Consider the following 72,089-nt stretch of genomic DNA (forward strand, 5'->3'; position numbering starts at 1 on the left):
TGCTGGTGACCCTCAGCATCTGCAGTTACTCTGGTAAGTAGCCTGAACATATATTCCTCTACTTTTCTGTTAATAGGAACATAACTAGTAAACCTAGGCTCCCAGGGGAATATGGTGGAGGGAGTTTTAGAACCATGGAATAGAAAAGTTGGAAGGGATTTCAGATACAGCAACCCCCTACCCCCATCCCAGCCTACCAAGCTATAACCCAATAAAAATACTATCCTTAATGAATCCTACAGAAGAAGTTAGCCAGGGGCACCTGGGTGGCTCAGTTGGTTAAGTGTCCAACTCCTGGTTTTGGCTAGGGTCATGATCTCACAGTTCGAGAAATAGAGCCACACATTGGGTTCTTTGCTGACAGCAGGGAGCCTGCTTGGGAGTCTCTCTTTCCCTGTCTCTCTCTGCTCCTCTCTTGCTCATGCTCTCTCTCTCAAAATAAATAAACTTAAAAAAAAGTTAGCCAACTCACACTAAAGATCAACATTGTTGAACATTGTCCCCTTAGTTTTCTTATCTTCATTAATCTTGAGTCAGAATCTCACTTTGTAACTTCTTTCTTTTGAAACTGTATGGAGTTCATTTTTTTTTTTTTTTCTGTCACCTGTAGTCACTTGCCAGGTTGTTTCTCCTGAGACATTTCTACATTTATCTGTTCACACACTTAACAGATAGTTGCCGAATGGCTACAACCTGTTGGGCATTTGGATAAACATGGGAAGATATAGATATGAATCAGACACAAAGATTGTTTACCAGGTTCTTTTAATCTGACAGGGGAGCTAAGTATTCTCCAGACAGAAGTTACTACGATGCTAGACTAATGCACAGAGACATATAGACATACAGCTCTGTGAGAGGACTAAGAGGCCAACAGTTCAATTTCTAGGTGGGGTATAGAAGTTGGATTCTTGGAGGAGAATGGGAACTGATCCATTCTTTTTGGAGGTATATTGACATCTGCAAAATGCACTGTGATAACCATTGCTCATTCAAAGAACAGGAGGTTTTGAGGGTCTTCCCCTGAAAGTATATAAGTATATACAGAGAAGACATTCACCAAAGCCTTAAAAATAAGTAGGGAGATTAATCATGAGAAACTGGATGCTGCCATACCCACATTGGCAACTTTGGCTTGTACTTTTTACTGAAATTTTGGATCAATTTGTAACTTAACCAGTCTTGGCTACTTTGTTTGTCTTCAGTGACTAGTGTCAAATATCTGCAGAAAGAGGTGGCAATTGAAAGGTGGTTGGAGGAAATAAATATCCCTCCTCCGGGGGAGAATTTTGGAAGGAAAATAGGTGGTAGCAGATGAAGAGAAGTAGATGCGTAGGCTCCTCTTGTATGATTTGAATGGGGAAATGAAAAGGACTCCTAAGGAAAATGAACTAGGGCAGGGTCTTTTTTCTTATATGTGTGCTCATGCATATGTGGGTTTACATATCTGCACCATGTGTTTTGTAAAAATATATATTGTATATATTCTCATTCTCTACATTTTCCTTCTTATTCATCTTCTATGTGAAAGGTAGCTTTCTTTTTTTTTAAGTTTTTATTTATTTACTTTGAGAGAGAGAGAGAGAGTACATGCAAGCAGGGGATGGGGCAGAGAGAGGAAGACAGAGAGAATCCTAAGCAGGCTCTGCACTGTCAGCTCAGAGTCCGACACGGGACTTGAACTCACAAACTGTGAGATCGTGACCTGAACCCAACACTAAGAGTTGCACGCTTAACTGACTGAGCCATCCAGGCATTCCTATGTGAGAGTTATCTTTCTAAAGCCAAAGATAAAAAATGCAATTGTTCCATAAAGGAGCCTTGATACCTCCCCATTACCCTTGGGGAAAAAAAGTCTCAAATTCATTAGTATGGCATTCAAAGCTCTGAAAAATCTGACCTCACCTGAGTTTTGCAGCCTTACTTCCTTTCCCCACCTCAGCATGCCTCACTAGAAGTCTGCACTCCAGCCACTTCTGAAAGGCTCACCAGCGTGTGTATGCACTTTCATTTTAACATTTCAGTGCTTTTGTTAATTTTGTTCCTTTTTATAATGCACCTCCCCTTCTTTACCTTATGATCCTGGAATTTGCTTAAAGACATGACTCCAACAACATCTCTCTGGGAAGATTGCTCCAACACTCTACCACATTAGAATTAGTCATCCCTTCTCTTATGTTTCCGCTGAGCTTAAACCATAATGTTAGCACAGCACATGCCTCACTGTGGCATACACAGATCTTTATTGTCCACTAGACTGTGTAAGTTCTCTGAGTGGAATAGCGTTGTTTTTTTCAACTATGCATCTGCACTAACTCTTAAAGAGTTGGAGTTCAGTTATATTTGCAGTGTGAAGTTGAATTAGTTGGAAGTTGAAGTTGAAACTCCCTGGACTCCCTGGACATGCATATCCCCAAGTAAAGATTCATTATGGAATCTACTCTTTGGCCTCAAAGCCATGGGCTGTGGAGATAGCCACATGCAAAGTATATACCTATTCAGTCAACCACCAGTATCTACTGAGTGCTTACTACATGCCAGGGTCTGTTTTAGACAAGTGAATAAAACACATACTCCTTGTTCTCATGGAGCCTACATACTAGTAAGAGGATGAAGGCAAGAAATAAATAAACAAATATTTACTATTTTAGGTCATGGTAAGAAAAAATGAAGTTAGAGATGGGTGATGCTATTTTAGCTACCTTTCTGAGGAGGTAATATTTGATGAGAAACACGTAGCTATCTGGACAAAGAACAGCTTAAGGAGGCACAACAGCAGGTGCAAAAGCCCTGAGGCAAAAGTTTTCATGGGAAGTCAAGTGGGGCTGGAATGGAGCCATTGATGGACACAGTGGAAAGTAGTGCAGTAACAGATAAGAATCAGATGTGCCTGTTTCATGTGGTTTTCCTTTTGCCCTGCAGCCACCGCTCTCCTTGCCAACAGTTTGCCACAAGCTGTCAACAATGCCTTACCTTTACCTGTGGACGACCTTCTCTCCTTTTTGGATCCGTTAAAGCTTCTTCTGAAAACTCTGGGCATTTCTGTTGAGCACCTTGTAGAAGGGCTAAAAAAGTGTGTGAATGAGCTGGGACCAGAGGCCTCTGAGGCAGTGAAGAAACTTCTGGTAACTATAGCTTGTGGGCTAATTTGTCTCTCCCCCCTCTCTCCCAACCACTCTGTTCTCACCTCCGGACATGTATTTCCCTTTTACTGACTATACTCATATAAAGTTTGCATGTCCAGGCATCTCAGGGAAGGTGCAACATCTACTTTTCTAGAAGGAATTTTTGAATGAAAGAGACCTGTGTTCTGGTTGTGACTTTATATTTCTCAGCTTAGGGATTCTTTGTTGAAACTTAACCACTCTGAGCTTCCACTTCCACATTAGCAAAATGGTGGTTAAATAGGTTGATGCCTATTTTTGGAAACATGCTAAGTACATGTAAGCTGCTTTATTTTTATTCTCGTCCTTCTGCCTTTCAGGAGGCCCTGTCGCATTTGGTGTGATGGCAGCACTAAGCTCTGATGGAGGAGAAGGGGAAGGTACTCCCCTTCTTGCGGGCTGGAACTCATTCCGGCCTAAGATGTGGTGACCCCTGAAAACAATGAATAAAGCAATGAATAAATTTCATTGTGTCCTATGTTTATTTCTGGAGTCTGTCTATTCAGAAGGGCCTAAGTAGATAATTTTTTGGGTCATAAACTCCAGAGAGCTTGTTGTTATCAAGAGAACCTACATTTTCAGGAAGACATAATCATGTCTTCCCCTCTTGCTTGAGTCTAAATTAAACATTTTCATTTTCTTCAACTGCTCTTCGACGATGTTTCCAGACACCTCAAGTTCCTATGCCCTTGTTTCTAAAGAAGCTTTTTGAATAACGCTTATTTATTTATTTTGGGGGAGGGGGAGAGAGAGAGAGAGTGCAAGCATGAGCACGGAAGGGGCAGAGAGAGAAGGAGAGAGAGAATCATGGGGCTTGATCTCACAAAACGTGAAATCATGACCTGAGTTGATATCAGGAGTCAAATATTCAACTAACTGAGCCACCCAGGCTAAATATATTTTTAAATATAAAATGAAAAGGGTGTTCAAAGTATTGTCTGACAAGCCTACGGTCTTTCACTGGTTTAGAGTCTACATCACCAGAGTGGGAGTTTCTCTTAAGTTTGTGGCTATACTGTGGCCACTCCATAGGTCTTACAAACCCTGCCACCAAGTTAGGCCTTCACTGCATCATCCTTTGGCAACTAGTTTCTGAACTGTCCTTTCCTTTTCCCCATGCCACCATCTATTATGATACTAGAATTATCTTTTCAAGATATAATTATAGTGATATACAATAACCTATAAAATGGATATCCAGCTCCTTAGCATGGCCTACAGGCCCTTCATGACCTGGCCTTTGCTTACATGTCTTGTCTCGTCAATATTTCTTCCTTCCTTCCTTCCTTCCTTCCTTCCTTCCTTCCTTCCTTCCTTCCTTCCTTCCTTCTTCCTTTTGTGACATGTGCTCTAGCCCTGTCACTGAGAAGATAATTAAATCTCTTTGCTGCTGCACTTTTATGCCTTAATGAAAAATCAGTAATGTCTTTCTTCCCATTAAGAATGTCTGCTCTGTTCTTCCTTCAGACCTGAGGTTGTGCCATTCTTGGGACTATTTTTCCTCAGATCCATTCCCCACCCTTCCCCTGCTTGGCTCTGTGATGCTAACCCCTACAGGTTCCCTGTCTCGGTTCCCGGGTTTCCAGGTCAGCTGACCTTTGAGCTGCATTCTGACCCTGGGGGGTTCAGGCAGGACATAGGAGGTGGGAAGTGGGAAAAGCCTGAGTATAGCCTCCTCACCCTTCTACTTGGGAGAAGTCCCCAGAAATATCACATCTGAAACTCCATGTTCTGCTGGATAGGTCTGCATTGGTTCCAGCCTTTGCCAGGCGACTCCAGTGGCAGTGGTTACACCACCTCTTTTTTTTTGCTCTTCAGCTGAAGTTGGTAATGGCTTCCTGCTTATCCATTCCAGGTTGCCTCACCATCACCTCTTTGACTGTTTAGATCTTCTATCATCTATTGAATCAATTCTGTGCATTATCGCCCCTCTGTTCCAAATGTTAAAGTCATTTATGTTTTCTGGTTGGTTCTTGATTAACATAATGTTAACTGACATCTCTATGAAAATTATCTTGATTTCCTGCTATTTTTTGAGCCCCGTGTTTTTTTTTCAACTAAAATAGTTGCACTTTGTGAAACTTTCTGTTTTCCTTTTTGTTTCACCTAAGTCTGTAAGAATAGACTAGATTGCTCACCTACAATAATAGATAATCCCAAATTTCAGAGGCTTATATCCACAACATTTTAATTTGTTCTCACACTGTTTGATCATCTTGAGTTGCTTAGAGTTCTCTTCATGTTGTGTGAATTCTGTGACCAGGAACTGGTGGAATAGTCTTTATCTTGAGCATTTCTGATCATCATGTCATATGCAAGAAGAGAACTCAGTGAATCATAGGCTAACTTTTAAAACTTTCCCATGAAAGTGATGTACATCACTTATAGTCCTGTTTCATTGGCCACACCAAGTCACATGACTATGCTTGACTCATTAGGAAACATAATGTCATTTACCACATTACTTGGCCACTTCAGAGTAGCTGCCACCTGAGATACTTCATTCTACTTGAAATTTTCTGCTCTGTTGGATTATCTTTCCTTCCACCACTAGTGTTCTTCTTACTCTCTGCCCATTATTTTCAGTTTCTTTAAATGGCCATTATTATCCTGATTCCTCTGAATATTTATTCCTCTTCTCTTTTCACTTTGTGTATGGCTTTCATTGAGAGTCTCATGCATTCCCACAGCTGCCAATATAATTTCCATGTTAGGAGCTCTAAAATCTATAGCTATATTCCATATCTCTCTTTTGAGGAAAAGAGATTGTTACCTATTAGACACTTCCAGCAGAAGTCCTTTTTTATGTTCACCTGAATTCACTTCCACCTGAACTCATTATCTCTCAAAACATGCTACCATAATCTAATTTCCTGTCTCAGTATATAGTACAACTATTTTCCTGATTGCGTAAGTCAGAAAGTTGAGAATCATTGTCAGTATGCCTTTTTCTCAGCCTTACTTTCTAATCTCTAAGAAAGTTCTGTTTATTATAAAGCTTTTCTACGTCTGTACATACATTTTTCATTATTGTTCCTGTTACTTATTTTCCCCAAACCTTGTCATTTCTCACCATACTGCTGTGTTAGTCTCCCAAATGTCCTCTGTATTCCCAGAGCTGATCCCTTCCAGTCCATTAGCCACACAGCAGAAAAGGTGGTTTCTTTCCTCTCCCCCACCCCCCCCACTGCTTCAGACTTTTTGATAGTGTTTCATTGCTGATTGAAAAAAAAATCAGATGCTATTCTAAACCAGCGGATATATTCATAACACATATTTTAACAGTCTTATTTTCAGACTTATTTCTAAGTGTCCTTTCTAGATTCTGAAGTCAAATGGAGGGGAACTCAAACTTATTTATGTTGATAATCCTTAGCACATAGCACAGAGCCTGAATATAGTCTGTGTTGGGCTTGGTTTATTGAATGGGTAGATTTTCTGTTAGATTTTATCTGGTTGGGGTGACCCTTTTGTTCTCTTGCATCATTCATATTATTAAGCTATTCATTGCTCTCATTCCAAGCTTGGTGCATTTGGCATATTTGAGAAGGATGACTCTCTATGCTTTCATTCAATCTGCTAAATAGAGAAAACTGAGTAATAGATTTAATATGGCAATCTTTGGGGAGTGGAGGTTTTTCTGGGAGTCTATCAAAAAGAGGACTGAATTAATAAGGAATTCAAGGACAGACCATGAGAAACTAGGCAGAAACTGATGATAAACATTATGGCAGAAATTGTTGATAAACTTACTATGAATGTAACAACACCAAATGCTGATGAGGTTGTAGAAAAATTGGATCACTCATAATTGCTGGTGTGAATGCAAAATAGTATAACTTACTCTGGGAAAATCATTTGACAGTTTCTTGAAAAACTAAACATACATCCACCATATGACTCACTAATTGTACTGCTGGGCATTTATCTGGAGAAATGAAACATGTTTATGCAAGAACTTATTACAAACATTCATAGAAGTTTTATTTGTAGTAACCCAAACCTGCAAATAACCCCAAATCTCCCAAATTAGAGGAAACCACTAACAACTTATAAATTTTATATAAATTTAATATATATAAATTTTATATAAATTTTATATAAATTTAATATATATAAAATTTAATATAAATTACATATAACTATAATCATATAATTATGTAAATAATTATATGTATGTAAATAATTATATGTATGTATACCTGTAACTTTCATTCCTTTAGTCCATAAATCTCCCAAATTAGAGGAAACCACTAACAACTTTATGTGATTTTTCAAGACATTTTCTGCACTTGACGTGCACAAGACGTATTCTGCACATATATAAAAATAAGTATATATGGACACCCAGGACTCCATGATGGTGTCCGTCATACCAGTGAAGGAGAAGTTGATGGATGTCAAACTAGGAGAGCTGCCAAGCTGGATACTGTTGGGGGATTTCTTCCTAAGGCATGGCTGGAATGTTTCAAAGGAAGGAATCCCTGGGATTTCTATGGTGCTGACAGCATATGTGCTTTTCAACTACTTTCTTTCATACAAGGAACTCAAACCCAAGTGGCTACACAAGTACCACTGAAGAGGGCCCAGTGTGGAGGATGCATTCTGTATTCCTGACCAGGACCTTTGCCTCACACCCCTGAATCCTTTTTTTTTTTTTTAATTAAAAAAGTTTTTTTTTAACGTTTATTTATTTTTGAGATACAGAGAGAGAGACAGAGCACAAGCAGAGGAGGGGCAGAGAGAGAGGGAGACACAGAATATGAAGCAGACTCCAGGATCTGAGCTGTCAGCACAGAGCCCAATGTGGGACTTGAACCCAGGAACCATGCATGAGATCTTGACCTGAGCCGAAATCAGACACTCAACTGAGTGAGCCATTCAGGTGCACAACCCCCTGAATCCTTCAATTGAGAATGAACACCCACTAGGGATACCTGGGTGGCTCAGTTGGTTAAGCATCTGACTTCAGGTCAGGTCATGATATCCAAGTTGGTGAGTTTGAGCCCTGCAGGGGGCTCTGTGCTGATAGCTCAGAGCCTGGAACCTGCTTCCAATTCTGTATCTCCCTCTCTTTCTGCCCCTCCCCCACTCAGACTGTTTCTCTCTCTCTCTCTCTCTCTCTCTCTCTCTCAAAAATAAACATTAAAAAATTTAAAAGAAAAAAAACCTCAATAAAACATGATTAGTGCATGGAAAATAAATTAAAAATAAAGAAATAAAAAGCACATATAAATGAATCATACTTTACTTAAATTTTGATTTATGCAAATATTTAAATTATTTTTAGTAATATTTATTATTATAATGAGTAGTATGGTAAACGTCCATTTATTTGCATTCATGTCTGTATCGCTTCACAAAAGTCTTGGAACTGGAAGTGCAGTGCCAAGAATTATACGATGTTTAAAATTTTGAAAGCTAGTAACAAATTTTCATTGGAAACAGTAGTGGGGATCTGAAGTGATTGAGTCTAGAGAAGTTCCATTCCCAAAGATGAGATTAGGGGCCCAAGACAATGGCTAGGGTATACTCATTCTACTTGAGAAAGCAATGCATTCTGTTTTACCATGTTTTGGAGGGTCAGGAGGTGCAAAATCATATTTTTTTCTGGACTTCATATTTAAGTTAGCTCATACAAACATATAAGTCAGTAAAATTTATTTGCTGCATTTTTAAAAATTTTATGTATGTATGTATGTGTGTGTATGTATGTATGTATGTATGTATTTATAATTTTAGAAAGGACCCAGTTGAAAAGCTCTCAGGTTTTAAGCAAGTTAAAAACAGCAGGGGGCGCTCATAGGTTGTTAGCAACACCAAGGAAGGTTTTTTTTTTTTTTTTTTTGTACGTATATGCTCAAGATATATAATAAGAAATTTCAGCAGCTTCGATTGTATTAAAATTTTCACCAGGAGGGGCGCCTGGGTGGCGCAGTCGGTTAAGCATCCGACTTCAGCCAGGTCGCGATCTCGCGGTCTGTGAGTTCGAGCCCAGCGTCGGGCTCTGGGCTGATGGCTCAGAGCCTGGAGCCTGTTTCCGATTCTGTGTCTCCCTCTCTCTCTGCCCCTCCCCCGTTCATGCTCTGTCTCTCTGTCCCAAAAATAAACGTTGGAAAAAAAAAAAATTAAAAAAAAAAAATTTTCACCAGGAGAAACAAATAGACAAAAATAACCTGATGGTCCTTCATTCTGTGCTCTTCTGGCTTCATTTTGAGCTTTTTTTTTAATGCATTTTTTTTCCCTTTGCTCTGCTACTAGCTCATTGTGTATCTTATCAAATAAGAATTTGTTTCCTGATCAGATGATGATAATGCCTAATGTGACTAATATGAATAATAATCATAGGCATAGTTACTGGCCATTGTGTTCTATGTATATATATTTCTTTAATTCAACAAATGATAATTAAATATTGATTGCAGTATCTTTGCTAGAAGTTGAGCATTCTGTGATAAACAAAATAAACATGACCCACACCCCCAGAGATTTTTGCAGTGTAAAGAAAGACACAGAAAATTTGCAAGTAAAAAATGGTAAATAAATAATTATAAATTATGATAAGAACAGTAAAGGAAAAAATAGAATTTTTAAAGAATAATAGAATTTTAAACAAAGGGTAGGAGACATTATTACTCTCAAGTTAGATTTCTAGTATCAGTCTAACTTGAAGTTCTAACACTACATTCTTCATCCACATTGGTAAGAAGAAGGTACTGATGTTATGAAAATCCAGAGATCTCCCTTATTTCCTTCCCACTTTGCCTGGACTTAGAGGTATATCAGTAAATTTGGCTCATGCAAGTTAGCTTAGCACCCACATAAGCCAATGAAGAATATGAGACTGCCAAGTATTGTCCTCAGTGTATGAGACAGGGTTGTCAAATAAGTACTTCAAAGTCTATCTCATAATTCTAGAAAATTCAAACTAATCTGTAGTGTCAAAAAGCAAATCATTAGCTGACTGTGGATAGAATAGGGGATGATGAGAGGGAAGAATGAATTATTATAAGTGACAAGAGAAAACTTTTGGGGCTAACAGGTGTGTTCATTACCTTGATTGTAGGGATGGTTTTGTGGGTATATACATATGCCAAAACTTCAAGTTGTATATTTTCAAAATGTGGAGTAATTATATATCAATTGTATCCCAATAAAGTTGTGAGGAGTTATTTATATACTGTGAGCTATAGACCTAAACTAATTTTTGTCAATAGTGTCAGTTTGGGTCAGTAAGAGAATTACTACATTTTGATGGTGTTATGACAGTATCTATTACAATATTTAAAAATTTGAAAAATGTCCTTTGATCTAGCCATTCAGTTTTTGTAAATCTTTTATGAAGAAATAAATACATTAGTGCACAAGGTTATATGTATAAGGATGTTTATTGCAGCAGCCTCTAAAAAACACACCCCCAAAATAGAAGCAATATGAATTATGAATGCCCCAACAATGGGGAAATTATGATATCTTAAATTATGAGCTTTCAAGTAGAATTTTTTTAAAGATTTTATTTTTAAGTAGTCCCTACACCCAACATAGGGCTTCAACTCACAACCCTGAGATCAAGAGTCATCCGCTTCACCAACCGAGCCAGCCAGGCACACCTCAATAGATTCTTAAAGATTTGTATTATTTACCTAAAGTAAATACCATGAGATATCATTAATAAGAAAGGCAAACTACTGAGTAAAGTGCACACCCTGATTTCCCTACACATTTATATCTATATTTGGATAAGTTTGAATGGACAGGAAGAATGGAGTCAATATTAGTTGCTGGGAGGGCTGGTTTAGGGATAATGGTGTTAGAGTGGGAGATGGTTAGCTTTTAAAAATATATATATTTTTCTACTGTCCCCCTCATTTTTCCCATTGGTGTGAGCATATGCTACTTTAATAATTTTTGAAGTGGAATTTTGAAGAAAACATTTTGTCAATCCATATTAGACAGTTTCCTTCTCTCTTAAACACTGCAGCATTAATAATCTGAGTGGTTTAAATGGGTTCTATAAATTTCCAGGTTCTCAAATGCATTATTTTATTTTATTATTATGTTTTTAAATTTTATATGTTATGTTTTAGAGAGAGAGAGAGAGAGAGAGAGAATATCAAGCAGGATATTCTCATATGGAGCCCGATGTAGGGCTCGGTCCCACGATCCTCAGATCATGACCCGAGCGGAAATCAAGAGTTGATCACTCAACCAACTGAGCCACCCAGACACTCCTTGAGTGCATTATTTTAAAAGGGGAGTAATAATGTCTGACTTTTGTACTTGATGTGAGGATTAAGTGAGGTAACACAGATGAAGGACCAAGCATGGGAAATGTCCCAATGATATCTGTTTCTTTGCCATGTTAGGTAGCTTTTGAGGGGCCATCCTTGAATGACAGGCATTATTACAGTCTGAGCATTGATTTAAAGTGTCCACTCTGCCCTTCCTCCTCTTTCTCCATGTGTCCAAATCCTTCCTCATCTATCAAGATATAGCTCAAATATCGCTACCTCTGAAAAGTCTTGCCACATCTCTCAAGGGAGCAAGCAGGCTCTTTGTCCTGGTTCTCATGCTGCCATGTCTGTGCCTCCTTTATATCATGCCATGCTGAATGTGGTTTGTTAATTATGTGCTTGTATCTTCTATATCAAGATTGTGAGCTACTTCAAATCCAAAACCATGAGACGCTCAATTTTGCATCCTTATTTTGTTCTTAGGTAGATGTTCTCTTTTCTCATTTTTTTTTTTTTACTTAATACAGAACTCAGCAAATATTTATTGATCAGCTTCTATCTGCCAGACACTGTTCTAACTGCTCACTATTGTGTCAGGAACATTGAGCAAAAGAGGCAAAATTCCTGCCTTACAGAGCTTACACTCTATTGGGGCTAGAGAGAAAAAATAACAAAACATAGAAAAGTGTTTTAACACTGTTAAAAGAGAGTGAGGTGGAGAAGAAAAATGTAGCAGCCAAAGCTGATAAGAAATGGTGGGTCAAAGGGTGACTTTTAAAGTTGATTTTAAGTCAAGTGCTCAAAAAGGTCTCACTGGGAAGGTGATCTCTGAGAAAAAATACTTCAAGAAGTGCATGGGCATGCCATGTGGCTGTCTTGGGAAGGGTACTTTAGGCAGAAGGAAGAGTAATTGCAAGGTTGTGTGGGAAGTATATGCCTGTAGTGTTTAAGGAAGGGAAGGATCCCAAGTGGGTGGAGTGGTGGGATGAGTAGTAGGAGAAGAGGTGAGAAGCAGGTGGCTCCGGTGAGAACTGATGCACCATTTTCAGGAAATTTAAAAATATCGCTTTTGCTCAGAATGAGATGGAAAGTCGGAAAGTAGAAGGAATTTATAGGATTAAAGTTATATTTTAATAGAAGTACTTATTCTGCTTAGCGCTTCTGTACAGTGCAAGGTGTAAATTCCCTCAAGCAGTGATGTCATGGTAGGTACCCTGGAATTGAGGATGGAGTTAGTGATACTGTGGATTGTGCCATCAGGGTGTCACAGGGAGCACTGTGTTGCAGGTTAGCCAAACCTGGCTGGAGTTTCCACTCATCCTTTACCAGCAATCCTATCTGAGGTGTAATGTCGACTAACCTCCCCCAGCCTCAGTTTCCTCGCTTGTCATATGAAGGAAATAATGCCTGACCATCTTACTTCAATTGTATTGTGCATATGAGTTCCCAGTGAGAAAAATATATGAAGAGAACATAAAGGAAAAATATTATACAGATGCAAGAGATTCTTGATCCTCAAAAACAGGGTGCTTTCTGGCTACAGAGAGGGGTCTTATTGGAGAGTAGGAAAAGAAGGTAACAAGGTAGAGGGAGCAAGCATACAATGTAAAGCAAATAGAGAAATTTTCAAAATCTCTGTGTTTTGCTGGAGATCTGGGACAAGTATTTCTCAGCAGTGCATCCAATCTGAGACTGACTTGGCATCTGTTTCATTTTTGTTTTGTTCTTTACCAGTATGGAAGAGTGATTTCAAACTGTATACCAAATGAGTGAGTATAAAGACAAAGAAACTCTGATAGGACATGCCTCTCAAAAAAAAAAAAAGGCAGTAAACTGATTATTGTAGCTACAAGAAATATATTTCCAAGGCACAAAGTAAGTACCCAGAATCTGAAAAGGGATTTCTGGGTCACATTTGTTGTGGAAAAGCAGTCTGCATGTCAGATGATGACTATAATAGAAATCTTGGGTAATTTAGCTTAAGAGGATGTGATACTTGAAGTTAACAGTCTCCAAATGATCAATAAAATAAAAAGGCAAATTGTGAAATGGGAGAAAACATTTGCAAATTCTGTATCTGATAAGGGGTTGATATCCAAAATACATAAGGAACTCCTACAGCTCAATAGCAAAAATGAAACAAGTAATTTGATTCAAAAGTGGGCAAAGGACCTGAACAGACATTTTTCTAAAGAAGATACATAATGTCCAACCTATATGGAAAGGTACTCAACATCACTATTTATCAAGGAAATGAAAATCAAAATCACAATATTACCTCACACCTGTTAGAATGGCTATTATCAAAAGATAAGAGATAACAAGGACTGACAAGGATGTGGAGAAAAGGGAACACTTGTTCACTGCTGGTGGGAATGTAAACTGGTAAAGCCACTATGGAAAACAGTATGGAGGTTCCTCAAAAAATTACAGATAGAACTACCATCTGGCAATCTCACTTTTGAGTATATATCCCAAGGAAATGAAATCATTATCTTGAAGAAATATAGGTACTCCCATGTTTACTGCAGCCATTATTTACAATAGCTTGGATATGGAAACAATTTAAGTGTCTTGATGGATTAGTGGATAAAGAAATGTAACACACAGACATACACACACAGTGGAATATTATTCAACCTAAAAGAAAGAAAATCCTGCCACTTACAACTATATGGATGAATCTTGAGAGCATTATGCTAAGTGAAATAAGTCAGGCAGAGAAAGACAAGTACTGTATGATCTCATTTACATGTGGAATCTTAAAAAAAAATGGACCTCATAGAAATAGAGAGTAGATTGGTGGTTGCCAAGAGTAGGGAGGTGGTGGGAGAAATAGGTGAAGGTTGTCGAAGGGTACACACTTCGAGTTATAAGAACAATAAATTCTGGGGATATGATGTACAGCATAGTGACTGTAGTTAACAATACTGTATCATGTACTTACATGTTGCTAAGAGAGTAGATCTTAAACATTTTCACTCCAAAAAAAAAATGATAACTATGTAAGTGATAGATGTGTTAACTGTTATGCCCAGAATTCGTGATCCCCAAAGACCACTAGGGAGCCGAGTCTGATGCAAAAGCAAAAGAGCCTTTATTCGAGCTAGCTCGAGCTCAATCCCCTACCTGCACCAATGTAGCGGTGAGATACCAGGGAGAGAGCGAGTTTCAAAAGGACAAAGGTTTTATTGGGGCCTAGGGGCAGTTGGTGAGGTAATGGCTATGGCCTGAGCCGATTGGCTGGGGAAGGGTCCGAGTCCTGTTAGGCAGGTGAGGGGGGGGGGGGGGTTACTCAAGGGGAGGAGGTGTGGTCAAGGTGAAGGACACAGAACAAGATGGAGTTGGCCGGCCGGCCGGCGTAGGCCCGCCCTTTCATTCCCCCCTTGTCATGTAGCTTAGGGACCCAGTCATGGGTCCGGCTGCATTTATGGTGACAAGGGGAACAGAGTTTGGAGGTTTACGCAAAGTTCTGGGAAGCAAGTGTCCCTGGGGTGGCTCTGGGAGGTCTGATTAAGTATTGTCCCCGAGCTGGTGTCTATGATCTGCCAGGTGATGTTTTGGGGGGCGTGGGGACTCCCGGCAGCATGAGCAATGACAAGCAGAGTTAACAGAGTTACCAATATTAGGTGGGTCGAATGTGCTGTAGCTTGAGTTTGAGTGGGTTGTGTTGGTCCCGACTGATGGCCCATCGCGTGACGAAGTCCTTCCGGATTGAGGAGGGGTCCGCTGGCCGAACGTTGGTGTGATGGACCCAGGTCGCGATGCCGTCTACTTTGAGAGCGGTGGGGGTTGTCAACACCACGATGTAGGGTCCCTTCCAGCACGGCTCAAGAGTCTCTCGGTGGTGCCTCTTGACGTAGACCCAGTCCCCGGCCTGTACTGATGAGGTGTCGGGGTCTGGCCAGCCTCATAGATGGCACAGAGGTGCGGCCAAATGTCCTCGTGCGCCCTCTGGAGCCCTCTCAAGGAAAGAAAAAGTTCTTGATCTTTAAACTCAGCAATAAGTTCAGCTCGAAGGCTGGGAATAACAAGGGGTGGCCTGCCAAACATGATCTCGTAGGGAGTAAAACCCAGAGTGTAAGGAGTGTTTCTAACCCGGTAAAGGGTGTACGGTAGGAGAGTCACCCAGTCCCTGCCAGTCTCCATGGTTAATTTGGTAAGGGTCTCTTTTAGGGTTCTATTCATTCTACCTGTCCTGAGCTCCGGGGCCTATAAGCACAATGTAATTTCCAGTTTGCCCCCACCGCCTTGGCTACTGCCTGTGTTACCTGCGAGATAAAAGCTGGTCCATTGTCTGATCCTACCATGGCAGGAAAACCATACCTGGGTAAGATGTCTTCTAGCAGCTTCTTAGCCACCGTCTGAGCCGTTTCATGCTTGGTTGGGTATGCCTCCACCCAGCCAGAGAAGGTGTCTGTAAATACTAAAAGATATTTATAACCATACTTTCCTGGTTTAACTTCAGTGAAGTCGACTTCCCATTGGGCTCCCGGTCTGGTGCCTCTGAGCCTGGTTCCTTTTTTATTTGATGTGGCTCTCGTGTTGGTGAGTTGGCAGGTCTTGCAGACAGATACAACTTGCTCTATTTTGGTGTCCTGTTGGTGAATCTTGATTCCGGCATGTCGGATTAAGTCTTTTAATTTTCAGGCTCCCATGTGAGTAGACCGATGCATGTGCTCTAATATTGAGACTCCGAGCCGGTCTGGCAGCACGAGCTCCTTGTTAGGTGTATACCACCATCCCTTTATCTCCTGGGCCATGGGGAGTTTCTTGATCCGCTGTAACTCCTCCTGGGAGTATTTGGGCTGGTCTGGTAAAACTGGGCCTCATGGGTCCGGTAGTTCTATGGTCATGGTGGGGACTGGAGTAAGGGCTACTGCCTTGGCTGCCTGGTCAACCTTTCGATTACCTCTAGCTACTGGGTTATCAGCTTTTTGGTGCCCTTGGCAGTGGATAATGGCTAGCTTGGCAGGAAGCCATAAGGCCGTAAGCAGGTTAAGTATCTCCTGCTTATTTTTTATAGTCCGTCCTTCTGCCGTCAGTAACCCCCTCTCCTGATAAATTGCCCCATGAATATGAGCTGTGGCAAATGCATAACGGCTGTCTGCATAGATGTTAAGCCATTTTCCAGCTCCCAACATCAGCGCCTTGGTGAGGGCTATGAGCTCTGCTTGCTGGGCTGACGTTCCAGAGGGTAGAGCCTCCGCCCATACGGTGTCCGTTTCAGTGACCACCGCTGCACCCGCATACCTGTGTCCATCTCGCACAAAGCTGCTGCCATCAGTGAACCAAGTAGCCTCGGCATCGGGGAGGGGCCGGTCAGTCAGGTCCGTCAGGAATCCATGTACTTGTTCCAGGATTCCCGCACAGTCATGTAATGGAGCACCTAGGTCAGGGTCGGGCAGCAGGGTTGCAGGATTGAGGGCTGCACTAGGGTGGAACTGCACTCATGGAAAGTGGAGTAGGAGGCTCTGGTAATGAGTCATACGTGTATTTCTCATCCATCTATCCGGAGGCTGTTTCAGGACCCCTTCCATGGCGTGTGGGGTCGTGATCCAGATCTCCTGTCCTAGGGTCAGTTTGTCTGCATCCTTGACTAGGAGTGCTGTCGCCGCAATAATTCCTTGGCATGGCGGCCAGCCGGCAGCCACTGGGTCTAGTTTCTTAGACAGGTAAGCCACTGGGCGGTTCCAGGGGCCTAAGGTTTGAGTTAGAACCCCTTTTGCTATTCCCTTATGTTCGTCTACAAAGAGGTGGAAGGGCTTCGTAATGTCTGGCAGGCCCAGGGCTGGGGCACTTAGGAGGGCCTTTTTTAACTGATTAAAGGCAGTTTCTTCTTTTTCAGCCCATTTAAATGTTTTCCCCTCTTTGGTAGCTTCATATAGGGGCCTGGTGATCTCAGCAAAACCTGGAACCCAGAGGCGGCAGTAGCCAGCTGATCCTAGGAATTCCCTCACTTCTCTTCGGGAGGTGGGAGTAGGGATCTTTAGGACAGTTTCTTTTCTGGCATCTGATAACCACCGCTGTCCACCCTCCAGGATATATCCCAGGTAACTTACCCTCTCCCTGCATATCTAAGCCTTCTTCGTGGATGCCCGGTACCCTAAGGCCCCCAGGGTAGCCAGCAGCTCCTGGGTTCCTCGCTCACAGTCTTTGGCCCTGTCGGCAGCAATCAGGATGTCATCTACGTATTGTAGAAGGGTGAGGCCAGGGTGCTCCCTTCAGTACTCACCCAGGTCCTCGTGTAGTGCCTCGTCGAAGATGGTGGGTGAATTTTTGAATCCCTGAGGTAGTCGTGTCCAGGTGAGTTGCCCACTGTAGCCCTCCTCCGGATCATGCCACTCAAAGGCGAACAAGGGTTGGCTCTGGGGTGCCAGCGGCAGACTGAAGAAGGTGTCCTTTAAATCTAGTACAGTATACCAGACCCTGGAGGGCGCCAAGGAGCTCAAGAGAGTATATGGGTTGGGAACAGTTGGGTGTATGTCCGCGACCCTCTTATTTACTTCCTGGAGGTCTTGTACCGGTCGGTAGTCATTTGTGTGAGGCTTTTTTTTTTTTTAATTTTTTTTTTTCAACGTTTATTTATTTTTGGGACAGAGAGAGACAGAGCATGAACGGGGGAGGGGCAGAGAGAGAGGGAGACACAGAATCAGAAACAGGCTCCAGGCTCTGAGCCATCAGCCCAGAGCCTGACGCGGGGCTCGAACTCACGGACCGCGAGATCGTGACCTGGCTGAAGTCAGACGCTTAACCAACTGCGCCACCCAGGAGCCCCTGTGTGAGGCTTTTTGACCGGCAGTAGGGGGGTGTTCCAGGCAGACTGGCAAGGAACTAGTACCCCTAGGCTTCGTAGTCTCCGGATGTGTGGCTGGATCCCCTTCTGGGCCTCCTGAGACATGGGGTATTGTTTGATCCTTACTGGACTCTCTCCTGGCTTGAGCTCTACCAGGACTGGGGTCCTGTGAGTGGCTAGTCCCATCCCCCCCGTCTCTGCCCAAACCGAGGGGAATTCTTGTAGCCATCTGTCTATATAATCCTCTCTTCGGAGCGCTTCCTGGTGGAGGAGGTATTCATCCTCCAGTTTCATGGTCAGGACCTGGATGGGGTGGCCCTTGCCATCGGTGACCTGAGGCCCCCCCTTGTCTGAAAGTTATCTGAGCTCCAATCTTGGTCAGTAAGTCCCGTCCTAACAGCGGGTAAGGGCATTCTGGTATTACCATAAAGGAGTGGGATACCCAGCCCGTCCCCACATCTACCGTTCTTCGGGTAGTCCATGAATACTGGCTGATACCAGTTGCCCCTTGTACCCAGGACTTCTTCCTGGCTAGTTTTCCTTGTAGGGTGCAGAGGACCGAATGTTGTGCTCCGTTGTCGACGAGGAAGTCAACAGGGGTCCCCTCCACTTTAAGAGTTACCCTGGGTTCGGGGAGAGGGTCCGAACCCCGACTCCCCTAATCACTTAGTTCATCTAGCTCTAGGACTTTTATTCGATCAGTCTTGCTTCCCTTCCTACCGGCCCTTTTTGGACAATCTCGGGCCCAATGCCCCATCTCCTTGCAGTATGCGCACTGATCCTTCTGCAGCCTCTGCTTCCCCGCCCTTGGTGGTTCTTTTACCTTTTCTTGCATCGTCTGCCAGCTGCCGGAGATGGCGGTCTCGTTCCTCGGGGAAGTCAGCAGTGGTAGCTAGTAGTATTCTGGCCAGGTCTCGAGTCTGCTTACTGCTGGCAGCCGCCATGGCGCGAGCCTGCTTGTCCTCAGGAGGCTCCCGGTTATTATATACCTTTTCGGCTACCACCAGTAAGTCCTGCAGACTTTTTTCTCTTAGTCTATCTATTTTCTGTAATTTTCTCCTAATGTCTACGGCCGATTGGTTTACAAAGGCCATGATAACAGCTGCCTTGCTTTCTGGAGCTTCTGGATCCATGGGGGTATAGGTACGGAATGCCTCCATGATCCGTTCTAAAAAGGCAGCCGGAGATTCATCTTTTCCCTGTTATACATTTCCTACCTTGGCCAAATTGGTTGGCTTTCTAGCAGCCATTCGGAGAACCCCCATTAGAGTCTGGCGGTAGACCTGGAGCCTCTCCTTACCTTCTGCCGTGTTGAAATACCACTGGGGCCGAGTTAAGGGGAAGGAGGAATCTATCTGAGCCTGGTTGGTGGTGGGATTCCCGTCTGCGCGCGGAACTAGTTTTCGGGCCGCATTGAGGCTTCTTTCTCTTTCTTCAGTCGTGAACAGGACCTGCAAAAGCTGCTGGCAATCGTCCCACGTGGGCTGATGGGTAAAAAGAACAGAGTCTAATAAATCAATAAGCCCTGCCGGTTTCTCGGAAAACTTAGGATTCTGAGCTTTCCAATTGTAGAGGTCACTAGTGGCGAAAGGCCAATAGTGATGGGGCTGATTCCCCTCCGCATCTGGGGGTCCGGTGGCTCGCAGGGGCAGAATAGTGGAGTCGGCAGTGGAGGCAGATTGCTCCCTCTGAGCCCTTTGTCTGGTAAAGGGCGGGCTTCCCAGTGGAGCGTTTCCGCCTCCCACTCTCGGAACAGCGTCTGCCTCCCCCGGAGGGGGAGGATGGTGTTCTTCCAGCATCCTAGAGGGGTTACATGGGGGAGGAAAAATTAATTCTTCTTCAGTACTCCCCTGCAGGACAGGGTAGAGGGGTGCTGAAGGCTGGGTAAGACTTTTCTTCTTCTTTGTCCCCTGCAAAGCAAGAATGGGTTTGGCTCCGGAGGGAGCGGGGCTAGGAAGGGCTTAAGCCAAGAGGGTGGGTAGAGGGGTAGTCTGAGTCTGTCCCATAACGTCCGTCCAGTAAGTCCACAGAACAAAACAGAGAAACACAGAAACAGACAAACAGAGGGCCCCTAGAAAGTCTTCCAACTCCATGGAAGCAAAACTGAAAGCTAGCTTAGACCTTTGAGGGGATTCCAAGTCCCTCCAAAACCGATGAGGGGATTTCACGTCCCTCCAAAGACGACGGCCTCACGCCGACCTGCGGGAGCGACCCGCCTCGTCTCAGACCTTTGAGGGGATTCCATGTCCCTCCAGAAGGGAGGATCGGAATGTCTTCCGAAACTCCCGGCCCATGGTCCTCCAGTGCATCCACTTAGACCACATCGGGCACTACCAGAATTCCAGAAATGAGCTCACACAGAAAAGACAGAACAAACAGACAGACACTAACCATAGCCAGTCAGGCTCTCCGGGTTGGGGGTCCCTCGGGGGTCTTGGGGATCCCGGACGAGCCCCCAAATGTTATGCCCAGAATTCATGATCCCCAAAGACCACTAGGGAGCTGAGTCCGATGCAAAAGCAAAAGAGCCTTTATTCGAGCTAGCTCGAGCTCAATCCCCTACCTGCACCGACGCAGCGGTGAGATACCAGGGAGAGAGCGAGTTTCAAAAGGACAAAGGTTTTATTGGGGCCTAGGGGCAGTTGGTGAGGTAATGGCTATGGCCTGAGCCGATTGGCTGGGGAAGGGTCCGAGTCCTGTTAGGCAGGTGAGGGGGGGGGTTCCTCAAGGGGAGGAGGTGTGGTCAAGGTAAAGGACACAGTACAAGATGGAGTCGGCCGGCATAGGCCCGCCCTTTCATTAACTAAGCTTATGCTTATAATAATTTAGCAATATATATGTATATCAAATCATCACGTTTGTACCTTACACTTACACTATGTTATATGTCAGTAATATATCAGTAAAGCTGGAAAAAAAGAAGAAATTGGCACAGTCTCTGGAAAATGCAGAAGGTGGCTTGTCTGAATTTATTGCCGAGAGTGTATTTTCAGTATCTTGAACGTGTATTTTCAGTATTTTGTAGGTGTTCACTCTTTGTTTAGTTACCTATATTATTAAAGTCTCTTTGTGCTGCATGCAAACATATTCTGGCTATTAAAATAGGAAACAAGACAAACAAAAGATTTATTGGAACACTGGAGTCACTTTCAGAGCCGCAGTGCTTTGGAAGGACCAGTCTCAGGACAGCTTGTGAGAACTCATTAGCAGTAGTACAGAGATCCTATATTCTAGATATGTAATTATCATCAGCTCCATGATTTCAGTCTGGTCTTAACTGTCCACATCAATAATTCTGGGAGAATCTTTCTGGCTCCACTGGGTCAAGTTTTACAGGCATTCGATTCTCTATGACCTAGTGGGCAAGAGTGACAGCAATGGCTACTGGGGACCTGCCTCTGTGTGATGAGGTGGTGAGCAAATATAAGAGCTGCACTAGACTATTTGAGGACTCTTCCATCCCTGATACTCTATGCTATTCTTTGAGAATTATAAAGACTATCTGGAACAGTAATAATCTAGTTAGTTAAAAAAAAATGTTGGCTTTTAGTTTACCTAGCCCAGGAGAATAGGCTCAGATGTATTTGAAAGACTTTGCAAAAGGATAGATGAAGCTCTTAACTCTGAAACTTCATATGTTTTTAGGAGTTAGAGTTTGTTCTTTGGAGTCCGTTTCAAATTCCTTTTTTGTCATTTACTGATTGTGTGACTTTGGACTTGTTACTTTATCTGAGCTTTGACTTTCTTATTTTGAACCATTCTTTGATTATTCTGGCCAATAATCACTTTTATATATTTTATATTTTTTGCATCATTAAACTTTAAGGATGCTCAGGAAAGTTACTACCACCAACAACAAAAATCTCATTTAAAAAGGGATGTGACCCCTAAGAGGACACATGTCCTCTGACTTCTAGAGGCAAGAAGGCAAAATCAGGATGTTCAGAATAAGCTGTATTTGGTTGAGCCAGGTCCTGAATCCTGAGAACTTGCTTGGAGCTGCTTTGGGGCCTCGGACTCGTGAAGCAGAACTGGAAAAGCAGGATTTGCTCCCCTTGGGTTATTCTGGAGCCATGTTGGGTGTGTCCTTAGAAATACAAGCCAGATAGAGGGAAACAATTACCAGCTATAGAGGGTTTAAGATTTAAGAAAAATACAGAGTTTCTAATCTTTAACATTTGCATGCCTCCACACTTTAAAATGGGAGATGATTTATAATGAAATCAACTATAATACATATTTGAGGAAATAAGCAACAACAACAAAAATGAAAATACAAGATATATGTGGTAAGGATGAGCAACAAGGATGAAGGGAGAATGCTCACAGGTTAAACTCAGAGATGAAATGAGTCATCAGATTCACTTTGAGTTTCTGGATAGACATGAAAAGAAAATGAAAGAAATAGACCATGCGACAAAAATCTTAGAAGCAGTTTTTAGGGAGGACAATTTTTTTTTCCTCTAAATTTTGCAGGAAGCTTTTCCCATAAGACGTCATGGAGTGGATATTAAGTAAAGTCATGCCCAGCTGCGGTTTTGCTCATCAGCTGCATGAGCATTAAATGTATTTAGTGCCCCCCTCCCCCTGCCCCCACACACGCCCAGTGTATTTATTCCCAGGTCCCTCCCTTGGAAGTTCTGACTCAGGAAGTCTAAACATGTGATCTACTGGGTCCATAGTATATTTTTTCTTAATTGAAAACATGTAATTAGAAATTAAGATTCAGAAAGTACTTTCCTAATTTTTATTTCTTTTGATAATAGCCTAGTGAGGTTCATCAGATTTTTTTTTTAATAAGAAAGGTAATTTATACCTTAAGGTGTCTAGTGACTTAAGACACTAGGGGACTTGAATCCTTATGATTCATTTCAAGTGATGCTGGACAACAGGAAATATGATTTTAAGTCTATTAAGATAAAGAAGTTTTACCAATGTGATTGAGCAGAGGTTGGGAGGGTCTCAGATTAGTTAAGTGTCCAGTCTATTGGATGATTTGCTTTTGAGACCTTGCCCCACTTTGTTCATCATCTGAGAATGTGAGCAGAGGTTCACCTTCTTGGTAAAGATCTTTTAATGCCCACTCCTTTTTCCAGGTGTTTCTCCTTATGTCCTTCCTCCAAGGCATGTCCAAGGCACTTTTATACATAACTGTATCGTTTCCCTCCACAGTCCTGGGGTACACTGTCCCAACTGATAGCCCAGACTATCGACTTCTCAATGGCTGGATATCATTATTTATCTTGATAGTACTGGCAGAATAGTAGGTACCGATGAAATAAGCACTAAAAGAATAAAATATGTAAGAAAGGGGCATATGTTGTAGAAGGAAGATGGGATATCTATGTATCTATTTATCTATCTTAATTTAGGGAATATGTAGAACTTTGGCCACATTTTGTATACTGGGGCATTGCTGTGAGTCACTTAATTCTAAAGTGGTGACTTGATTTTGATTAGATGTGGCAATTATCATACATGTGCAACTTTTAAAGCTACTTATTAAATTCACAGTCACTATTGTTTAAAGAGACACTCCTGACCAAACCATTCAAAATGTAATCTTTGCCTTAGAGGCTTCCTTCTTTCTAGCCCAATTTTTTAATATCCCTAATTGAGCCATTCCTCCCAGCCCATTAGAGCATCTATAATTGCTTCATGAATCTACTCAAAGTTTTTTTTATGCACAGTTAAAAAAAAATCTGGCATTAAGATCTGGAACAATTAAGTTCCCAAGATTTTTAACATTTTCATAAGGAGTAAAGTGAAACTCAAGGAGGCCAATAGACAACCAGTAAGTAGCCAAGTTAGAATTTGAACTTATTTTTTCTCTGTGTCTTCTGCTCTTTCTAACCCTTCATATTGCCTTGTCTGTTGGACTGGCTTATACAGTGAACTGCTAGGGTAGCACTCTAAAGATTAAGGGTGTGGGTACCAATGGGTAGAGGTATATCCCAGCAGCCTGAATGAAATCAGCTAAGGGGTCAGGACACCTGCAACAAGAGGTAGGCTATTCCCTGAGATGATGGAAACAGAAACATGCAAACATAAGTGAATGTTTTTAGAAACTTAGCTGGCTTTGGCATGAGAATCAGATGTGTCTGGGTTGGGCTTGTTTTGATTCTAATGCCCAGGACTGACTTCTGTCCTTAGAAGCTCATGGAAAAGAGTGGGCTAAGTCCCTGAGTAATCTGATAGTAGGTTGCCGAGCTTACATTACTAAGACCTAGGTTAGGAAATGAAGACAGTAGGGAAAAGGAGGATTCCTAGACAAGATACGAAATAGAAGTTGAGAAAGGCCATGCTTCCTGGAGATGCATGTAAGGTAACTCAGTTAACCAAAGGTGTAGTGTTTTATTTCTATGGGAAACTTGAAGGCCTGTGTAAGATCACATAGTGTTTTCAAGTGCCTCCTCCTACAATGGTCTCTGCTCTCCACTAGCACAACTGCTTAGTAACAGAAGGCACACCCCAGAATGAGGGTGCCTATGTTCACATCTTTCCCTCTTCCCTTACTAACATGGCCATGTTAGTGACTTGGTCACATTCTTACAAAATTAAAGAAGAGGAAGAATACCATGTCATAGTGGTGTTTGAATTAAATTAGGTACTACATACATGACACTCTGCTTAATGCCTAATACAGAGTAAGTACTCAGTTCATGCTAGCTGCTGATATAATAGTTACCTTCCCAGCTATATCATTTCTGTTTTGATATTTCTGTCTTTTCAGGAAAGAATAGAATAAGGAGAAAGCAGGTGTTTCTGAGCGCTCAGACTATACTGCTTGTAGTTCCCCCTTATTTGTGGTTTTGCTTTCTGTGGTTCCAGTTACCCACAGTCAACAGAGGTCTGGAAGCAGATCCTCTTTCTGATATAATGTCACATCATCAACAGAAACCTAACACTGTATCACAGTGCCTGTGTCATTCACCTCACTTCATCTCATCTTGTAGCCATTTCATCATCTCACATCATCAAAAGATGAGGAAGGGGGAGTACAGTACAATAAGATTTTCTGAGAGAGAGAGAGAAACCACATTTACATAACTTTTCTTGCGGCATATTATAATTCTTCTATTTTATTATTAGTTACTGTTGTTAATCTCTTACTGCGCCTAATATGTAAATTAAACTTTATTATAAGTAAGCATGTAGAGGAGAAAACATATATATGGGATTCGTACTATCTACGGTGTCAGGTGTCCCCTGGCATCTTGGAATGTATCCCTCACAGATAAGGGGGGACTACTCTAAATACAACTATATGGGACTAGAGAGCTTGTTAGTCTTTTCTCCTGGAATGAGGTTCAGCAGAGCTCACTCTTCTCATGAGTAACTAACTGCACGATTACATGGGCCCTTCTATTTTAGTGCACACACTCCCCTCACGTCATAGGTGCTATGTGCGCAAGGCAAGTTACTGATAGCATTGTAGCAGGACCAGGTCTCCTAACTCCCAGTGGTTTCTTGTTTCTTCCCATAGTTGGGCCTCCTCTCTTAAGATAATCTTATTAGGTCAGTGACTTTATGGTGATAAAAAAATACTTCTATTTAAAATTAATTTTAAGAAACTATTGCAGGGGCGCCTGTCCACCTAATGGACAGTACAGGTCTAGAAGTCCAACACACGTAGCTCTAGTCCTTTGGGAGCTCTTGGGATTCAATGAGAAACCTCAGTATCCTGATAATAATGTACGTGTTTGTGATTAAGATTGTCTGAATGGAGGGGACAGTCCAACCAATAATGATGTTGGTTAAGCGTCCAACTCTTGATTTCGGCTCAGGTCATGATCTCACGATTCATGGGATGGAGCCCCACATCGGGCTCTGTGCTGTCAGCTTAGGATTCCCTCTCTCCCTCTCTCTCTGCCCCTTCCCTGCATATGCTCTTGCTCTCTGTGATCTCTCTCTCAAAATAAATAAATAAACATTTTTAAAAAATTGAAAAAAGAAACGAAAGCGAAAACAAACCAAAAAAAACCCTGCTTTTTCTGCTTATAAGTAGGCATGGGGGTGCCCAAATCAATTGAATAAAATAAGACAGATCCTTTTTCTTTGTTAAATATTCTATTATTTTAGTTGTAAATTGTAAGTTAAGAATCACCTGGGGAAGTCACTTTGCTGAATGTTCTCCTTGTTTATCATCAAATTCCATAAATCCTCTTAAAAAATAAAAGAAAGAGAAAAAAGTGGATTATGATTGAGATTAAGCAAGAATATTAGAATGATCACTAGGATGTCTTATAATGTTTGAGCCACTATTTTTTTTCTGCAGATTTTCCAATATCATAAATAAAATAAGATTTAAGACTTCCATAACATTTGTAGTTTGCAAGCTATTTATGCACGATTATCTCTTTCAATTTGCCAACAAATCTATTCATGGGTGTCTATTCACATATAAATTGTATAAGACAGATATTTTGGTGTATTTGTTTAGTAACATATCCCTAGTAACTAGAACAGTGCCTGGCATATAGTATAAATGAATAAATGTTGGAATTAAATATTAAATAAATGGATAAATTAATTTTTATCTCATATGGTATATGAAAAAACTTCTAAAGCTCAAAGAGATTAAACAATCTGTCCCAGACACATGGCTGATAAATGGCAAAGCAAAGTCTAAAACTGGGATCTCCAGGATCTGAAGTTAGTATTAGAACCATTAGGGGCGCCTGGGTGGCGCAGTTGGTTAAGCGTCCGACTTCAGCCAGGTCACGATCTCACGGTCCGTGAGTTCGAGCCCCGCGTCAGGCTCTGGGCTGATGGCTCAGAGCCTGGAGCCTGTTTCCGCTTCTGTGTCTCCCTCTCTCTCTCTGCCCCTCCCCTGTTCATGCTCTGTCTCTCTCTGTCCCAAAAATAAAATAAACGTTGAAAAAAAATTTTTTTAAAGAACCATTGTACTGAAAAGATAAAGATGATTAAAATGTGGCCTGTGAGGAGTTTACAGTCTAGTGGAAAAAATAGACACAATCAGATACAAGTAATTTAAAACAACTAGAGGGAAAGAAAATCGATGTGAAAGTTCCTACAAAGCATAATGAAACCCAAAGTATGAATACCTGCATGTTGTAATCGTAGGGGTCTGTGATGTCTTCATAGAGCTTATCTTTGAATTGGACTTTAGAAAATGATTAGACTTTCTAGGTAAACAGAATGGAGTTGGAGTTGGGGACCAGACCTTGTTGGCAGATGGAAGAGCCATGTGCAAACATGTTAGGGGTTTATACATACATGACCGGTTCTGAAACAAATCATTTGTCATTAGGGGCATCGGGTGTTTGACTTCAGGAGTGAGATATGCAATTGATTGGCTTCAGGGAAGAACATTTAACACCAATTGAATGCATTTGTTCTGATTTTGTAGGCTGTGGAAATTCAAGAAAAAAGGTTTCAAGAATTACGGTGATGGAACCTAATTTGTGTTTTTACTGTATAACTCTGGTAATAAGTAGAGGATGGTTTGGAGTGAGGACAGACAGAAACGGTGGAACTCACCATAAATCTAATAAAAAGAACTCAGTAAAGAGGTGATGAAGGACTCCACCAGGCCAACTAGTCAGTGGAGTTGAAGAAAAGGAATGATACAAGAGAAAAATTTAGAAGTAGAATATTCAGCAATGTGATGAAGGTGGTGACAATCAAGAAAGATCCACAAGGACCCTGAGGTTTCTGGATGCCAGGTGGGTGGGGATGTGACATGTGAGGAGATAAGGAACATGTGAAGAGGAGCAAGTTTGTGGGGTGATGGGTTTGGGGAGCAGTTGTAGCAAGCAATTAATCATTTCAGTCTGTAGCTCAGAAAAAAGAAGGCAATAGACATCTGATTTTGGAAGTCATTGGATTCCAATACTACCCATGTGAAAACCCATGCAGGTTACATTTGGAGCTTTGAAGACAAATATTTAAGGGGAAGATACATAAAGAAAAGCCCTATAAAAAGAATGAGAAAGAGTGGCTAGAGGTAGGGAGAGAAACAGGAAAATGCCATGTCATGGAAACCCAGCAGGTGAGGGGAAATTCACAACAATTGGAGCCTTTGGTGGGGGGGTCAGAAGAATTAAGAATATGTATATTTTTCAGAACAATGGTGACCAGAATCCAGTTCACATGGCTCTAAAGTAATCCAGAGTGGAGAAGGTGAGCTATTGTATTCACTGTCCTGAAAGCACATATCTAGTATTTTTACGTGCCTGACACACTACTTAGGCATCAAGATAAGGAGTAAATAAAGACAATTCTCATTTTTATCAAGTACCTCATTCCTGTCATTCTGTCTTTCTACTCAAATCTCACTGAGTCTTTTAAGACCCAGATTGCATCTCATCTTTGCTATAAACATACCCCTAAGTGTCCTGGTATCAACCACAGCTCCTTTCTGTAGAAATTGCCTGTGATGTTTTGCTGACATTTATCTTATTTAGCATATTAGTCATTACTGCTTTTGCTGGGTCATCATACCATAAGGACTGCAAATCTTTGAGAAAGGATTTACATTTGAGTTTTTTCCTTCAAATTTCTGCCCCTACTTTGTGTATACTGAGTGCTTAGAAATACTTCTTGATGATCTCCTCCCACTCCCCATCCCCATCCTATCTATGGTCTTCCCTTGGACAAAGGACAGCTAGATTTTTCCCCTGAGCAAGGACTGCTATGTCTTTCAACAAAGATCCCCCAGGATTTCTCAGTCAAATTGCAGTAATAGGTTTTATATCTGATCTTGAAGATACCTTTCCTTAATTAATCAATTCAACAATTATTCACTAAGTGCCTCACTTAACCTATAAGGTACTGTGTTAGAGCCAGAAGCTAGTTAGATCTGGTCCCTATTTTCATATAGCCACATGATTGAAAATAAAGGTGGTGATATATGTTATAATTGCACAAGATAAAGTAATAGAAAACTAGGGAATGAAAGAAGATAGTGTTAATAAGAGTGATTATAGAATTGTTTTCTGAGGAGGTGACTTCTTAAGTTTATAAATTTTGAGAGAGAGAGAAAGAGAGAGAACGCCAGCAGGGCAGGTGCAGAGAGAGGGAAAGAATCCCAAGCAGTCTCCATGCTGCCAGCACGGAGCCCGAGATCACGACCTGAGCCAAAATTAAGAGTCGGACACTCAACCAACAGAGCCACCCAGGCGCCCCTCTGAGGAGGTGACTTTTAGATGAGCTGCAGGAGAAGCACTAGCTACAAGAGAAGGGAAGAGCCTTTTAGGCAGAAACGAAAGCAAGGTCAGAGAGCCTGAGATGGTTTTAAGTTCCAGAAACAGGAAAAACATCATTTGCATAGAAACAACGAGGAACAGAGAAGATGGTTGAAGTGGAGTTGCTGGTCCTGAACCCTGAGCTGACAGCAAGCAGTTCTCCAGTATTTCCAACAGTGAGCTTCCGGGGTTAACAGAGAAGAATAAAAGCAGTATTTTTTCATGTCTGGGGAATTCCCCAGGGAAGGAATAAAAAGAAATATTGTTTCAACTCCTTGCTTGCTGTTGTTTTGATTTACAACAATAGGAATTCAGCTGGAGTGTAATTTGTACTTTGTACATAGTGGGCGTTGCTCCTGCTTGCTTGTCAGTTTCTTCTTGTTTACATTAACAGTCATTGTAACTCAGCAGTTGCAAAAGCAACCACAATAGAAAAATAACAATGCAAAAATAAATATCTGTGAGTTTCAATAATTTGTGCATAAGGATGGTATGCAGAATCCTGTCCATCCACATGATAATATATTGGTCTAAGCAGATCACAGATTACAACATGGCCCCTGATGATTTCTAAAGAGAAGTGATTCTTAATCTGTTATTGGTCATAGACCCCTTTGAGAATCTAATAAAAGTCAGAAGCATTTTCCTTAGAAAAATGCAAAGATGCACAATTACACAAAATGTGAATAAAAATTTAACGGGTATGCGGACCATCAAGGGCCAGCATTGTAGTCCAGAGCATTTCAAAATTGATGGGATATCAGAATTACCAGAAAGCTTGTTCTCAAGTGTACCCTTAGCTTTGTTCTAGGAAGACACAAGATGGGATGAAGGAAAACTCATTTTGTATAAATTCTCCAGGAGAGTATAGACCACACATTGTCAAACTCTGCTTAGGGATCTAGGAAGGAGAGAATTAGAGGCAGAGACTCCATGAGGTGGAGATTGAAAGCACCTGGGAATTCAGAACAAACTGGATCCCAGAGAGCTGAAAGTGGGGAGATTACTGTGGGGCAAATAAGAACAGGGTGAAGTAGATGTGAAAATCAGAGCCTGTGTAGACTGGAGTAAGATGTGTTAGGAGTTGTGTGCAGGGGCTCGGAAGCAGGTGGAGAACATTGGGAAGATTCTGGGCTGTATGCGCTGCCACCATGGCAATCCCTCATGATCAACACTCATATGAGAGGTTCTCCAGATTGTCTCTGAGGAGAGATCACCTAGTCTCTCTAACCCTTTTGAGTTTCTCAAACTAGAAAATAAAGGCGGGACTCACCACATGTATCACTAATGAACACATCACTACCCACCACCTTCACCAAAGAATTACAGTGCCTGCCCTGGGTGGGTCCTTTATTCCTTTAACTTTACAGATGAGGAAACTGAGGCACTCAGCGAGGGAGGGCCTTGCTCAAGGTCATCCAGCCAAGTAGCACATGTGTCAAGACCAGAACCTGGCTTTCTGTTCCCTGGTCCAGTGCACTTCCTCCTTCCTACTTGGTCTCGAGATTTAAAATATTTTACAGAAGCACTTGTTGGAAATGCGTACACTCCAAAAGAGTTCAGGGAAATTCATTCAGATGCAAATATATCTCAAGATAGGGCAATACTTTTCAACTCAAATAATACATTGTCATGCACCACAGTTTTGTTTCTCATTCATTTTAATGCAATGCGGTCATTACCAACAGCAAACTGGACAAAAGCAAGGTTTGTCACAGTGCTTACGTGCTCCTCGTCATGGAGCGGAGGATGAACTCTACTGCATTCTCAATGATCTCTGTGCCCAAGAGGTTTAGGAATTTTGGAAAATCTGGCTCTGTTTTTTTGTCTGAGTCATCTGGCTTGTCATCTGGTTTGTCATCTGAAAAACAAAACAGAATCTCAGAAGTGATTTTCTGCAACAAGAAAGGGAAGCCTCTTTTCTTTGAAGGGAACCCTTAGACTGCTTTTTACCCCCTTTCATTAATTATACAGCCTCGTACAGTTATATTTGTTGAACATTTAATGCCTGCCTGGCCAAAGTCATCACATGCATCATCTCAGTTGTTCCTAAAAACAACAGGTGTCGATACTTAGGTAGACGTTGATTTCCTTTCTGGTTGAGAAAATTGAAGCTCATGGAAGTTAAGTAACTTGTCCACAGTTAAGCAGCCAGTTCCAGCATTGAAATACAGAATGCCCATTTTAATGTACTTTTCTCCATGCAATCCCGGCAAGCGGTAATGAGAATAATGATGGCATAATAACGGGTAGCATTTGTTGAGCATATACCTATGTCAGACAAGCTGATATGTTGTTACATCATTTTATTCTCACAGCAGCCCTGTGAAGTAGGCAAAACTCTTATCTCAAGTTTAAGTTCAAGAAGTGGAAGTTGAGAGAGGTTTACGAGCTGGTTCAAAGTCACAGAGTTAGCAGCCAAAACAATTCAATCCCATGTCTGACTAGTACTAAAATCTGGACTTGTAAGCACTCTGTGCAGAACTGCATAGTGCCCCCCCACCTTATTAACGATAGAAATATCTTTGTTTCTTTATATTGTCTAATTTTTCTACCACAGAGATTACTTATAAAATACAAGTTATCAACAACAAAAATGAGCTGAATAGCCTTTGACAGCAAAGCTACGATCTAACCACAAGCACAAGATTGAAAGTAGAATAATAAGGATGATGACAAGGAGAAATTCTATCATTTGTACATCATTTTATAGTTCTGTTAATAATGACTTTGTAAATGCTGTGTGATTTTACCCTTGACCAGTCTTACAAGGGACGCAGTTCTTAGTTCACTGGACTAAGAAACTGAAAGGATTAAGTGACTTGCAAGAGACCTCGCAAATAGCAAGAGAAGATGGAACTATAAATTCAGGTTTCTTACCCTTAACTTTTAATCAAGTGCCTTTTGCAATGAGGACCAAGGGTCCAGGGAGTGAGGTTGGTGACATGCAAGTTCCTTTGGGGCGTTTTGGCTTTGCTTAGTGGTCTCACTGGTTCAGGAGATTAAAAGTAACGGAAGAGTGGCAGTTAGTAGCTTCAAGTGGACTCCCCTCTGGACGCTGGTGCCAGGATAAAGTGGGATTTTTGTCTTTTAGTTTTAGTGTAGCCTCACACATAGTGTTGCCAGATTCAGTAAATAAAAATACAGGATACCCAATTAAATGTCAGATACACAACAATTTTTTTAATTTTGGTATAAGAATGACCATGCAATATTTAGGTCATATTTAAACTAAAATTGTGGGACATCTGGGTGGCTCAGTGGGTTAAGCGTTCGACTTCAGGTCATGATCTCCGCGGTTTGTGAGTTTGAGTCCCTCATTGGGTTCTGTGCTGACAGCTTGGAGCCTGAAGCCTGCTTCACATTCCATGTCTCTTTATCTCTCTCTGCCCCTCCCCTGCTCACTCTCTCTCTCTCTCTCTCTCTCTCAAAAATAAGTAAACATTAGAAGATTATTCATTGTTTATCTGAAATTCAGATTAGACTGGGTGTCCTGTATTTCACATGGTAACCCCACCACAAGTTTTGATTCAAAGAGTTCCAACATCTAGGCACTGTTTGCCGACTCTGAATGAAGGAGACATAACTAGCTTTTAGTGTGGAGGCTGTCAAAAATTATGTTAGAAGGCTTGCATCTGTATTGTATCCTAAAATAGAAACTCTTAGTCAAAACATGTGGCTTTCGATTTTGCAAACATTTGTTGTTTACTATGCCACAAGAAAAGATTTGATAGGAGCACCAGACTGGGACCTATAACCAAAATCAGTATACCAATTACTTATTCATTCAGCTGTTAATGTTTTCATTAAGTATTTTTTTTTTCAGCTTACTATTGGGTACATAGCATATGCTAAGAGTTGAGATATGAATGAACATACTAGACATGATCCTTACATAAAGTGCAGGGCCACCTCAGTGACCAGAATTGCTCTCTGTTCTCATCACTGGAAGAAGGAAAGATAATGCCAACTGAGCAGGTACTGGGATTGTGTTTTCATGATGTGCCTTAATCTTTATTTAGTTCAGTGAAGGTATTAACAGTTTTATAGAAGAGAAAACAGGTGCTCAGAGAAGTTAAATGACTCACCTAAAATCATACATCTAGAATGTGGTTGAGCCAGGGTTTGAACCTAAATTGTTTTAACTACACAGAGCACATTATCTACATGATATAATACTATCTTCAAGCAGTTTCCCCTGAAGACATTTACCAGGTACAAAACAGCAATTCCTTGCATGAAAAGTGAGTTCCTTTTTCCCGTGTTGCTATATGGTTACTTGCATAATAAGTTAATTTTATTGACTTTTTATTTTAATACGACACAAATGCTAGCCTGTCAATATGCAAAGAGCCCTAGTTTGGAATATGTGTGAAGTTTGGATCATAGGCCCCAGTCCTTGAACCACATCTATATTAGGAGGTTTTAGAGTATGATGGACCATATGTTTTGGAGTCCTATATACTTGAGTTTGATTCTTGTCTTCAACAAAAAAAAAATCCACCATGGAACCTTGCACACAATTCTTAAATACTTTGTCTCTCAATTTATTCATTGTGTTATTGTCAAGATTGAAAGGTATTTTATATATCTTTCACATGTAAAATATCTATGAAATGTGTATATATATATGTGTATACACATATATATATACACATACATACACTACTTATCACAGTACCAGGCCCAAGGTAAGTCCACAATAAATGCTTGCTGTATTATCATGAATATATATTATATATAATATAATGGGTGCATATATATAATAAATTATATATAATATATAATAATGGGTACATATATTATGAACTATAATGTTAATAATAATAATAGTAGCAACAAAATGATTAATATTAGCTTTTTCCTGTAGTGCTTTAGGAGATTATGAAAATTTAAAAAGTGGTTAAAATATTAAGAAATTTGAAAATGTTGAAAAACAAAAAGAGGGGCGCCTGGGTGGCGCAGTCGGTTAAGCGTCCGACTTCGGCCAGGTCACGATCTCACAGTCTGTGAGTTCGAGCCCCGCGTCGGGCTCTGGGCTGATGGCTCAGAGCCTGGAGCCTGTTTCCGATTCTGTGTCTCCCTCTCTCTCTGCCCCTCCCCCGTTCATGCTCTGTCTCTCTCTGTCCCAAAAATAAATAAACGTTGAAAAAAAAAATTAAAAAAAAAAAAAAAGAAAAACAAAAAGAAACAATAAAAATCAAATTTGAAATACTGTAAACAAACTATTAAAGCTAATAGCAGAATATTTTTTCTTTTCAAATATAATATGGACTGGCCTTTATTTACATTAACTACTTGGTTGAGTTTTTCAGTCAATGTAATTATAAAGTTCTGAAAAAAATACAGTGCTGCTGATATTTGTATAGTATTTATTGTTTACAAAGTGATTATAAAGGCATATTCATTTGACCCGGTGAAGTTGATTGTTGTCCCATTTTACAGATGAAGAAACTGAGGTTCAAAGCAGTGAACTGATTGAACCAGTTTTAGGGTTTATGAGAGACAGCTGGGGACCGGTCCTTAGGCTATAAATCTCACCTTTCACTGTGCTGTGTTGATTACTTAAGGAGTTGATGGACCCGGTAGTGTCTGAGGCCACCTCTTTGGTAATTCTGTTATAAATCTTTTTTTCTTAATTTTTGTTAATGTTTTATTTATTTTTGACAGAGGAGAGAGAGAGCGACAGAGACAGAGTACAAGTGGGGAAGGGGCAGAGAGAGAAGGAGACACAGAATCTGAAGCTGGCTCCAGGCTCTGAGCTGTCAGCACAGAAGCCCAGTGCGGGGCTTGAACTCATGAACCATGAGATCGATCGTGACCTGAGCCAAAGTTGGACGCTTAACCAGCTGACCCACCCAGGTGCCCCTGTGATAATTTCATTAGAGTGTGTGTCTGTATATTGTGCTGGTGGACTGTGGGTGGCTGAGGGTGTTGTTGAGTTCTGCCAAGTTACATTTAGAAAAGCAAAAGGCTCTGTTACTAAATATTTGCACTGGCTTTGTTTTCTGACCTATCCTTCTGAATTGAGACCAGTCAAGAGCTCACCATATTCTGCAGGCCAAAAGTAATGAGAATTTTGCAAGCTGCCTTGTGGCCCCCTATATCCTTGGAACGGGCATAACAGAAGTAAGCATGGGGCATGTGGGTGGCTCAGTCCTGTTAAGCATCTGAGTCTTGACCTTGGCTCAGGTCATGATCTCACTGTTTGAGATCAAGCCCACATCAGGCTCTGTGTTGACAGTGCTGAACCTGTTTGGGATTCTCTCTCTCCCTCTCTCTCTGCCCCTTCCCTGATGTTGCGCTCTCTCTCAAAATAAATAAATAAATATTAAAAAAATAAATCTTTAAATAAGAAGTAGGCACTTAATCATAACGGACAGAATGGAGGGACTGGGGATTTCAGACCCAGGCATGCCACGTCTACATGTGTCTATGCCCAAGTGACTTTCCTTCTGCAAGTTTTGTCTGTCAGCCTGCCAAAGGAGCATGATAAAACTTGGCATTTTTACTTAAGAGGATTATTATGAGAATCAAATGAGATAATATGTGATAACAATAGCAGTTAATATTTATTGGGTGCTTATTAGGGACCAGATGTTTTTACAGTTTTTGTCTCTAATTTTCATGATAACTTTATGAGAAAGTTAACTATTGATATTCCCTTCAACGTGTGAGGCCCAGACAGGTTAACTAACATGCCTGAAGTTAGATTTCTGATTAATGGTAGAACCAGGCCTAGGAGTCTTACTCCAGAGTATACATTTTTTTCCCCTACAAACATTATTAGTTAGAATCATCAAAAAATAAATTCCCCTCCCGGCTGTCAAGAAATTTATAATATGATAGTGTCGCGGTATCACATGACTACATAAGAAAAAAGGTCATTCCAAACTTCATTCATTCACTGAGGGTAGAGGCTGTAATTGAAGAATATTTGAATAAAAATCCTTTCTTTTTGTTAGAAGATCTGCCTCTTGGGGGACTTTAACACTCCACTTACAGAAATGGATAGATCATCTAGACACACGGTCAATAAAGAAACAAGGGCCCTGAATGATACATTGGATCAGATGGACTTGACAGATATATTTAGAACTCTGCATCCCAAAGCAACAGAATATACTTTCTTCTCGAGTGCACATGGAACATTCTCCAAGATAGATCATATACTGGGTCACAAAACAGCCCTTCATAAGTATACAAGAATTGAAATTATACCATGCATACTTTCAGACCACAATGCTATGAAGCTTGAAATCAACCACAGGAAAAAGTCTGGAAAAACTCCAAAAGCATGGAGGTTAAAGAACACCCTACTAAAGACTGAATGGGTCAACCAGGCAATTAGAGAAGAAATTAAAAAATATATGGAAACAAATGAAAATGAAAATACAACAATCCAAACGCTTTGGGATGCAGCGAAGGCAGTCCTGAGAGGAAAATACATTGCAATCCAGGCCTATCTCAAGAAACAAGAAAAATCCCAAATACAAAATCTAACAGCACACCTAAAGGAAATAGAAGCAGAACAGCAAAGACAGCCTAAATCCAGCAGAAGAAGAGAAATAATAAAGATCAGAGCAGAAATAAACAATATAGAATCTAGAAGATCTGCCTCTTGTCTCCTAGTCCAGTGCTCTTTCTTCATTGCCCAAAGTCCCCTTCCCCCCTCTCCCCTTTATGTTCTGGAGCAGTGCTGCCACCTCCCTGCAATCCTAGCTGACAGTGTACAAGGTATGAGCTGCGGCCAGAAGCACTTACCTGCCTGGCAAGTCAGGATTAAGACCAGTAGTCCCAGGACAATCGTCAGCCGTAGTGCTGAGACAGCCATGCTTGTAGCACTGGGTATCTGTGCAGATAAATCATTCAGATGTACCCGAAGACTTCCTCCATTTATAGGGCATTTATAGGTGACATCACCTGCTATGGAATTTAGGTTGTTGCTCAAGATATCTGCGCAGCTTGCTGTTGGATCTCTACTGATGAACCCTGCCCTGTCTTTTAAACCAAAGTTTTTCATATAGGGGAAGAAAACCCCTGTTGATTTTTCTACTGTGTATTTTATAAACAGCACTGGAGTAACTCTTTTAGAGAGACTTCCAGTGCCAGCATTGATGATTCGATAGTTATCAGGCAGAGTTACAATGCAGGGCCAGGGAGGAAGCAACAAATCAGATTGGTGAGGTGTGCCTCCTCCCCTAACCCCCTCCCTGTGCACTCTGCTTATTTTCCCATGCTCTGAACTAATTGCTTGTCCGCACATGGGCACGCCCATTCACACCCTCATGTCTTTACCTCATGTTCTTTAGTTTTCCCTGGACATCCTCCCCATCATCTCCCTTAGAGCATTTCTACTTATTCCTCTGGCTCAGGTTTACATGCCCCCTTCCCTGGGAAACCTTCCTGATGATGATGATTCCACCCCACTCCAGACAGTTGCTCTATTGTTTGCCTTCTAGAACCCTGGCATGTTGTTTGAGAACTAAGTATTTGAGTTCTCTTCTTCTTTGGTCCATGTATCAAAGGGCAGAGTGTTTTATTCACTCCTGAATCTTCAAGGGGCTTAGTATGGATTTTCTAATTGGTCTCAGCTTTGACTTCATGTCCTTGGGAAGCTTGCTGTGGTTCTTCCCGGCAGAGGTGGACACTGTGCTCTGTGCCTGATTGGTGTGTGTTTACCGTCTCCACCAATACGCTGTAGGTTCCTTAGGGTCAAGACTATCTTCTTCAGAATTGAATTCATGTCACTCAATGCATGTATCAAACATTAAAAAAAGAAAAGAAAAATAAATTTTTGCACTCAGTGAAAAAGAATATTGGGATTGAGATGCTACTATGGATTTCGGGTGCAAAATACTATCCCTATGGAATACAAGCGCTCAATGGGTTAAAATTTGGTTCAAGTCTATATGACATTGGTTATCCTGATAACTGCTAATCCTGATAATTTATCCTGATAAATTTAGTTAATTGGGATGAGGCCTTAGTTTAGGAACTAAATAAACTTCCTAAACTTAGAGATTGACCAAAACATATACACTGTATCAGAGGGCCCTATCATATTAATTGAGGTGTGGAAACCAGAGGCTTGTCTGGTGTCACAGAACCAAGGCTAGGACATAGCCCTCTGACTCCCAGGTTAGTACTTCTTGCAAGGCAACACATTGCTCTTAAAAGCCATCAGGCAGCTCTGCTTGGACCCTTCCAGGTCTCTCCAACCTATCTTCTTAAAAAGACTCTGATCCTGTTTCTCCTATGCAAGGGGTTTTGATCTAGAGATAGTAGTCCGTAGTAGAAAGGTTTCAAAAGTTAGATTTATGCCTTCAGAGTCACTACTTAAGATTGAGCATTGTGCTTGTCCTGTAGGGTTAGTGGGAAAATAACACTCAAGCTTCCTCTGTTAGCCAGGCCATCGGCCCCGATATGTGACTGTATTCACATGGGAAAGGCTAACAATGCCTACTGCTTTGCACAAGCTTTGAGCCCTCAGAGGGCTCTAATTCACCATAAGAACACTGTACAGGCGAGCAAAGACTGAATATTGTAACCTGGGAGAGAGGCCTGGGAGAGAGCTTTTGAAGGATACCATCTAAATGGGCATGCAGACTCAGCTTTCAGTGGTCTGGTGTCAAGGAAATAACACCACTTTCAGGGTCAGGATAGCTGGATTCTATGACTGTCAGTGACTCATTGTGTAATCCTGACTAAATACCTTCTGGGTGTGATACTCAGTTTGCCGTGTTTTTTATCCCTTCTGTTGCTTTATTCCTTTTAGCTTCAGATTTCAGTTAAAATGCCTTTTTTTGAGGACAGCTGTGACTCTCTAATCTGAGATCCCTCTATCATAATCTTTTATACATTCTGTATTCCTCCTTCTTTTTTAAAAAAAGTTTTTAATGTTTATTTACTTTTGAGAGAGAGTGCAAGTAGAGGAGGGGCAGAGAGAGAAGGAGACATAGAATCCAGAGCAGGCTCCAGGCTCCGAGCTGCTAGCACAGAGCCCAACACGGGGCTCAAACCCACAGACCTCGAGATCATGACCTGAGCCAAAGTAGGATGCTGAACTGACTGAGCCACCCAGGTGCCCCTGTATTCCTCCTTCTTAGCATTTCACTCTTTTGTTTGATTATTTAATGTCTCTCTTCCCAGGAGATGTTAACATCCAGGATGGAAGGGTTCTGGTCTATGTTGTTCACTGAGACAGCTCTGGTTTCCAGAATAGTACCTTAAAGTAGAAGATACCCAACAAAAGAAATGAATCAAAGAATAATTTTGAGAAAAGAAGCCTGGCCTTGTGTGATAGTTTTATCAGTTAATATCTGTGATGTTGGCAAATGATTGATGCCACTCAGTTTCCTCATCTGTAAAACTGGGACATATTATAATTTGTGCCTATTTGTCTGCACTATTTAAGGATATAGGAGATAACAGATAAAATACCTGCTACACCATAAAGAAACTTTGTTTTCTCAGTTTTATTGAGATACAATTGACATACATCACTATATAAGTTTAAGATGTACAGCATGATGGTTTGATTTACATGTATTGTGAAATGATCTCCACAACAGGTTTGGCCAACATCCATCTTCTCATAGATACAATGAAAAGAAAGAAAAAAGGAAAAAAATTCTCCTTGTGATAACTCATAGGACTTATTCTCTTAACTTTCCTATGTGTTATAGTAGTGTTGGTCATAGTCACGTTGTACATTATGTCCCTAGTACTTAGTATAACTGGGAGTTTGTATGTTTTGACCACCTTCCTCCAATTTCCCCTCACCCAAGCCTCTGTCTCTGGTAACCACAAGCCTGATCTCTTTTTCCTCTGAGTTTGGTTTTTTTTGCTGGTGTTGTTTTTTAAATTCCACATATAAGTGAGATCATACAATAATTTGTGTGACTTACTTCACTTAGCGTAATGCCTTTAAATTCCATCCATGTTGTTACAAATGGTAGAATTTCCTTGTTATTTTTTATGGCTGAATAATATTCCACTGTGTGTATATTTTGTGTGTGTGTGTGTGTGTGTGTGTGTGTGTGCGCGCGCACATGTGTGTGTACAAAACAACCTCTTTATCCATTCATCCTCTGATGGCCAGTTAGGTTGTTTCTATGTCCTGGCTATTGTAAATAAGGAGCTTTCAATGTGTGCCATGTATATATATTTTTTAATTTTGCCTATTTATTTTGAGAGAGAGAGAGTGAACACACATAAGCTGGGAAGACAGAGAGAGAAAATCCCAAGCAGGCTCTGTGCTGTCAGCACAGAGCCCAATGTGGGGCTTGAACCCACAAGCTATGAGATCATGATCTAAGCTGCAACCAAGTGTCAGACGCTTAACCAACTGAGCTCCCAGGTGCCCCTATTGTGTGCCATATTAATAGCAATTAAGAAGCTGTGACTTATCCTTCATTGGCATAAGCAAGTGAATTTGCCTTTAGGTAGAGGAGAAACTGAGATTATGAAAGATGGTTTTATCTGGGCTGGGAAGAGGAAGATAAGGACCTTCCCCTGGTCCTTGCTGAGAAGATACGAGAATGAAAGGAATATGGAATTCTTTAATTCCTATGGACATTTCCATGCATGAATGAAAGTCATCAGAGTTCTTAGTGCAGAAAAGAATTGCAATGTAGAGTGGAAATCCCACAGAAATATTTTGATGTATGTGTTACTACAGGTTAAGCATGGGCTTTGGGATCAGACAGAACTGGGTTTGAGTTTCAGATTTGCCACTTACAAGTTGTGTGACTTACCACCTTAGAAATATTTCCTAATTTATTTATGCTTTGAATACAGTATCTATGAAATAGGAGTAATGATATCTCTCAGGGGTGTTACAAGGATCACAGGAGAAAATACATGCATACAGTTAGCACAGTGCCTTGTACATACTAAGTAAAACATAAGTGGTAGACTAATCATTCTCTTCTATTCTCTTCTGTTCCATTCCCTTCTGTTCTACCCTCTCCTATCCTATTATTCTATCCTGTCCTATCCTATCCTGTTCTATCCTATGCTCCTCTCTCCTGTCTTGTCCTATCCTGTTCTACCTTGAGTTGTCCCAGAGGATGTAGTGACAGTTAGCCATGCAAGCAGCATTAGGGTTAATAATAATAGGCCAATGTTGATTCTCTGGTTAGGTATCACCTTAGATGCAACATATCAGTGAAGCATGTGGGAGGCGGCTATTATTATCCTAATTTATAGAAGGGAATTCAAGCTTGGAGAAATTAAGTAATTTGCCCAGGGTTACAAAATTATATATGAACTAGAGCAAGGAATCGAACTCAAGGATGTGTGAATTCAGAGTTTGTATTCTTTTTTTAAAAAGTTTATTTATTTTGAGAGAGACAGAGAAAGCATGAGCAGGGGAGGGGCAGAGAGGAGGGGGACCATGAGAATCCTAATCAGGCTCTATACCACCAGCATCGAACCTGATGCGGGGCTCGAACCCATGAACCATGACATCACGACCTGAGCCTAAGTGGGACACTTAACTGACTGAGCCATCCAGGCGCCCCTCAAAGTTTATATTCTTAACTATTACATTGTGTTGCATGGGAATGTGCTCAGGGCTGCTGCTGGCAAAAAGCCTAGGTCAAACAAGTAAGCTTGCACTTGCCTGCTCGCTCACAGATCTGTCTGATTCTGCTTTGTTTTTCCCATTAGTCTCTAGATTTCCCACTGATTTCTGAATGAAGATCTGAACCACCTTATTCACCTTTGTTGTAGCTCAGTTTGATGTGTCAAAGGTGCAGGATATAGAGTGCCTTCTTAATCGTTGGCAGAAAGTAAACCGGTGATAGGGCTATAGAATAAAACACAGGATGTTCCATTACATGTGAATTTCAGATAAACAGTGAGTAATTTTTTTCATATAAGTATGTCCCACATATTTCACGGGACATACTTATACTAAAAAATATCTATTACTCAGTTGAAATTTAAATTTAACTGGGCATCCTGTACTTTTATTTGCTGAATCTGATAACCCTACCTGGATAGGCCCTCGAGAGTGTTTTCTTGCATTTCACCCCAGATCAGAGAGTGAAGGACAGGAATGGGGAGGAGGGGTCAGATAAATTATTAAAAGGTAGTATATGAGAAGTTAAAATCACATATGGAAAATGGAAGTTGGAAGTTATTGAAGGACCCAGTTTCTCTTTACTGTCACATCCGGGACATGTTTTTCCCTTGTGCTCTTCATGAGGAAATTATTTGCCCCTCTCTTGTTTTTGGTTCACCCTAGGTAAAGGTTCAGACCCACCCTGGAAGGGATGCATGTGGCTTCAGGAAGGGCTTCCTTGTGCATGGTGTCCATGTACTGAGGAGTCACCATAGTCTTTGTCACCTTTCTACACAAAGCTTGTATCTTAGTTGATCCTTATGCCACTGGTCAGCTTATTAGTTTCTTATTCAATGGGCATTTATTGAGCTTGTGCTATTTGCCAGGTGCTCTGCTAGGCACGAAGGACAAGAAAATGCAAAGCACCAGACTCTGACCTCACCTTTGTTGAGGAGGCAAATATGTAACCAAATGATTACAATTTAAATATGAGACATGCTGTGGGAGCTATGAACAGATTCCTATGGGAGTCTATCAGGTAGTGTTTAACATTGTCTTGGGAGGCAATCATGGAAGCATCATTTGTTTGGGGCACTGAAAAATAGGTTTGTGGGTGTTTACTATGCAAGCAAGTTGTGGAGAAGACGCTTCAGGTAGGAAACATGACATCTACGAAAACAAAGAGGCTTGAAGAGCATAACATATTTCCAGGAATGAACCTTCAGACTCTTGAGTGTTATTAGAAGTAAAAATTAAAGTGAGCTAGCTGAATCTTGAAATTTGCTTTCATTAATGAACATTAAATAATACAGAGAGAGGGAGGGAGGGAGAAGAAAAAAACAGAAAATGTTGGGAGGAGTAAGAAATCACAAATCATTAAGTATTAAAGCTCACAGTTAGTTTTTCTGCTGTTCTTATTTCCCTGTTACAATCTCAGACAAGTACATTGTCATCCATTCAATTAGAAGAGTTAGAAATGCTAATTTTCTTTAACTCATTTTCCACTATGAAACTTATTTGTTCACAAAGTTCTATCAGTTCTCTTCTTAAATAGCCTTCAAATTTATCAAATTCTCTTCATTTCCACTATTAAGTGTCATAGTTTGGGACTTTGTCTTGACTGTTGCAGTAACAACCTCGTCTTCCTAATGTATGCCTCTCCCATCCCTTCAACATCGCTGCCATTTTTTTAAAGGTTTATTTATTTTTGAGAGACAGAGCACGAGTGAGGAAGGAGCAGAGAGAGGGGGACACAGAATCCTAAGCAGGCTCCAGGCTCTGAGCATCAGCACAGAGCCCATCGCAGGGCTCGAACCCATGAATCGTGAGACCATGACCTGGGCTGAAGTTGGTCGCTCAACCGATGGAGCCACCCAGGCACCCCAACATTGCTGACATTTTTATTTTTCTAAACATAATTATGTTTACATTCTCTGTCATTTCCCTTCTCTAATTTTCCTGATTGCTTACTGCAGATGGATAAAGCCCTTCATGTTTTATTTTCCATCGTTCTACTTTATCTTAGTCATAGTGTAGAATAAGTCTTGCAGCACGGGTCTGCAGTCCAATGGCCTGGATTTCATTTCTGGCTTCATCAAGACTAATATTTACCTGGAAAGTACTCGAAATGCTCACACTAATTGTTTATATCCCATCCACTGTGGAGGGTCAGTCTCTGTACATTCCTTATTTTATTACATAATATCTTACCAGTTCCTAACAGTGAAATTTGGCAAGTTGCTAGTACTCTCCAAACTTTAGTCTCCATCATGAATATGAAGATAACAGGAGTGTCAGCTTCATAAAATTTTCATGAGCATATGGGATGCCTAGGTGGCTCATTCAGTTGAGCATACGGCTCTTGATTTCAGCTCAGGTCATGATCTCAGGGTCGTGGGATTGAGTCCCATGTTGGGCTCTGTGCTGAATGTGGAGCCTGCTTAAGATTCTCTCTCTCTCTCTCTCTCTCTCTCTCTCTCTCTCTCTCTCTCTCTCCCTCCCTCCCTCCCTCCCTCCCTCTCTCTCTCTCTCCCTCTTCCCCACTTGTGCTCTCTGTCTCTAAAATAAAGAAATTAAAAAAAAATTATCAGCATAAATGAGATTGTGCTGTAAAGACCTTAGCACAATGTGTGTCTAATACATGTTACTATTTGCATCATAAACTCCCACAACTCTTTAAGTATACAGCTTCTCCTTTTGCCTTACTGACCATACTTCCAGACTATTAGTTATTCCATCACTGTGTTAGTTTCACTTGGAATATCCACCTCCCACAAACTCATCCTTCAGAAAAACATAGTGACCACATTCTTGACCTAATCCATGGCAAAATTAATCCCTTCTGCTGTGGGCTTATTTGCACACACCTCTATTATAGTATGCATTATACTGAGTCATAGTTATTATTTTATATTTGACACCTTCATTAAGCTACAGGCTCCTCAAGCATGGGCCATACCTTATTTACCCTCAAATACTCTGCCTACAATCATGATTGGTAAGAAGACAGTGCTGAATGAATGCCATGAGTATTCAATGGATGCTAATTAAATGTGTGAATGGACAGCTGGGGCTAGAGGCAGAGGTAATTCTGGAGCCCCACTGGAATGAGAGCCAAAGCTCAGGCCAAGAGATCAAGTATCAATAAGGAAGGTACTTAAAAGTCCAGTGGCTTTTGTTTTTCTAGCAGCAAGAGTTGTGGCTGAAGGTGAAGCAACATTCCAGAATAGGTATTTGGTCATGCCTCACTTTGGCACATGGGATAGAATGAGGGGGACTTAAGAAAAAAAAAAAAAAGCACAAATTGATCACATGGAAATAGTCATGGTACCCTAAATTATGAAGACCCTAGCATTAAATTCACAGTGTAAATATTTCTATGTCAGTCTTATATAATTTATCTATTCCAGATAAGAGTATAATAAAACTGAAATCACAAGGTTTTTCTGGTATCAAATGAGGTAGTGGATAAAGAATGATTTGAAAACTATGAATTGTCAAACTGTGAATTGAAAACTATACATTAAAGGAAAACTGATTAATTGAAGGAGGCATATGTATTGAGTCAATAATAGAGATAAAATAGATCTATAAAAAATATTCAATCCAAAAGAGGGAAAAAGAAAAAATAGATGGAATTTAAAAAAAAAACATCTAATAACATTGTGAATTTTGATACAATAATGTTAATAATTACATTAAGTATAAATCTAAATTCATCAACAATAAGACAGATTGCCAGACTATGCTGTACATAGAAACTTACTTTAAATATAAAGACAAAGATAAGCGTAAGTGAATGCAAAAATATATATCATCAAACACTAATCAAAAGAAACTTGGGATGGTTATATTAATATCAGACAACATAGTATTCAGAGTAAGGAATATTACCAGAGATAAAGAAAGACATTGTGCAATCAAAAAGAGATCAATTTATTAAGAAGATCCTATAAGTGTATACAAGTAACAATCCTATAAGTGTATACAAGTAACAGCTGAACCTCAAAATATATGTAGCAAAGACTAACTGACAAGAAGGAGAATATATAAATTGACAGTTATAGATAGAGGCTTCAAAACTAGTCTCTCAGTGGTAGATAGAACAAGCAAATAGAAAATCAGGAAGGACACAGAAAACCTGAATACCAGTATTAACCAAATTGACCTAAATTATGTTATAAAATACTCTACTCCTAACAGTGGAATGTACATTTTTTCATTTGCAAAGGAAACATTGTTCGAGATAGATTTTGCTAGATCATTAAATAATCCTTAATGCATTTAAGAAAATTGAAACAATACAGAGGTTTTGTGTTTGTTTGTTTGTTTTACTCTAAGGGAATCAAACTAGGAATCAAATAACCAAATATGTCAAAAGTTTCCAAATATTTGGAAGTTAAATTTGCAAGTCCTATATAATCCATGAGTAAAAGAGGATGTCCAAAGATATACTAAAATATATTTTGAATTGGACAAAAATAAACATATGAAAATTTGTGGGTGGCAGCTAATACAATGCTTAGCAATAAATTTATGACACTAAAGACTTGTACTAAAAGAGAAAGAAATCAGTGAGCTCAGCTTCCACCTTAAGAAACAAACAAACAAACAAACAAACAAATAAATAAATAAGCAAGTTAAACTTAAAACAAATAGAAGAAATAACATAATTAACATAATAAAGATAAGAGCACAAATCTATTAAATTTAGAATAGAGAAAAACCAATGAAATGACAATCTGGCCCTTTGAAAAAAATAGTAAAACTGATAAACATCTGGACAGACTTGTCAATGAGAGAGAGAGGGAAAGAGAAAGAGAAAGGCAGAGATAAGTTGAAGACACAAACTACCAGTATCATGACCAAAGAAGGAACATCACTATAGATCCCAGTTTTTTAAGAATAATAAGTAACGATATGAACAATTCTATGTCCATAGATGTGACAACCTTGATGAAATGGACATTTCTTGACACAAACTGAAGAAAGCCATTCAAGAAGAAAGAGGTAATTTGAATAGTTCTATATCTATTAAAGAATGAAATCCATAAAACTTTTCAATAGAGGAAACTCTAGAATAAGATAGTTTTATAAGATATTTTTACTAATAAGATAGTTTTACTAATGAGTTCTATCAAACATTCCATGAACAAATAACAGATCTACAGAAAACTCATTTAGAATTTGGAAGAGGAGGGGACAGTTCCCAACTAAGTGTTTTAAGAGCTTTATTAAGATAGAATTCATGTACCATGCAATTCAACCATTTAAAGTGTACATTTTAATGTTTTTAAAGTACATTCATAGATGTCATAATCAATTTCATAGCTTTTTCATTACCCCCAAAAGACACCCATCCCTATTATCAGCCCTCCTCTCCTCTCCCTAATCCTCTCCCACTCAAGCCCTAGGCAATGATGAATCTGCTTTTGGTCTCTACAGACGTGCCTACTATGGACATTTTATATAAATGTAATCCTAAAATATGTGGCCTTTTGTGTCCAGCTTCTTTCACTTAGTATAATGTTTATAAGTTTCATTAATATTGTAGCATTCATCATATTTCATTCCTTTGTATTGCCAAATAATATTCAACAATGTATGGATATACTGAATCTTGTTTTATAATGCATCAGTTAATAGAAATTTGGGTTGTTTCCACTATTTGGCTATTATGGATAATACTTCTGTGAACATTCCCTTACAAGTGTTGAATAAATGTATGTTTTCATTTCTCTTAAGTATATACATAGGAATGAAATTGCTATGTCATATGACTCTAAGTTTAATGTTTTGAGGAACTGCCAGACTTTTACAAAACATCTACACCATTTTACATTCTCACTAGCACTGTATGAGGGGTCCAGTTTCTCCATATCATAACCAGCCCTTTTTACTATGTCTTTCTAATTCTAGCCATTCTAGCAGGTGTCAAGTGTTGTCTAATTTTTATTTTGTTTTGCACTTCCCTAATAGCTAGTAATACTGAGCACATTTCATTGTGCTTCTTGGCCATTTTATGAGACCAACATTACCCATCCACCATGATCAGAAAAAGAAACTACAAGAAAATTACAGATCAATACCCCTCAGAAACATAAACATGAAAATCCCAAAGAAAATACTAGCAGATCAAGTAAGGCTTATACCTGGCAAGCATAGCTTTTCAGTATTTGAAAATCAATACATGCAGCTTACCATATGGCTAGACTAAAGAAGAAAAACCATACAATCATCCTAATAAGGACAGAAATAGTTTAACAAAGTTTTTACATGTAGTAAAATTCATTCATTAAACACATATATTCAATTAATATTCATTAAATACATATACCTCTCAGCGAATTAGGAATAAAAGGGAAATTCAGCTTGATAGAGAATGTCTGTAAAACATCCACAGCCAAAAGTACATTAATATTGGAAGATGAATGGTTTTTTACTGAAATTAGGAACAACACAAAGATATCCTTTCTCATTGCTCCTTTGCAGTATTGCACTAGAGGTTCTTACCAGTCCAATATGGAAGGGAAAATAATTAAACAGCATACTAATTGGAAAGGGAGAAATAAAACTGTTTCTATTCACGGAAGACATCTATGTAGAAAATCCCAAATAAAATAGAAAAATGCTAGTAGAACTGACAAGTTCTTTTAACAAGGTTGTAGGACACAGGTTAACACCCAAAAATCACTTACATGTCTCACTACTTGTAAAGAACAAATGGAAATTGAAATTAAAATATGTCATTTCCAATAAGACTAAAAAACAAAATACTCAGGTATAAATCTAATAAAATATTTCATGTTATGTATGCTGATCACTATACAATTTTGTGGAGAGAAATAAAAAAAGACCAGTATAAACTAAGGGATTTATTATGTTCGTGGATTGGAATACTAAATATTACTAAGATGTCAATTCTTTCCAAAGTAGTTTTATATATAACTGACAGTGATTTTAAAATTTATATGTAAAGGCAAAGAACTAGAATAACTAAAACAATTTTGGGGAAAAACCCACAAAGTTTGAGGAGTCATTCTACCTGATTTCAAGGCTTCTATTAAATTCACTAATTAAGACAGTATTATACTGGAGAAAGGATAGACACATTGATGGAACAGAATAGAGTCTAGAAATATATTCACACTTATATGATCAACTGATTTTTATCAAAGGTAGAAAAGTCATTCAGTGGAGAAACAGTAGTCTTTTCAATTTTTACTACATGTAAAAACTTAAACTCTAAAATTTCTATAAAATATAGAGGAAAAGCTTTATGTCCTTGAGTTAGACAAAGATTTCTTATATATAACACCAAAATCATGATCCATAGACACAAAAAGACATTATCAATAAAAATTAACCTCACATATAGACACTATCAATAAAAAGACACTATCAATAAAAAGAACAGAGTAGAGAAACCTCACATATCTGTTAAAGGATTTATAGCCAGAATACGTAAATTATTCTCAAAACTAAGTATTAGGAAGATAACATGATTAAAAGGTAAGGACAAAAGATATGAACATATATTTCATCAAAGTAGGTTTGTGGTTGACAAACACTTAAAAAGATACATTCTGCACCATTTGTTGTCAGAGAAATACAAATTAAAAACCACAGTGAGGTATCACCACCCGCCTAGCTGAATGGCTAAAATTACAAAATAAAAAACCAAACTGACCATAGTAAGTGCTAGAAACTATACAGATAAACTGGAACACTCATGGATTTCTGGAGGAAATGTAAAATAGAAAAACAGTTTTGCAGTTTCTCATAAAATTAAATATATCCTTAAGCATATGACCCAGCAGTCTCATTCCTAGGTGTATAATAAGTGAAATAAATAATTATGTTCACACAAAAAGGATACATGCCTATTTATAGTGGCCTTACTTGTAATAGCCCCAAACTGGAGACAAAGTTCTTGAGCAACTGGTGAATGGGTAAACAAATGTGGTGCATTCACAAAAAGAAATACTTCTCAGCACTAATAGGATCAGATTACTGATACATGCAACAGCATGGATGAATTTCAAGTGCATTATTCTGAGTGAAACCCAAAATGCTGCATACTGTCTAATTCTAATTTCATTTCTATGATATTCTAAAAGAGGCAAAACTCTAGGGACAGGAAACAGATCTATATATTGAGCAGGTAGGTAATGCCTTCCTCTAAATGAGCTTGACGGAATTGTTCCGGATGAGGGACATTTTATGTCATGAGTATGCTTTGCTATTTGGCAAAAGACACAGAACTTCGTGTTAAAAAGTTAGGGGTGCATGGGTGGCTCACTTGGTTAAGATTTTGGCTGGGGTCATGATCTTGCAGTTCGTGGGTTTGAGCCCTGCCTTGATCTCTATGCTGACAGCTCAGAGCCTGGAGCCTGCTTCGGATTCCGTGTGTGTCTCTCTCTCTGCCCTTCCCCACTCACACTCTGTCTCTTTCTCTCTCTGACTCTCTCAAAAATAAACATTAAAAATATTTTAAAAGGTAAATTTAATGTGATTTCACTCATGTGGAATTTAAGAAACAAAGCAAATGAGCAAAAAAAAGAGGGGGGAGGGTGCAAACCAGGAAACAGACTCTTAACTATAGAGAACAAACTGCTAGTTATGGGGCAGGGGAAGGGGATGGATGGGTGAGGTAGGTGATAGGGATAAAGGAGTACACTTGTGATGAGCACTGCTAAAAAAAATAAGTAAATAAAAAATAAAAGGGGTAAATTTAAACTGTATGTAAATTATACCGTAATATCTTAGTACATATAAATTGTACCCTAATAACGGAAAAGAAACAATAATTATAATAGCTTTCTGGGTGAAAAATAATCATAATGGCCTTGTAGCAGGAGCAGTTAGAATGTATAGTGAACAGGTAGCTTACATGTGTATTCTACCTCTGCAGCTAACTTGCTGGGTGACTTTGGACCCTTCTTTTCCTCTTTCCAGGGCCCAAATGTCTCCATTTTTCCAATGAGATTGTTGAATGGAATAATGACTAGGATGCCTCTAGCCTTGGCATTCTGGGTTGACTAAAGACGCAGTCTCACTGGTTGCTTTTATATTCCCTCCGTCTTTGAGACCAGGCACTTTGACTGAGGTGTGGGCTGGGCCTGTGTCCTGAGGCATTACCATACATGACAGGTGGGGTGTTGCAGATGTCTAGGGCCAGAGTTAATGTGGCCACCACCCTTTATCCTTCGTGCCCTTCCTTCAGCAAACTGTTTATCGCTGAGCTATGGATAGTTGCCACCAACAGCTACCCAGACCTTCAGGATAAACACAAGAAAACATCTGTCTTGCACACTGATAGGCATCCTGCTCTCTGTCTCTCTTGATTGAATAGCTCAATACTGTTTAGTCAGAATAATTCTCATTCCTAAGGCCCTCTCCCATGTGAGAACTCATGCATTCCTCATAATTACCCTACTTGAAATGTAGGTCAGGATGGGTATAATTATCCTCATTTTGTGAATTGTTAAAAACAAAACAAAACAAACTAACAGCAACAATGAGAAAGTAAACTAAGGTGTGGGCATTATAATTCTTTAATCTAAAATCACTCCACTAGTAAGGGGCAGAAATTGGACTTGAACTTAGCTCTACCTGATGTGAAAACCAGTGATAAGAATGCATTTTACTGGGTTCTAGTCTGAAATATGGGAGCCCAGATACTTCTCCTATACTTATCTATCCATTGCTACATTTAATCATTTATCAACAAATCCTTTCTGACCTATACTCAGAAGAGGGGACTTGACATGAGATATGGGCTTGGGAGTCATCACTGAAAGATAAAGCCACAGGAACAGATAGGATAATTCAAAGATAGTGGGAAGATTAGAAAAGAAGAGCACTTAACCAGAAGCTTGAGAAACATCCACGTTTAAGGGACCCACAAAGCAAGAAGGCCCTGGAGGAGAAGTTAAGAAAAAGCCACTAGAGTGGCAGGGGGAAAAAAGAAGATATTTAGATGCTGTGTAAACCAAGGGAAGAGAGGCTTTATGAAAGGGAGAGCTATCTCTGTGTTGGATACTGCTCAGAGATAAGGGTTGGGATGTTTCAAGAATCTAGTGGAAAGGATGGTCACTTGCCAAAGGGGTACCCATGTAGCATTTGTGATGAGCCTCACTACCTGGTGTCAGAGACTCAAGGAAGTTGATTCCATGAGAATAAGCATCTCTCTCAGGACTCTGTCTTACAGTCTCTGTGAAACATGTATTCACAGCCTTCTCCACTTCAGAAAGATATGCAATGCAAAGAGCTTTAATATAAGGTAGAGTATGATACAATTTTAATCCTCATGTACCCAGGAGAAAGAGAGTACTCACATTCTGCTCTTGCTAGTTCTGTTGCTTCCATCTTAAATGTCCTGTTGCATTCATCACTGCATGTTATAAAACTGTTTAAAATTCAACATCTCATGTGATTGGGAAGGCTGGAATTATTCTCAAAGGTCTCATTGAATTCACCGGCTGCTTAGAACCTCGTTCTATTGTCCTCCCAAGTGACATCCAGATTTTACTTTTATATTTCTGAAAAAGGGCAGTCTGCTATTTCTTGGGACAACATAGTGGGTTCTGCATTGCATAGACCCCGAAGTCAGACAGAACTCAGTTTGGATGCTACTCAACCAATCATATCTTGGATAAGTTATTCAAGCTCTGTAAACTTGAGATTTATTATCTATAAAATGGGGATTGTAATACCTAGCTCTCAGACTCATCAAGAGACTCAAATGTAATGATGCATGGAGAGCTAACAGCACAGCCTCTGGCACAGAGAATATGTTTTAAAAAAAGAGAGAGAGAGATTTTTTTTTTATTGTTTTCTTTTTGACAGCTTTGACTGGTAGAACATGTCTTAGTTGTTTTGGCCTAAAACATCTCCCTCTAATTCCCAAACATTGGCCCTTGTGTTTGCTCTTGAACCTGAGCAGCAGGTACAGGAAAGTCTAATCCACTTTCCCATAATAGTTCTTACAACATTAAATCATCTGTCTTCTATGGTAAACATCTCAAGTTCCTCAAACATTCCTCAAAGGCCATGTTTTTAAAGCCCCTCTCCCTCATTGTGCCTATTTTGTGAATCCATTCTAAGATGTCCCTGTCCCTCCAGAGTGGATATGGTGCCATTTGATCTAAGAGCTGAAGAGTTGTTGATAGCAAAGGCATCATTTAGATGTGGGGTTGGAAGTGGAGGCAGGTAGGCAGGTGAAGGGCATTGCTGGCTGAGGAAATAGCAAGCAAAGATATTAGGTGGAACTTAATGGGGTACGTTCCAAGATGGCTAAGAGTTAAGCTGCAGTGAGGCTGTTGGATGGGAAGTGTTTGGAATTAAGTGTGAGAATATAGATTAGGGGCTCAGATCAGGGAGAAGCTTAAATGTCTTTTTAAAAAATTAGTTCTATTCAGTTGACAATGGAGATTCCTTAATGTTTTTGGAATGAGTGTGAGCCACGAGCAGATAGTCATTTTGGCACGTTATTCTGAAAGTGTTAGGTATTAATACATGTAAGGGAAATGAGAGAAAAATGGCAATAGTCCTTGAGTGTAAAATGAGAACCTAGGAAGAAAAGGACAAATGTGAGATCTGTGTTAGCTAGTCATAGGTAGTGTTATAACTTTTCCTGATTCATAGAGTATCAAAATACACTTGACCATTTGTCCATATTGGACACATTCATCCATTTAAACAAAAAAAACTTATTAATATCATTTATTTTTACAAAGCATTATTTTTATCTGTCTTTCTCTGTATGACTTATTTCACTTAGCATAACACTCTCCAGTTCCATCCACGTTGCCACAAAAGGCCATATTTCATTCCTTCTCATTGCCACATAGTATTCCATTGTGTATATAAACCACAATTTCTTTATCCATTCATCAGTTGATGGACATTTAGGCTCTTTCCATCATTTGGCTATTGTTGAGAGTGCTGCTATAAACATTGGGGTGTAAGTGCCCATACGCATCAGTACTCCTGTATCCCTTGGGTAAATTCCTAGCAGTGCTACTGCTGGGTCATAGGGTAGATCTATTTTTAATTTTTTGAGGACCCTCCATACTGTTTTCCAGAGCGGCTGCACCAGTTTGCTTTCCCACCAACAGTGCAAGAGGGTTTCCGTTTGTCCACATTCTCGCCAGCATCTACAGTCTCCTGATTTGTTCATTTTAGCCACTCTGACTGGCGTGAGGTGGTATCTGAGTATGGTTTTGATTTGTATTTCCCTGATGAGGAGCAACATTGAGCATCTTCTCATGTGCCTGTTGGCCATCTGGATGTCTTCTTTAGAGAAGTGTCTGTTCATGTTTTGTGCCCATTTCTTCACTGGATTATTTGTTTTTCGGGTGTGGAGTTTGGTGAGCTCTTTATAGATTTTGGATACTAGCCCTTTGTGCAATATGTCATTTGCAAATATCTTTTCCTATTCCGTTGGTTGCCTTTTAGTTTTGTTGATTGTTTCCTTTGCACTGCAGAAGCTTTTTATCTTCATGAGGTCCCAATTGTTCATTTTTCCTTTTAATTCCCTTGCCTTTGGGGATGTGTCAAGTAAGAAATTGCTGTGGCTGAGGTCAGAGAGGTTTTTTCCTTCTTTCTCCTCTAGGGTTTTGACGGTTTCCTGTCTCACATTCAGGTCCTTTATCCATTTTGAGTTTATTTTTGTGAATGGTGTAAGAAAGTGGTCTAGTTTCATCCTTCTGCATGTTGCTGTCCAGTTCTCTCAGCACCATTTGTTAAAGAGGCTGTCTTTTTTCCATTGGATATTCTTTCCTGCTTTGTCAAAGATTAGTTGGCCATACTTTTGTGGGTCTAGTTCTGGGGTTTCTATTCTATTCCATTGGTCTATGTGCCTGTTTTTGTGCCAATACCATGCTGTCTTGATGATTACAGCTTTGTAGTAACCAGTTGATGGGGTGTAGGAGGGAGGGGTGGGTGGGTGATGGGTATTGAGGAGGGCACCTTTTGGGATGAGCGCTGGGTGTTGTAGGGAAACCAGTTTGACAATAAATTTCATATTTAAAAAAAAGAAAAAAAAACAAAGCATTATTTTTAAGTACCAGGAAATAAGAAAATAGAAAAAACACTGGGATATAGTAAAAGTACACATTTCTGGGTATTGTGATCAAAAAAGCTTCATAGAACTTGAAGCATTTGAACTTATAAGGATAGCTATATTTCAACCAAGTGACAAGAGATAATAAAGCACTCAGGTAAAAAGGACAAAGCAAGCACAAGGAGGTGGAATGACTGAAGTATAATCAAGGAAAATTTCATTAGGTTAGAGCTGCCCTGTCTGATATGGTAGCCATTAGACACATGTGGCCAATTAAATTAAAATTGAGTAAATTAAATTGAATTAAAAGTTAAAAAAAATTTTAATGTTTATTTTTGAGAGAGAGAGACAGAGCATGAAAGGGGGAGGAGCGGAGAGGGGGAGACTCAGAATCCAAAGCAGGCTCCAGGCTCTGAGCTGTCAGCACAGAACCCGAGGTGGGGCTCGAACCCACAAACTGTTAAGATTATGACTTGAGCCAAAGTCGGGCGTTTAACCAACTGAACCACCCAGGTGCCCCAAAATTGAATTAAAGATAATTACAGAATTGTTGCAAAGAGTCAACAAGACAAAAATGATTGCTGTTTAACATTTTTTCATTAAACAAATACTTATGGATATCTTCAATGTGCCAAGCACTGTGCAAGATGCTCAGTAGTTACAAAACAGTCCCTGGACTCAGGTAGCTTACATTGTTTTTGAATCTTGTGGACCAAACTTATTCCTGTTCTGGATTATAGCAGCATGGTGTTGTAGATAGATAATTGACCTCGAAGGTGAGAATACATACATAGATTGTAGTCCTTGATTGCAACAATCAAGTTCATTAATATTTCTAAAACCTCACATAGTTATTTGTGTGTGTGTGTGTGTGTGTGTGTGTGTGTGTTGAGAATGCTTAAAATCTACTCTCAGCAAATCATGTATTATTATACTCTCACAATACCTTATTATTAACACTAGTCATCGTACTGCACACTGGATCCTCAGAACTTATAATTCAAAAGTTTGTACCCTTTGACCTACATCTTCTCATCTTGACATCCCCTAGCCCCCAGTGACCACCACTGTAATCTCTGTTTTTATGAAATTGACAGGTATGTATGCATATATTTAGATTCCACATAAAAAATGATACCATGCAGTATTTGTGTCTCTTCTTCTGGTTTATTTCACTTAGCATAATACCCTCCAGGTTCATCCATGTTGTCGCAAATGAGTCCTCCTTCTCTGGAATGTACTCTATAAGGCCTTAAACTAGTCATTTCTGGGGCGCCAAAGTGGCTCAGTTGGTTAAGTGTCTGACTTTGGCTCAAGTTATGATCTCATAGTTTGTGAGTTCGAGCCCTGCGTTGGGCTCCGTGCTGTCAGTGCAGAGCCCACTTCAGATCCTCTGTCCCCCTCACTCTTCCCTCCCCGGCTTGTGTCTCTGCCTCTGTCTCTTAAAATCTTTAAAAAAAATCTTAAAATGATAACAACAAACCAACAACAAGTGATTTCTGCTTTCTGAACATTGCAAATGGGATCTTAAGAATACCAGACCACATGAACAGATCCCAAAGCATGCTTCATAGAACACTGAATGTGTGCACTTTATGGAGGGGATAAAAAATTATAAACGAGGCCAAATAACTTGGGGAACTTATTTCTCTATTAGGAGATCACAATACGCTTTTACCATATTAAAGGCTTCAAAGAAGTGCCAAGTAAAACACCCATTTAATTTGGCATACTCCCACATTTCTGGTGCTTATTGACAAAGATTCCTTCCTTTCTTTTATGCCTTCCTCCCTTCCCTTCCTTCTTTCCTTCTTTCTTCCTGTCACAGTAATTTGGGGAGACCTCAGACTGGCTCTCTAAGGCCATTTATGGACATGATAGTTGGTGGATCTATGTTAAAAAAAAAAGTTGGGAGGAAAGGAGGATTTTGCCAAGGGCAGTCCTCTACCGTGGCTGATCAGGATGATTCCCCGTGGTTGTTTGGTTTCCCAAGAGGAAGCGTTAAGTTTTAATAAAAGGGCAGGGGATGAGGAGCAGGCTTTAGGAGTCTCCTGACATTGAGCAAGTCTCTAGCCTTCAGTTTCTGTGTCTAAGAGAGGGCGTGGGATAAGCCTGGTGACTCTGTCATGGTCTGGAATGCCTGAGCTGTGTAGGAACCTAAGACAGGAATTGCCTACTTGTGAGTGAGGAGAGGGACGTGTGTTGGCGCCCATGAAGTTCAGAGAGTGTTTTTCTTGTTTGACTTGGAAATGGTGTTTTCCCCAGTGAAAGCTGGGCTTCTTCCCCCAGTGTGAGGATTGGAGAGTCCTGCATTTGGCTGGAAGAGGGCCTACTGACTCAATTAAGTGCCCAAACCTGCCCCACTTGCTTAGAGTATGGGTTTCAGAAATATGGCCACAATCCAGAATGAAGCCCAAAGCTTGTCACAACATGTGTTTTGAGGTTGTCTCTCCTCCCTCATAAAATTCCCAAGCCTTTGATGTGAAGGAAAGCATTTCTTATTATGTTTTAGTTTCTAAAGTTTACTTTCCTGTGTGCTGATACGTAGAAACTGTAGAGGCATGTATATCCTGGTTTAGTGCAGTGGGAAAAGAAGGTAGATAGTTACGTACCAGCAATTTCAGACAGAGGGTTTAGCAGATACGAGGCATGGGGAAAAGGGAACTGAGGTAACGGAGTAAAGTCTTCAGGGCACATTCAAAGGAGAAGTTCTTCTAACCACCTAGATTCAAGACAGAAATACGCATAGGGACCACACAGAAGGCCCACTTTCTGTGAGGCACAAAGCAGTTTCTAAGAACCTGGACTCTGAGGAAGACAAACCCAGATCCAAAACTGTTGAAGGAGGTCATTGAGAGGATGTGACCATGGGCTAACCTTAGAGCTGGACCCAGGCAATTAGAGGCTCCTCATCCCCCAACCCACTCAGCTGTGTCCTTGAAATATATGTTCTTCCCGTTGTCCACACTAGGAGGCATTTTCAAGGACATGGCCTTGAGAGAGTAATGTGTTGTTGAGACCATCTGGACTGGACACATGACTGAGCCCCATTAAAAACCTGTGTATAAACTTTTATGATTCTGGCAGATGTGTGTAGAGATCTGTTTGTCTTGCTGCCACCCAAGACAAGCCTTGCTTAGGAAAGTTGTTTTAACCTCTCTGAAATCTTGCAAGGTTATGAAGATTAAATGGATGACAAGTCTATGTACCTGTTATTAATGTCTGCCTTATATAAGACTTCAGTAATTATAACTGTTATCACCATTAATATAGAATATTGGTGTTCCAGAATACAGACAGATTTTTAAGGAGAGATACATACCATATGATTTCACTTATACATGGGATCTAAAAAACAAAACAAAGGAACAAACAAAAAGCAGTATCAGACCTATAAATACAGAGAATTGATGGTTGCCAGAGAGGAGGATAGTGGGGGGATGGGCAAAGTAGGTGAAGGGGAGTGGGAGATACAGGCTTCCAGTTACAGAATGAGTAAGTCACAGGGATAAAAGGTACAGCATAGGGAATGTAGTCAATAGTACTGTAATAGTGTCCTATGGTGACAACTGGTAGTTACATTTGTGGTGAGCGCAGCATAGTGTATAGACTTGTTGAATCACTCTGAGGTTTACCTGAAACTAACGTAACATCGTGTGTTAACAATACTTCAAGAAAAAAATAAATGCAGGGGCGCCTGGGTGGCTCCGTCGGTTAAGCGTCCGACTTAAGCTTAGGTCACGATCTCGCGGTCCATGAGTTCGAGCCCCGCGTCGGGCTCTGGGCTGCTGGCTCAGAGCCTGGAGCCTGCTTCGGATTCTGTGTCTCCCTCTCTGTCTGCCCCTCCCCCATTCATGCTCTGTCTCTCTCTGTCTCAAAAATAAATAAACTTTAAAAAAAGATTTTTAAAAAAAAGGAAAAAAAATAAATGCAAACACATGAAGTTGATAAACTTCAGAGTGGAAAAATAACTTATCCGAAGTTAGAAAAGTAGATCTAGAACCAAGTCCTTCGAGCTCTAAGCCAAATGCTTTTTGCCTCTATGTATTCAGTAAATCTCTACGAAGTAGTATGTGAAGGTCTTCTGAACGGGGGAGAGGTGAGGTGACAAATCCCACGGAGCCCAGGGGACTTGCAGTCGGAAATTGAAGTTAAAATCTGGCTCCACCACATACCGACTTTGTGACCTCCTGTGAACCTCCTTTCCCTCATCTTGTAAAATGGTGATAATGACCCTTGCTTGCTTTCCAGGAATGTTGTGAAGTTCAAACAAGTTGAAGTTTAAAACTGTAAGGAGCAGCAGGTGTGGAAGGCATTTGTATTTCTTTTACACACTTGAAAGGGGCAAGGGAACATAATTTGCTTAATATTGGTTTTTCAGTGTCACAGAAATGATTTATTTGACAGGTCTGCTCGGGAGCAAGGGGAAACAAACAGGATAAGAATTGCTCATTCCAGCAAGGTGGATGAGTGTTATTGCTTTGGTGAGTGTTGCTATAACCAGAATAAATCCGAAAACTACAGCTGACTGGTGTTCTCTGGGAATTCATCTTCAAAGAAACCAAGTTTGATGTCCAAAAGTGATTAGAAGTGATTCAGCTCTTTACTTGAATCCCTTGGCAGACATCAACAGGGGTGCATCTCCTACTCGGTTCTTCTACATCCTCCTTTCCCCTGCCTCCTGTTCACATCTTTCATGCTCTAGAGCCACCCTAAGCCTTTATTTTAAACCTTCACTATTCATCTTCCATGAAACTCGTGTTGGTAAAAACACAAAATAAAACAAAACTGAGCCTTAGTGATCTCCATGTTTCTTCTCCTTTCATATCCTTCAGCTCTCTATTTTATGCTCTCAGTTGACTACCTATTTGCCTTTCTGATGAAATTTCTCTCCACTTCATGCATTTCTCTTCTCATTTGCCAATTCGCTACCAAAAATGGGCCAGGAGCAGAACTGGAGTGCTTTGAATCTATTTTTTTGAAGTTGGGGAGGGACTGAGGTCTAGTGAAAAGCCTAGAATGAAGCAGAATTCTCTTTAATACACTGGGGAAGGGTAAAAGGTAACGAACACTTACAAATTAATATACATGCAGTGTAAATTTCCTATAGTTTTCATCTCTCCAAAGCAATGTGGTATGAGGATGTGAAATTTGTGCAATAGACCAGATGTATAGGGAAGTTAGTTGTAGGGAGTTGCTTATGTTACACTCTTGCAAGTTTTTCCCTCATATATTTTAAGCATTTAAGTGCCTCTCTTGTGCGCTACATTTGTGCTAGTGACCACACCACCTATCTGCTTTCATTATTACTACTTTACTTTTGAGATCTACTCTCTGAGCAAGTTTCAAATATTCAGTATAGTATTATTAACTATAGTCATGCATACGTTATACCCTCATGACTTACATGCTGTCCTTAAATACTGGCTTGAAGTCCTGCTTTTGGAAGAAAATGTCTACATTAAAAATACTGACTCACCCCCATGGGGCCTCATTTTGAGTTGCTTATCTCTTTGCTTGAGAGGGTTTAGCAGAAAAAGTCACTGTCTACTGCTGAGCACCACCTTGTGGATAAATAATGAGTTATGATGGCATCACTGGCGTGTTGCAACAGTGTCTGGGCCAGAATTCTTGGATTAGCGTTCTTGCTTTGCTACCTACTGGCCGTGTGACTGTGTGCAAGCTGCTTAACCCGTGTCCCAGTTTCCTCTGTAAAGAGAAATAATCTATCAACTCTGTGGTGCCTGGTATTGTAGTAAGCACACAGAGCTATTAATCTGATGTCATTATATATAATAGTTTGAAAGCATTGTCAAATAAGGCCAGATTTCTAGATAAGGGCAATTGTAATAACCAATATCAATGCTATTACTAATAAGATAATAATGGCTAGTATTTACTGAATACCTACCAGTGGCAGATGCCGGCCTGTGTTCTTTGTGTGTGTATGTGCTGCATTCTTTACAGTCCTCACAATACTCCTTTGTGTTGAACACTTTTATTATGCCCAGTTCATACGTGAGGGAACTGAGACTCTGGGTTAACTGCTTTGTCCAGAGTAACACATCTAACAAAGGCAGAGTTGAAATCCGATCCAAGTCTGGCATTAAACCTGTGATCTTAACTGTTCTAACTGCTTGTGAGAGGATTAAGCAAGGGGATTATATTTTTTAGGGAGGAGACACTGCGTGTGTGTGTGTGTGTGTGTGTGTGTGTGTGTGTGTGTGTGCATATGCATATGCGTGCATGCGTTATACACAAGGGAGCAAGAGGAAGGAGAATAGTGGAAGTATGGTTGCCTTCAACCTGCTATATAGCTGTCCTAGGGAAAGGGATACCATGTTTTTTCCAAATGATCCCAGGTGTTATAATATTTGGGGTGAATATGTTGCTGCCCACTTATACAGAGTAATTTCCTAATAGCCAGGATTTTTTAAACATGAAATTATCTGCCCTTGGAGACAATAAAGTCTCCATTATTAGAATTTCTTTCTTTCTTCTTTTTTAAATTTACATCCAAGTTAGTTAACATATAGTATAATAATGATTTCAGGAATAGAATTTAGTGTTTCATCACTTACATATAACACCCAGTGCTCATCCCAACAAGTGTCCTCCTTAATGCCCATCACCCATTTAGCCCATTCTCCCGCCCATCTCCCCTCCAGCAACCCTCAGTTTGTTCTCTGTATTTAAGAGTCTCTTATGGTTTATCACCCTTCCTGTTCTTATATTATTTTTGCTTCCCTTCCTTTATGTTCATCTGTTTTGTATCTTAAATTCCTCATATGAGTGAAGTCATATGATATTTGTCTTTCTCTGACTGACTTATTTACATTGCACTCTAGTTCCATCCACATTGTTGCAAATGGCAAGATTTCTTTCTTTTTGATCGCCAATATTCCATTATATATATATATATTATATATATGTACGTATATATATATATATACGTATATATACGTGTATATATATATGTGTGTGTGTGTGTGTGTGTGTGTGTGTGTATAATTACACCACATCTTCTTTATCCATTCGTCAGTCGATGGACATTTGGGCTCTTTCCATACTTTGGCTATTGTCGATAGCAGTGCTGTAAACATTGGGGTGCTTTTGCCACTTCAAAACAGCACTCCTGTATCCTTTAAATACCTAGTAATATAATTGCTGGGTTGTAAGTTAGTTCTGTTTTTCATTTTTTGAGAAAACCTCCATACTGTTTTCCAGAGTGGCTGTACCAGTTTGCGTTCCTACCAACATTGCAAAAGGGTTCCCCTTTCTCCACATCCTTGCCAACATCTGTTGTTTCCTGAGTTGTTCATTTAAGCCATTCTGACAGGTGTGAGGTGGTGTCTCATCATGATTTTGATTTGTATTTCTCTGATGAGTGATGTTGAGCAACTTTTCATGTGTCTGTTAGACATCTGGATGTCGTCTTTGGAAAAGTGATTATGCGTGTCTTATGCCCATTTTTTCACTGGGTTATTTGTTTTTGGGGGGTGTTGAGTTTGATAAGTTCTTTATAGATGTTGAATACTAACCCATTGTCTGATACGTCATTTGCAAATACCTTCACCCATTCTGTCAGTTGCCTTTTAGTTTTGTTGATTATTTCCTTCACTGCACAGAAGGTTTTTATCTTGATGAGGTAACAATGGTTGATTTTTGCTTTTGTTTCCCTGCCTCCAGAGACATGTCTAGTAAGAAATTGCTGTGGCCGAGGTCAAAGAGGTTGCTGCCTGTTTTCTCCTGTACAATTTTGATGGTTTCCTGTCTCATGTTTAGGTCTTTCATCCATTTTGAGTTTATTTTTGTGTATGGTGTAAGAAAGTGGTCAAGGTTCATTCTTCTGCATGTCACTATCCAGTTTTCCCAACATCACTTGTTGAAGACACTGTCTTTTTTCCATTGGATACTCTTTTCTGCTTTGTCAAAAATTACTTGGCCATAAATTTGTGGGTCCAATTCTGGGTTCTCTGTTTTGTTCCATGGATCTATGTGTCTGTGTTTGTGCCCTTATCATACTGTCTTGATGATTACAGCTTTGTAATATAGCTTAAAGTCTGGAATTATAATGCCTTCAGCTTTGGTTTTCTTTTTCAACATTACTTTGTCTATTCAGGATCTTTTCTGGTTCCATACAAATTTTAGGATTGTTTATTCCAACTCTGTGAAGAATGCTGGTGTTATTTTGATAGTGATTGCAATGAGTGTGTAGATTGCTTTGGGTAGTGTTGTCATTTTAACAATATTTGTTCTTCCAATCCATGAGCATGGAATGTTTTTCCATTTCTTTGTGTCTTCAGTTTCTTTAATAAGCTTTCTATAATTTTCAGCACACAGATCTTTTACCTCTTTGGTTAGGTTTATTCCTAGGTATCTTATGGGTTTTGGTGCATTTGTAATGGGATCAATTCCTTGATTTCTCTTTTTGCTGCTTCATTATTGGTGTATAGAAATGCAAACAATTTCTGTGCATTGATTTTATATCCTATGACTTTGCTGAATTCATGGATCAGTTCTAGCAGTTTTTTAGTGGAATCTTTCAGGTTTTCCACATAGAATATCATGTCATCTGCAAAGAGTGCAATTTTGACTTCTTCCTTGCCTATTTGTATGCCTTTTATTCCTTTCTGCTGTCTGATTGCTGAGCCTAGGACTTGCAGCACTATGTTGAACAACAGTGGTGAGAGTGGACATCCTTGTCATGTTCCTGACCTTAGGGGGAAGGCTCTCAGTTTTTTCCCATTGAGGATGGTATTAGCTGTGGGTCTTTTGTATATGGCCTTTATGATGTTGAGGTATGTTCTTTATATCCCTACATTCCTAACAGTTTTTATCAAGAAAGGGTACTGTATTTTGTCAAAGCTTTTTCTTCATCTGTTGAGAGGATTATATGGTTCTTATCCTTTCTTTTATTAATGTGTATATCACATTGATTGATTTGTGAATATTAAACCAGGCCTGCAGCCCAGGAATAAGTCCCACTTGATTGTGGTGAAAAATTCTTTTAATGTGTTGTTGAATTCAATTGGCTAGTATCTTACCGAGAATTTTTGCATCCAGTTTCATCAGGGATATTGGCCTGTAATTGTCCTTTTTAGTGTCTCCAGACAAAGACCCCACTAAATCGAGGTAATGCTGTCTTCATAGAATGAGTTTGGAAGCTTTCCTTCCATTTCTATTTTTTGGAACAGCTTCAAAAGACTAGGTATTAACTCTTCTTTAAATGTCTGGTAGAGTTCCCCTGGGAAGCCATCTGGCTCAGGACTCTTGTTTGTTGGAAGATTTTTTGATAACTGATTCAATTTCTTTGCTGGTGATGGGTCTGTTCAAATTTTCTATTTCTTCCTGTTTCAGTTTTGGGTAGTGCATGAGTTTCTAGGAATTTGTCTCTTTCTTCCCTTTCTTCCATATTGTCCAGTTGTTGGCATATAATTTTTCATAGTATTCTCTTATAATCATTTGTATTTCTGTGATGCTGGTTGTGATCTCTTTCTTTTGTGACTTTATCTATTTGGGTCCTTTCTCTTTTCTTTTTGATAAGTTTATCAATTTTGTTTATTCTTTCAAAGAACCAGCTTTTAGGTCCATTGATCTGTTCTAAGTTTTTTGTTTGTTTCCATATCATTTATTTCTGCTTTAATCTTTATTATTTATCTTCCTCTGTTGCCTTTAGGATTTATTTGCTGCTTCTTTTCTAACTCCTTTAGGTGAAAGTTTATATTGTGTATTTGCAACCTTTCTTGCTTCTTGAGACAGGCTGCCTTGCAGTGTACTTTCCTCTTAGGACCACCTTCACTGCATCCCAATGGGTTTTGTCTGTCATGTTTTCATTTTCATTTACTTCCATGTATTTTTTAAATTTCTTGTTTGATTTCCTGGTTAACCCATTCATTCTTTAGTAGGATGTTCTCTAACCTCCATGTATTTGAGGGCTTTCCAAATTTTTTCTTGTGGTTGATTTCAACTTTCATAGTGTTGTGATCTGAAAATATGCATGATATGATCTCGATCTTTTGTACCTGTTGAGGGCTGATTTGTGCTCAAGTATGTGTTCTGTTCTGGATAATGTTCCATGTATACCACATCTTTATCCATTCATCTATCAATGGACACTTGGGTGCTTTTATAGTTTGGCTATTATAAATAATGATGCTATAAACATAGGGTGCATGTTTTCTTTTGAGTTAGTGTTTTTATATTCTTTGGGTAAATACCCAGGAGTGCAATTCCTCGATCATAGGGTAGTTGCATTTTTAATTTTTTGAAGAACGCTTTATACTGTTTTCCATGGTGGCTATAGCGTTTTACCCTCCCACCAGCAACATACAAGGGCTCAAATTTCTCCACATCTTTGCCAACACTTATTTTCTTTCTTTAAAAAAAATTATAGCCACTCTAGTAAGTCAATATCTAGTAAAAATGGTATCTCAGTGGTTGTGATTTGTATTTCCCTCATGACTAATGATATTGAATGTCATTTGCCCTCCAGTTTTATGAAGATATAATGGACATACATCATTGTATAAGTTTAAGGCACACAACATAATGGTTTGACTTTTATATAGTGAAATGGTTGTCACTATAACTTTAATTAGCATCCACCATCTCATATAGATACAATAAAAAGAGAAAGCAAAAAAGAAAGAAAGAAAGAAAGAAAGAAAGAAAGAAAGAAAGAAAGAGAGAGAGAGAAAGAAAGAAAAGAAAAAATTTTCTTTGTGATGAGAACTCTTAGGATATACCTTCTTAACAACTTTTCTATGGGTCATACAGCAGCGTTAGCTACAGTCATCATGTTGTACATTACATGCCTAGTACTTATCTCATAACCAGAAATCTGTAGCTTTTGTCTACCTTCTTTCAATTCCTTCTCCCCTACCGCCGTCTCACCTTTTGTAAGCACAAATATGATCCCCCATTTTTTTTATGAGTTTGATTGTTGTTTTTTTTAATTTCAGGTGGCTTTTTTCAGATTTCACATATAAGAAAGATCATGTTGTATTCATCTTTTCTTGTCTGACTCATTTCACATAACATAATTCCCTCAAGGTCCATCTATGTTGTTGCAGATGGCAGGATTTCCTCACTTTATGCCTGAATAATATTCTATTATTTATATATACCACAATTTCTTTACCAATTCATCTATCAGTGAACACTTAGTTTTCATCTCTTCACTGTTGTAAATAATACTGCTGTGAACATGGGAGTGCAGGTATCTTTCAAGTTGGTGTTTTTGTGTCCTTTGGATATAGTCGCAGAAGTAGACATTTTGGATCATATGCTAGTTCTATTTTTAATTTTTTAAGGATCCTCCATACTGTTTTCCATAGTGGCTGCACCAGTTTACAATGCCAACAACAATCAGCACCATTTTAATGTACTTGACATCCATTTGTACTTGATTAATGTACTTCTTTGGAGAAATGTCTATTTAAATCCATTGCCCATTTAAAAAATGTGCTTGTTTATCTTTTTGTTGTTGAGTGTAACAATTATTTACACATTCTAGATAATAGTCCCTTATCAGATACAGCTGATTCTCATTGTTTACAGATTCTATATTGTGAATTTACCTACCTGCTAAAATTTATTTATAACTCAAAAATCAATATGGTTTTGTCATCATCTGAAGACATGTAGAACAGTGAAAACTTTAGTTGCCAGAGGCACACATTCCTAGCTGAGGTAGAATAAGGTGTCACTCTACCTTCTTGGTCCAGCTGTTACACAGAGATGAGCACAGGATGAAGATGGTCAGGGCAGTGCAGTGTAATACAAGCCTGTTGGACGGGTTTGAATCCCAAAGCTGGCATCCAATAGTAGCGTGGTCTCAGGTAAGTCACTTAACTGTTCTGAGCTTTGTTTTCTCTCATGTAAAATTAAGAAAAAAATGAATTTTTTTTATTTTTAGGATTTATGATGATAATCTGTGTGATTATGTCCCTTCCCTCTATATGTCCCTTGTCTATATACATTCCTAGAAGCAGTATTTTAGTCTTTGCTAATTCAGTGTTTGCAGTGATTTTTAGAATGTAAATATCACAGATAACAAGAATAGACTACATGATGTACAAATATTTTCTCCCATTTGTTAGGTCTTGTCACTTACTTGATAGTGTCCTTTGATATATAAACATTTTTAATTTTGATGAAATCCAAATTGTCTATTCTTTATTTTGTGGCTTATGCCACAGTTTTAACTTTTGAGGGGAAGTGGGTTTGCTTAGTTCAATCAAAGATGAAGCAATTATGCTTAAGTGTATTCCCATTCATTGATAATTAGTTGCAGAAGTGCTTAGAAGAAGTTAATTGATTTACCATAATGAAGGGCAGAGTTGAGAATCCAACTGGCACCTGACGTTAAAACATGTAATCTTACCTGCTCTAATTATGCAGAGAAGGTATCATTATGGTGAACTAAAGAAACACTTGAAAGTGATCAAGTTTCTCTCAAAGAGTGGGTAGCATTTAGATAAAGAGGAGAAAGGAAGTAGTTTTTTTGTTTGTTTGTTTGTTTGTTTGTTTTTTGCAGGGGATTATTGTTTGTAGAAAGTGCATGAAATTATAGCAGATCTCTATAAATAATGATAAACTCTTATCACCACCTCAACTTCTTTGTTCCTGGTATTTTACTCCACTGCCTTTGGCCTTAATACAAGTCCCTAATACTTAGTGGAGGTTGGCTGTTGTGATAATTAATTATGGACACAAGAGGGCGCTAAAAGATCTCGGTGCTTCTGGTTCCTTAGGCCCAGGTGTAGGAAATTAATGTTACCCTCCATTATTGATGTTTCTATTTGCAGAAAAGAATTTAGATTACAAAACTCAGGAAAATCTGAGCAGAACTAATGAAAATAAAAGCCTAATAATATACAAATGTTTAGATTTCAAGATTGACTGAAGTCCAGTCCCAGAGTTGTTGATGATTTGGCACTATTTTAAATGAATACAGTAGTAAGACTATACTTTCAGGGATCATTTCTATAGTTTGTTAAATGAATGTAGTAGAATTTCAGAACTAGAAAGGATATTTGAAATCACCTTTCCTTTTCTCCCTTCCTTCTCCCTTTACTCCTCTTTTTCTTTCTTTCTGGCAATGTCTCCAGTTTGGAAAATAAAACAAACTATAAGCAGAGCTGTTCTTCTATATATATTATTTATACACAAAAAAAATTAAAGCACATAAAACCATTTGAAAATCACTGGAGTTTGATCCTACTGTTTCACATGGGGAAAAATTAAATCAAGACAGAAAAAAAAAATGATTGTTCAAGGTCTCACAGCAAGTTATTGGCAAAGTCAGTTGCAAGTTCCAACTCTTTTCACCACATCATTTTACAAACATGCCCACCGGTCTTTTGCTGCCCTCTAGGCTGGGATTTCTGAAGTAAGGCTCACCTGTGGGGACTTCAGATTCACTCTGTATCACTAGACATATTACTACATAATACATTAAAAGAAACATTATCCTAGTCTTGTTATGGGTCTTGGATGTTTTGGCTACCTGTGTGCTCTTTGAGCTCTAGAGAGAGGTTGAAGATTACCCTGAATTGGCCCCAAATGTTTTCTCTGAGCTTGCAAATATCACATAGACAGATACAGGAGAAATCTGCACACATGCTGCATGGTACAAACATCCTCTGCTTTAGGAGTGTGGTGCCAGGAACAAAGAGATTGGAAAAGTTTCTGTAGTTGATTTGGGGATTGGTTGGAATCCCTAGTTCGAATGACACAACCTATTTAGGAAAGTCACAATTCAGGAGGGACACACAAAAACTTGTGCATATCCAAAAGAAGGGACAAGATCATGAAAAATAGGAAACGCCAAGTCTATGAAGAAGAGTAGAAGAAACTACTATTTAGTAGTAGCTCAGAGATAACTCAGGTGCCAAAATAATTATTCAAGTACCCGAATGACTAACCTGAGCCAGGAGGAACTTAGCTGCTCTGTAAGCCCAGAACTAGGACCTATGGGTAGAATTTGGTGGGATTTAGAGCTGAACTTACTAGTCAGAGCTGTATAATGATGCCCTGGATGCCATAGAGACTTGGGCATCACACGTACATGTGAATGGTTCCTGGTTCCATCCCTACTGCATATATGATCCTGGGAACGGTGGTGATGAAGAGGAGTAATATTTCGCAATGTTGTGTAGATAGCTCTTTCTTCCCCTACCCACATGCTTTTCTACGTCATGGTCTCACTGCCAGCTTATAATGTCAGGATTTTGAAAGTAAGCACTAAGAGAGTAGTTTGAGAAAAAGGGTTTTGAGTACTCAAAGTCTGGCTTTTAGAATCAAAGGCCAGAATGTCTGAAAGGAATCAGAACATAAAGTCTATACTAAGACAGTAGGTTTGGAAACATAGAGTAGGAGTTGCACTGCACCAAATAAAAATTCCACAGGCTCCAGCTTAAGCTATGAAAGAAAGACAATGTCAAGGGAAGAGATTGGTGAGCCCAGCTTGCTGGGGCTCAACATGCCAGGGGGAATCTGGACAGAGCAGTGGAATCAGCACTAAGACTGTTAACTACCAATGGGAAAACATGTATCACAAGATGGGAAGCAAATTTTTAACGCAGATCATGGGATCACTTTAGACAATTGCACCAGTGTTGTAAAACATCCGTGCCAAAGAGCTATCTGTATTAGCTGCCCTCATTGCCTCCTTATGAAGACCTCTCCTGACACACCAGCAGTGTGTTCCTCTTTGTCCTAAGAAGAGTAACAGCCCTTTGGGACCCATGTTTTGCTCAGCCCCATCCAACTTGCCTTGTATGGAAAAATCTTTGGTTTGCTTTTTGTTTGGTATGTTCTAAGGCCCGGTTGAAATGCCAGGAGGTCTCCTGAATAGCGAAAGGAAGAATGCTTATATAGAAGGGCAGGCTCAATTTTGTGCTTTAGGAAAGTAGAACTGGCATGAGAGATCCAGCCTGCTCCTCTCCTCTCTCACTCAAAAGAGTAGTTTCAGTGACAGGTTAACCATTCTTCTACGCTTCTCATCCAGTTACAGCTAATTTGTCTACATCTTTTTCTGTTATAGATGGTAACCATAACCATTATTTTATAAATGTGTTCCAAAGTTAAATGAGATAGAATGCATAAAAATATTTTGCATTTAAAATACTAGCATGTCGATTTTCTTAGAATATGTTCACTAGATGGAAGCTGTTATTATTATTCGAGATGATGAGATCATAATCCCTTTAAGTTTTCTTGTGCAACTGAATGACTACTTGCTGTTCCTGTGGGAAAGGTTATTAAAATTTCTGAATGTGATAGTGATAAGTGATTTTTCAGTTTAGATTGATATTTTTCAACTGCCTCTGCCTGGGCTACAATAGGCTGGCTGTATCAGAATAACTTGGGATAAGTGTTTTTTTCTAAAAAAATATTTTATTTTTTAAGTAATCTCTGCACTCACTGTGGGGCTCAAACTTACAACCGCAAGATCAAGAGGTGCATGCTTTATCGACTGAGCCAGACAGGGTGACCCAACCTGGGATAACTTTTGAAAAATACCTAAGTCTGGGCTCAAATCCAGAAACATTAGTAGATCTAGAGAAGCGTTCCAGATTCTGTGTTATTAACATGCTGCTTTCTTCTGGAAGATTTAGGGAAGAATCTATGTCCTTGCCTTTTCCAGCTTCTGCCTCATTCTTTGGTTCATGGCCCTATATCACTTCAGCCTCTGCTTCCACTGTCACATGTTCCTTTCTGACTCTGCCCCTCTACCTTCCTCTCATAAGGACCTTTGCGATTACAATGGGCCCTCCAGGAAAACCCAGAGAAATCTTTTTATCTCAAGATTCTTAACTTAATCACATCTGCATAGTCCCCTTTGCCATATAAATAATACATAAGGTCACACACTAGCAGATTCTAGGAATTAGAATGTGGACATCTTTGGGAGACCATTATTCTGTCATTGATGATAATCTGATTTTGTTTTATTTTGTTTTGTTTCTTTTTTTTTGACTGTCAAATACACAGAAGAATCCCTAGATGGTGTCATTCATTCCCACCTAAATCCACATGTGAGAGGTTTTTTCTTGTACACTGCCAACGTTCCCTCTAAGTGTCCATTTCATTGGTTATCCAGGTGTCCGAGTAGGCCAATGAAAAGTTGACAATTCTAGGGTAAGACGAATAGGAACAGAACAAGCTTATGAGTGAGGGTATAAATGCTATCAATCTTGCTAGATGATCAGTGGGCTAGATATTAACTTCTGTCAAAGAGAGGACTTCCTCATAACTCCTCTGTACAGGCAACATAAGATTTCACATCTGAAGGCACTAGCCTCTGTCCCTGGGCCCTGGCTACAGGTAATGCACACTCAAATTGACACTGAGCATTCCCTGTATGTTGACTTAATAGTGTCCTCTCAGTCTCTCTGGCTATGTCCCCTCATTCTTTGTCCAGCTAATCTCTGGGTCTCCCCTGTGTCTTTCTTCTTGGCCTTGGAGATCTATCCTTTATATCAAAGGTAGGAAAATGTTATCACTCATATCATGACAATATCATACATTCTTTCGAAATTTCATGTGTTATAACAGGTGGGTTGCTAAACTCAAAAGCTAACAATTGACTTTCTTTGTTTTCTCTGCCTTCTGCTGTCAGTTCATCTCTAAGACAATGATGAAGAATTCTTAGCTGACTGAATGAAGGAAAGGATTGAAGCAAACTCTGGAAACAAAAGTATATTAATTAACATTTCAAAATATCCATCTTCACGATGTTTAAGATTCATGATGTTTGAATTGCAAAGATATAATTTCACTAAGTCCATAACTAGTGCCCGTTCTGGTCTACCGCACCCCTTTGTGCTGTCTTTAGCTTTTTCACTTCAGTAATTTCTTCATAACTTCAAGACCTTGGATTACCTAAGTGGCAATGGCATATTCCACCCCTACCAACACACCTCCCACAGTTATTAAATCTCTACTCTCACTTTGTGACGAGAGCATCCGGCTCTCCAACTCCTGGGAAAGGTTGACTGTCAAGGGCTCTGCACCACCCTGGGTTCAGCTGCCAG

The 72,089-nt window shown here is 39.7% G+C and overlaps 3 protein-coding genes across 5 annotated transcripts in view; 2 read left to right on the top strand and 1 right to left on the bottom strand.

The window, feature by feature from the left end:
* The window catches only part of SCGB3A2 (secretoglobin family 3A member 2), a 72,951-nt gene extending 69,326 nt beyond the window's left edge, over positions 1–3,625 (top strand). The window contains exons 4-5 of the mRNA XM_043573437.1: positions 2,923–3,125; positions 3,485–3,625. Coding sequence (XP_043429372.1) covers positions 2,923–3,125; positions 3,485–3,508 — 227 coding nt within the window. The 3' untranslated portion in view covers positions 3,509–3,625. The remainder of the gene's footprint in view (positions 1–2,922; positions 3,126–3,484) is intronic.
* A 3,896-nt stretch (positions 3,626–7,521) lies between these two features.
* Positions 7,522–7,743, top strand: LOC122473315 (ATP synthase subunit f, mitochondrial-like). Its single transcript, XM_043563740.1, has one exon. The coding sequence runs from the start codon at positions 7,522–7,524 to the stop codon at positions 7,741–7,743; it is 222 nt and encodes a 73-aa protein (XP_043419675.1).
* A 13,553-nt stretch (positions 7,744–21,296) lies between these two features.
* CA1H5orf46 (chromosome A1 C5orf46 homolog) lies at positions 21,297–37,536 on the bottom strand. 3 transcript variants are annotated; one of them, XR_006298716.1, is made up of 4 exons: positions 37,169–37,536; positions 31,087–31,265; positions 26,302–26,359; positions 21,297–22,281 (listed from the first exon to the last, which is right to left on the bottom strand). XR_006298716.1 is itself a non-coding variant. In XM_043590497.1 (4 exons), the coding sequence occupies exons 1-3, from the start codon at positions 37,425–37,427 to the stop codon at positions 26,311–26,313; spliced, it is 444 nt and encodes a 147-aa protein (XP_043446432.1). In that variant the 5' UTR covers positions 37,428–37,527; the 3' UTR covers positions 21,297–22,281; positions 26,302–26,310. The 3 variants fall into 3 exon arrangements, 2 of the variants coding, with proteins under 2 accessions (XP_043446432.1, XP_043446431.1); XM_043590497.1 differs by having other exon boundaries at positions 31,130–31,265; positions 37,169–37,527; XM_043590496.1 differs by lacking the exon at positions 26,302–26,359 and having other exon boundaries at positions 31,130–31,265; positions 37,169–37,532.
* Positions 37,537–72,089: the final 34,553 nt, after the last annotated feature.

This window comes from Prionailurus bengalensis, chromosome A1 (assembly GCF_016509475.1).
Source record: "Prionailurus bengalensis isolate Pbe53 chromosome A1, Fcat_Pben_1.1_paternal_pri, whole genome shotgun sequence".
Classification (NCBI taxonomy): domain Eukaryota; kingdom Metazoa; phylum Chordata; class Mammalia; order Carnivora; family Felidae; genus Prionailurus; species Prionailurus bengalensis.

Excerpts from the sequence above, each read along its gene's own strand:
- LOC122473315 (XM_043563740.1), top strand. The coding sequence starts at position 7,522 with ATGATGGTGTCCGTCATACCAGTGAAGGAGAAGTTGATGGATGTCAAA.
- CA1H5orf46 (XM_043590496.1), bottom strand. The coding sequence starts at position 37,427 with ATGAAAAACTTTGGTTTAAAAGACAGGGCAGGGTTCATCAGTAGAGAT. Across the intron at positions 31,266-37,168 it reads AATCCTGACTTGCCAGGCAG|ATGACAAACCAGATGACAAG; the intron begins GTAAGTGCTTCT and ends TTTGTTTTTCAG. Across the intron at positions 22,282-31,129 it reads CGCTCCATGACGAGGAGCAC|GACACACCCAACATGGCTCC; the intron begins GTAAGCACTGTG and ends TGTATTTCTAAG.